General features: G+C 36.3%; 1 protein-coding gene across 1 annotated transcript; it reads left to right on the forward strand.

Moving 5' to 3' along the window:
* The first annotated feature begins 22,006 nt into the window (after positions 1–22,006).
* LOC134533344 (peptide deformylase, mitochondrial-like) lies at positions 22,007–30,816 on the forward strand. Its single transcript, XM_063370866.1, has 2 exons — positions 22,007–22,448; positions 30,500–30,816. Exons 1-2 carry the CDS (start codon positions 22,403–22,405, stop codon positions 30,727–30,729), a joined length of 276 nt encoding a protein of 91 aa, XP_063226936.1. The 5' UTR covers positions 22,007–22,402; the 3' UTR covers positions 30,730–30,816.
* The last annotated feature ends 41,273 nt before the right edge of the window (positions 30,817–72,089 follow it).

Consider the following 72,089-nt stretch of genomic DNA (forward strand, 5'->3'; position numbering starts at 1 on the left):
TATTTTCGTCCGCTAGAGTGTGCCGATACCATGTTAGTATAATTATCTGGTCACCACACCTTTGACCTTGACATTGAACATTGACCTTGACCTTGTACTTTGACCTTAAAATTTGACCTTGACCTTGAACTTTGACCTTGAAATTTGACCTTGACCTTGAACTTTGGCCTTGACCTTGAAATTTGACCTTGACCTTGAAATTTGACCTTGACCTTGAAATTTGACCTTGACCTTGAAATTTGACCCTGACCTTGAAATTTGACCTTGACCTTGAAATTTGACCCTGACCTTGAAATTTGACCTTGACCTTGAAATTTGACCCTGACCTTGAAATTTGACCTTGACCTTGAAATTAAACTTTGTCCTTGAAATTTGACTTTGTCCTTGTCGACCATCATGGATCCGAAATTTTATGTTCAGTACAGGCTACCAGGAGCTACCACCTGCTGGAGTACGCCATCTTGTGTGTGTACTTGTATTATAGAGTACATATCCATCTGGATAATTTTATTCTAACCCGCTACAGTGCAGTAATCATTTATTACGGAGGTGCCCCCCCCCCCGCCATCTTGAAATTCGGCCGCCATCTTGAAATCATGTAATAATGTAGCTAGAAAAGCGGGGAAAATTCCAAAATTCATTAAATAAATCACTCATTAACTTACATATCGATTCGATCCGCTCCAGTCTTTGGTTCGATCCTCGATCGATGCAATAATGTTTAATTTTATGAAAAAAATAATAATTCCAATAAACCATGTTCAACATTCTTAATGAGACTTTAAATCATCTACTACCATCATCCTATCATACATCAAGACCACCATATTGGAAATTCGTAATTGTAATGCTAGAGATTCGGGAAAAAGTTAAAAATTCATTAAATAAATTTGTAATCCATATAATGATTGATTGGATCGACTAATGTCCTTGGTTCGATCCCTGGCCGATACAAAACAACTTTAATATTTTAAAAAAAGTACCACTAAAGTGGCAGGTTTGAGAAAATAAAATACACCACAAGTTCCTTTAAAAAAACTTTTATTACATACATACTACACTACTACAAGTACAAAAAAATACACAGAAAAATTACTAAAGCCTTTTGGATTCCTCGATTCAAACAGTCTTCTTGTTGTACGGACTAAGCCTTTTACATGACTTTAAATGTCTATCCGATCCGATCATCACCGCAGCCAGAGACGGACTGAAGTTCATATCACTTATATAGTCTCATTAGCCGGTACAACACATAAGTCAAATCAATAACCATGTTCATTATAGGTCTCGGAGCATTTTTTATAATGACGATGTAAGCTATCGAGACGTGAAATTAGTTTATTGCACTTATTGCACTGAAATTGTATTCTTTGAACATTATTAGAACAACCGCTTCTTTCATGTCTGCGAGCATTTGAGGTGATAGTAAATGATGCACCACAGTATTTGCACTGATGCGAAGTACGCTCTTCATTAATTGAAGTATTCAATGCTGATGAAACTTCAGCTGATGGTGGAACAGCACATATCGAAGTCTCCTTTAGTGTTGTCAGAGGCGTTGCCAACGGGATCTGCTCCAACATCGTCGGCGCTGACGTCATGGTTCCCCTAGTCGATTCTACATCCTCCATCGAGTTCGACGTTAAAGTCGGTAAAGATGCCATCGAAGTCTCAAGAACAGGCAATTACACGACTTATGCACCAGAAGAAACAAACTAGGTGATCCGTACACCGTCGACGTCAATAACAAACCGAGCGTCCTGCTGTCTAGGACTCGTTTATATACATTAACCGGTTTGAATAATACGCTAGTCAAATCAAGAACAATTTACTAAAATACTAGAGTCAAAACAACATTAAAAAAATAGAAGCACCATCAAAAAAGGAAGCACATTTGGAAGCATCATCAAAAAAGGAAAAACAATAGGAAGCACCGCCAACGAAAAGGCAGCACATTTAGAAGCACCGGCAACGAAAAGGCAGCACATTTGGAAGCACTGACAACGATAAGGCAGCACATTTGGAAGCACCGACAACGAAAAGGCAGCACATTTTGGACGCACCGACAACGAAAAGGCAGCACATTCGGAAGTACCGACAACGAAAAGGCAGCACATTTGGAAGCACCGACTACGAAAAGGCAGCACATTTGGAAGCACTGACAACGAAAAGGCAGCACATTTGAAAGCACCGACAACGAAAAGGCAGCACATTTGGCGGCACCGACAACGAAAAGGCAGCACATTTGGAAGCACCGACAACGAAACGGCAGCACATTTGGAAGCACCGACAACGAAAATGCAGCACATTTGGAAGCACCGACAACGAAAAGGCAGCACATTTGGAAGCACCGACAACGAAACGGCAGCACATTTGGAAGCACCCACAACGAAAAGGCAGCACATTTGGAAGCACCGACAACGAAAAGGCAGCACATTTGGACGCACCGACAACGAAAAGGCAGCACATTTGGAAGCACCGACAACGAAAAGGCAGCACATTTTGGACGCACCGACAACGAAAAGGCAGCACATTTGGAAGCACCGACAACGAAAAGGCAGCACATTTGGAAGCACCGACTACGAAAAGGCAGCACCGACAACGAAAAGGCAGCACATTTGGAAGCACCGACTACGAAAAGGCAGCACATTTGGAAGCACCATCATCGAAAAGGCAGCACATTTGGAAGCACCGACAACGAAAAGGCAGCACATTTGGAAGCACCGACAACGAAAAGGCAGCACATTTGGAAGCACCGACTACGAAAAGGCAGCACATTTGGCAGCACCGACAACGAAAAGGCAGCACATTTGGAAGCACCGACTACGAAAAGGCAGCACATTTGGAAGCACCGACAACGAAAAGGCAGCACATTTGGAAGCACCGACAACGAAAAGGCAGCACATTTGGAAGCACCATCATCGAAAAGGCAGCACATTTGGAAGCTCCATCAACAAAAAAAGGCTAAAAGGAAGCACAAGTTACGTGATCTAAGTCTTAGTTAGAAATCAGAAGACAAAAATAAAAATATTAAATTCTTAAAATTTAAATTATTTATTTTATTGCTTTACATTATACAAATGCAAGTAAAAAAAGCCATTATTGTATGTAGCCAGCATTCCTCAGTTCCATGAGTATGAAGGATATTTCTTTGATGCACGAATAGTTTCCTGCACAAAGCGAACCATGTAGAAGTCTTAGCCGGTCAACCAATGTGTTTGGATCTTTCCATGAAGTGTAATCATTCTCTTCTACCACCATCTTCCTTGCACCTTTATAATAAATATTATGATCTCTGGTGTCTTCCGTTTTACCACCAACCTCAGGGTAACTTTCATGTTTGAGATGGTGATCATCACAAGCTTGATCAGATTTATTTAATATATCACGTCGTTTCCATCGTTTCGGTCTCAGGACACCGCCACATTCTTCGATCTTGGCAGCTTTAGGTGCTTAAGTTCTTTGTCGAGATCGGAAGAGCCAAGAAAATTATTGTCGTAATGCAGATCACTCTTCCTTAGGCTAGTAGATTCATCGTTGTCCTCTAGCTTGTACGCAGGCTTGGCGCTACAAGTTCTGCCATGTCTTTTTAGGCTCTCTCTCCGTGTAAACGACTTGCTACATCGAACACAACTTATCATATTGCGCAGTGAATTTTTAACACAGTCATTCTTCTCGTGTTGTCTTTTATTCTTTCTCAAGATAAATTCTTTACTGCAAAACTTACACCTATGTTCTTTTGAAACAGCGTCAGATCCCAAATCGGAATTCATATTAGTTACTGAGACTAATGCCAGATACCAATTGAGTGTTTTAAATTAGATTCAATACTTAAATAGAAATTTTTTCATATTTCATCAGCGAGAATTAATATATCTCATGCAAAAGTACTTTATGCATGTAGTTCTGCTTTTCAACAACAGATATCGCCACATGTTGCTTGCAGGTAAATAAAATTTAGTTCTTTTATGCGGGATGCGGGATGCTCACTAACGATCGCAAAAGAAGGATGGATGGCTTCGTTAGACTCCAAGGAAAAGGAAGTTCGTCTTGCATGTTGGTGCTCCACAGATGTCTCATAGCGTAATATTAATTTGACTGAGTAATGATATTTGTTAATTCCACCTGATAAAAATATTGCAAGTTTTGATTTAGTAGCAGAAATTATCGAATTAAATGTAACTCCAAATAAAATGACATGTCTCATTAGAACAAAAAAAAAATCCATGCAGAGAGCGGTTTCTCAGAATAGTCAGAAACACTTGAAGAAACCACAGGAATGATTGCAAGAACACGGGAAAAACCATCAAAATATTGTCAAGAATAATCAGGAGCACACTGAGAAAACCACCATAATATTAACAATAATAATCGGAAGCACACGGAGAAAACCATCATAATATTGACCAGATTAAAGTTTCTGCTAGCTTGTAAACTTATCATTGTTGAGCAAAGATAGAGTTCTTGTACAAGCCAGAAATTTATGAATTTTTTTTTAATTTTTTAATTTTTTTATTAATTTATTTTTATTTTTAAATATTTTTTCTTGTAATTTTATGATATCAAAGAAAACATGTGGTGGTTTTCTCTGTGTGCTTCCGATTAATCTGGTCAATATTATGATGGTTTTCTCCGTGCGCTTCCGATTATTATTGTTAATATTATGGTGGTTTCCTCAGTGTGCTCCTGATTATTCTTGACAATATTTTGATGGTTTTTCCCGTGTTCTTGCAATCATTCCTGTGGTTTCTTCAAGTGTTTCTGACTATTCTGAGAAACCGCTCTCTGCATGGATTTTTTTTTTGTTCTAATGAGACATGTCATTTTATTTGGAGTTACATTTAATTCGATAATTTCTGCTACTAAATCAAAACTTGCAATATTTTTATCAGGTGGAATTAACAAATATCATTACTCAGTCAAATTAATATTACGCCATGAGACATCTGTGGAGCACCAACATGCAAGACGAACTTCCTTTTCCTTGGAGTCTAACGAAGCCATCCATCCTTCTTTTGCGATCGTTAGTGAGCATCCCGCATCCCGCATAAAAGAACTAAATTTTATTTACCTGCAAGCAACATGTGGCGATATCTGTTGTTGAAAAGCAGAACTACATGCATAAAGTACTTTTGCATGAGATATATTAATTCTCGCTGATGAAATATGAAAAAATTTCTATTTAAGTATTGAATCTAATTTAAAACACTCAATAGGTATCTGGCATTAGTCTCAGTAACTAATATGAATTCCGATTTGGGATCTGACGCTGTTTCAAAAGAACATAGGTGTAAGTTTTGCAGTAAAGAATTTATCTTGAGAAAGAATAAAAGACAACACGAGAAGAATGACTGTGTTAAAAATTCACTGCGCAATATGATAAGTTGTGTTCGATGTAGCAAGTCGTTTACACGGAGAGAGAGCCTAAAAATACATGGCAGAACTTGTAGCGCCAAGCCTGCGTACAAGCTAGAGGACAACGATGAATCTACTAGCCTAAGGAAGAGTGATCTGCATTACGACAATAATTTTCTTGGCTCTTCCGATCTCGACAAAGAACTTAAATTGAAGAAGGTTGATGATTTACGGAAGAATGAAGACAATGGAAGAATCCTTAACGTGAAAAGTGAGAATATATTCCAGCCGAATTCAAGTAGATCTTTCCTACTTTGTAAAAATGATGGACTCCTAAAAAGGAAGCACGAAGACGATGAAGACACTTCAACATCAACAACATCGAATTATTACGGTAAATTGGGTGAAGACGATTCCTTCTACGGTGATTGTTACAGTGACTCTGAGGCTGTTGACAAAGACATAGACTATGATGAAGCACCTAAAGCTGCCAAGATCGAAGAATGTGGCGGTGTCCTGAGACCGAAACGATGGAAACGACGTGATATATTAAATAAATCTGATCAAGCTTGTGATGATCACCATCTCAAACATGAAAGTTACCCTGAGGTTGGTGGTAAAACGGAAGACACCAGAGATCATAATATTTATTATAAAGGTGCAAGGAAGATGGTGGTAGAAGAGAATGATTACACTTCATGGAAAGATCCAAACACATTGGTTGACCAACTAAGACTTCTACATGGTTCGCTTTGTGCAGGAAACTATTCGTGCATCAAAGAAATATCCTTCATACTCATGGAACTGAGGAATGCTGGCTACATACAATAATGGCTTTTTTTACTTGCATTTGTATAATGTAAAGCAATAAAATAAATAATTTAAATTATAAGAATTTAATATTTTTATTTTTGTATTCTGATTTCTAACTAAGACTTAGATCTCGTAACTTGTGCTTCCTTTTAGCCTTTTTTTGTTGATGGAGCTTCTAAATGTGCTGCCTTTTCGATGATGGTGCTTCCAAATGTGCTGCCTTTTCGTTGTCGGTGCTTCCAAATGTGCTGCCTTTTCGTTGTCGGTGCTTCCAAATGTGCTGCCTTTTCGTAGTCGGTGCTTCCAAATGTGCTGCCTTTTCGTTGTCGGTGCTGCCAAATGTGCTGCCTTTTCGTAGTCGGTGCTTCCAAATGTGCTGCCTTTTCGTTGTCGGTGCTTCCAAATGTGCTGCCTTTTCGTTGTCGGTGCTTCCAAATGTGCTGCCTTTTCGATGATGGTGCTTCCAAATGTGCTGCCTTTTCGTAGTCGGTGCTTCCAAATGTGCTGCCTTTTCGTTGTCGGTGCTGCCAAATGTGCTGCCTTTTCGTAGTCGGTGCTTCCAAATGTGCTGCCTTTTCGATGATGGTGCTTCCAAATGTGCTGCCTTTTCGTTGTCGGTGCTTCCAAATGTGCTGCCTTTTCGTTGTCGGTGCGTCCAAAATGTGCTGCCTTTTCGTTGTCGGTGCTTCCAAATGTGCTGCCTTTTCGTTGTCGGTGCGTCCAAATGTGCTGCCTTTTCGTTGTCGGTGCTTCCAAATGTGCTGCCTTTTCGTTGTGGGTGCTTCCAAATGTGCTGCCGTTTCGTTGTCGGTGCTTCCAAATGTGCTGCCTTTTCGTTGTCGGTGCTTCCAAATGTGCTGCATTTTCGTTGTCGGTGCTTCCAAATGTGCTGCCGTTTCGTTGTCGGTGCTTCCAAATGTGCTGCCTTTTCGTTGTCGGTGCCGCCAAATGTGCTGCCTTTTCGTTGTCGGTGCTTCCAAATGTGCTGCCTTTTCGTTGTCAGTGCTTCCAAATGTGCTGCCTTTTCGTAGTCGGTGCTTCCAAATGTGCTGCCTTTTCGTTGTCGGTGCTTCCGAATGTGCTGCCTTTTCGTTGTCGGTGCGTCCAAAATGTGCTGCCTTTTCGTTGTCGGTGCTTCCAAATGTGCTGCCTTATCGTTGTCAGTGCTTCCAAATGTGCTGCCTTTTCGTTGGCGGTGCTTCCTATTGTTTTTCCTTTTTTGATGATGCTTCCAAATGTGCTTCCTTTTTTGATGGTGCTTCTATTTTTTTAATGTTGTTTTGACTCTAGTATTTTAGTAAATTGTTCTTGATTTGACTAGCGTATTATTCAAACCGGTTAATGTATATAAACGAGTCCTAGACAGCAGGACGCTCGGTTTGTTATTGACGTCGACGGTGTACGGATCACTTAGTTTGTTTCTTCTGGTGCATAAGTCGTGTAATTGCCTGTTCTTGAGACTTCGATGGCATCTTTACCGACTTTAACGTCGAACTCGATGGAGGATGTAGAATCGACTAGGGGAACCATGACGTCAGCGCCGACGATGTTGGAGCAGATCCCGTTGGCAACGCCTCTGACAACACTAAAGGAGACTTCGATATGTGCTGTTCCACCATCAGCTGAAGTTTCATCAGCATTGAATACTTCAATTAATGAAGAGCGTACTTCGCATCAGTGCAAATACTGTGGTGCATCATTTACTATCACCTCAAATGCTCGCAGACATGAAAGAAGCGGTTGTTCTAATAATGTTCAAAGAATACAATTTCAGTGCAATAAGTGCAATAAACTAATTTCACGTCTCGATAGCTTACATCGTCATTATAAAAAATGCTCCGAGACCTATAATGAACATGGTTATTGATTTGACTTATGTGTTGTACCGGCTAATGAGACTATATAAGTGATATGAACTTCAGTCCGTCTCTGGCTGCGGTGATGATCGGATCGGATAGACATTTAAAGTCATGTAAAAGGCTTAGTCCGTACAACAAGAAGACTGTTTGAATCGAGGAATCCAAAAGGCTTTAGTAATTTTTCTGTGTATTTTTTTGTACTTGTAGTAGTGTAGTATGTATGTAATAAAAGTTTTTTTAAAGGAACTTGTGGTGTATTTTATTTTCTCAAACCTGCCACTTTAGTGGTACTTTTTTTAAAATATTAAAGTTGTTTTGTATCGGCCAGGGATCGAACCAAGGACATTAGTCGATCCAATCAATCATTATATGGATTACAAATTTATTTAATGAATTTTTTGCCTTTTTCCCGAATCTCTAGCATTACAATTACGAATTTCCAATATGGTGGTCTTGATGTATGATAGTATGATGGTAGTAGATGATTTAAAGTCTCTTTAAGAATGTTGAACATGGTTTATTTGAATTATTATTTTTTTCATAAAATTAAACATTATTGCATCGATCGAGGATCGAACCAAGGACTGGAGCGGATCGAATCGATATGTAAGTTAATGAGTGATTTATTTAATGAATTTTGGAATTTTTCCCGCTTTTCTAGCTACATTATTACATGATTTCAAGATGGCGGCCGAATTTCAAGATGGCGGGGGGGGCACCTCCGTAATAAATGATTACTGCACTGTAGCGGGTTAGAATAAAATTATCCAGATGGAAATGTACCCTATAATACAAGTACACACACAAGATGGCGTACTCCAGCAGGTGGTAGCTCCTGGTAGCCTGTACTGAACATAAATTTCGGATCCATGATGGTCGACAAGGACAAAGTCAAATTTCAAGGACAAAGTCTAATTTCAAGGTCAAGGTCAAATTTCAAGGTCAGGGTCAAATTTCAAGGTCAAGGTCAAATTTCAAGGTCAAGGTCAAATTTCAAGGTCAAGGCTAAAGTTCAAGGCCAAGGTCAAATTTCAAGGTCAAAGTTCAAGGTCAAAGTACAAGGTCAAGGTCAATGTTCAATGTCAAGGTCAAAGGTGTGGTGACCAGATAATTATACTAACATGGTATCTGCACACTCTAGCGGACGAAAATAAGATGGTGGTCTCCAGTGGATGAAGACAAGATGTCGGACATGATGTCATACCAGTTGACGATATATACCTTGGTATTGGTGGTGATAGATCAGTCTAGGTAGCTTTCATGGAGGAAGGATCGACTGTTTACTCTCGTCGGGAATCGAACCAAGGACGTACATCGATATAATCAATCAGAATTCGAATAAGTTAATTTTTTGATGAATTTTGGAATTTTTTTCATTAAAATCGGATAATAAATAAAAAAGTTAAAGATGGCGTCCAAATTTCAAGATGGCGACTGTAACAAAAATTGCAGCATTAATAGGATCCAATATGGCGGAAAACACAACGTCGGAATGTTCGAGAACACACACAATGACGTCATCCAAAATGGCGGATCCAAGATGGCCGCCGGGGTCAAGGTCAAAGGTCATGGTATCCTTATTCCTAGAAATGGCTTAACTGAGGCTTGAGTTAAGGATGCTTAAGCCTATTTTAGGAATTTGTGTTCTTTCTAAGGCAAAAGACATTTGTGGTTTTTTGAAATCCTAATTTTTCCTCGAAACGGGAATTTTTCCCTCGAAAACGGGAAATTTTGAGTCATTTTGAGTCATTTTTGAGGAATTTTGAGGAATTTTTGCCGCCGTGACATCACAATCCAAGATGGCGGAAAACACCACAGACACCACAGCCAGAAGCCAGTTTCAGGAAATACATTTACATACTACTTATATACTCCTATAGGCGTTCAAGTTTATAATAACCACGAAAACGAAAGCTAAAATAACATAGTTTTATTTTACTTGTTATAAACTTTTAAATTATAAAATTTAAAAAAAAATTTGTTCGACACCACGGGCACACCTTTCAAACCTGGCACCGGGGTCAGGCTGTCTCCCTTGACAGAACTTCCTAGATCCATCCTTTAACTTACCATTTCAGACGAAAGAAAAGTTCCAAAACAGATGTTTATGCCATTACGTGGAAGATTTTGTACCCATCAACGAGAACGGCAGAAAATGCTGCTAGCTTGTTTGCATCTACGAACTCTTGTATAACATTTAAGAACTACAAAATACAAAAATGCTCTCTTGTGAGCAAAAGTGAAACCTTCGAACAGTTTTTTATATTAAAGCAAGAGTATGCGCTTATTTAGGATAACAAAAATTATTAAAAAGGAATTTAATAGTATTTTATAACGAATGATTTAATTGATGAGAAATACCGGAAAAACCTCCCTTAGTCAAAACGCCATTAGGCAAATCGGAGTTAGGCAAATCGCCGTTAGGCAAATCGCCGTTAGGCAAATCGCCGTTGGCCAAATCGTAGTTAGGCAAAACGCCGTTGGAGCAGATCCCGTTGGCAACGCCTCTGACAACGCCTCTGACAACACTGGAGACTTCGATATGTGCTGTTCCACCATCAGCTGAAGTTTCATCATCAGCAATGGATTCTTCAACTAATGAAGAGCATACATTGCGTCAGTGCAAATACTGTGACGCATCATTTACTATCACCTCAAATGCTCGCAGACATGAAAGAAGCAGTTGTTCTAATAATGTTAAAAGAATACAATTTCAGTGCAATAAGTGCAAAAAACTAATTTCACGTCTTGATAACTTACATCTTCATTATAAAAAATGCTCCGAGAAAGTAAAGTGCGAGTATAATGAACCTGGTTATTGTTTTGATTCATGTGTTGTACCAGCTGATGAGACTATATAAGTGAGACCCTGGTGATATGGACTTCAGTCCGTCTCTGGCTGCTGTGATGAACGGATCGGATAGTTAGACTTGTATAACATAATAGACCTGTATCTAGCTATTCTTGAGAACTCGATGGCATCATTACCGCTATCTACACCAACCTGGATCGAAGGTCTACCATCATCAGTGCAGAGCACGATGACAACGACGTCTACAGCTACACCTGCTCTCTCAGCACAGCAGGAGATTTCGAGGCGTGCAACATCTTCCGCAGAGCAGACCTCAACGGCTTCAGAAGTTAACATGTCAGCAGTGTTACAATGGTTGTCAACAGTTCCAGTGGCATTGATGAAGGAAGGAGCAACCAGCGGTGTTCCATCACCCGACTGCACGTACTGTGAGAAGATCAAAAACTTGAAATTATGGGATTATGTAATACACAATTGTAGTAATAACTCTGAACGCATTAAATATCAGTGCAACAGGTGTTTAAGCAAGTTTGTACAATGTGGAAGATTAAAACGGCACCTCAGGAATTGTGATAGACTGGCTGTACATTCATCGGAATCAAGCTGTATATTTTGTAACAAAACATTGGCAAATATTCGAAGTGCACAACGACACGAAATATATCATTGTCCTTTTAATGAAGTCGATAATTCGACTTTGTGTGCAAATTGTGGTGTACCAATATGTCGAGCTGATAAACTGAATAGACATTTAAAGTCATGTAAAGGACATAGTCCGTATAGTAAGAAGACTGTTTGAATCGAGAGATCCACGAAACTTTGGTAATTTGTCTGTGTGTTTTTTGTACTTGTGGTAGTGTATAATTTATGTAATAAAAGTTTTTTTAAAAGAACTTGCGGTGTTTTTTATTTTCTCAAACCTGACACTTTAGTGGTACTTTATTAAAATATTAAAGTTGTTTTGTATCGGCCAGGGATCGAACCAAGGACCTAAGTCGATCTAATCAATCAGTATATAGATTACAAAATTATTTAATGAATTTTGAACTTTTTCCCGGATCTCTAGCATTAAAATTACGCATTTCCAATATGGTGGTCTTGATGTCTGATAGGATGATGGTCGTAGAGGATTTAGAGTCTCTTTACGTATGTTGAACATGGTTTATTGAAATTATTATTTCTTACATAAAATTAAACATTATTACATCGATCGGGTATCGAACCGAGGACAGGAGCGGATCGAATCAATATGTAAATTAATGACTGATTTATTTAATGAATTTTGAACTTTTTCCTGAATTCCTAGCTAAATAATTACGGATTTTCAAGATGGCGGCCAAATTTCAAGATGGTTGGTGTCACAGTAATAAATGATTACTGCACTCTAGCGGATAAGAACTAAACTAACATGGCGTCAGCGTACTCTCGCTGACGATACAATGATGGCTTCCAGCATCGAAGACAAGATGGCGGACATGGCGTCATACTAGATGACGTTATATATACTTTGAAAAAAAAAGTGGTGGGAGTCAGTCTGCCTGCAGCCACCACGAGGGAAGGATCGGTCGCCATTTTTTTTGCCCTCACCAGGTTCGAACCGAGGACTCCGAGCTCCGTGTCGTAAAAGTTTTTTTTTTTTATCAATTTTAAAATTTTTTTCATTAAACTCGGATAATATATTTAAAGATGGCGGCCGTAACGGAAATTGCAATGGTGATATCATCCAATATGGCCACTTGGAATAATGTAATCGGATGGATGGTTTGTTTGTCGCAAATATAAATGAAAAGCCATTCCCTTGCATTACTCTATCATCAAACCTAAACTTACATACATATATATAATAAACATAGTTTAGAATATGGCTTCAAGTTCCAAACTTATCTCGACTTGTCTGACTGGTTACACATTGCATAACACTTGTAGGTTTTTAAATTCAAACTTGGCATCATCCGGCGACAATGCCTTGAATTAAATATGGCCGACAGTGGCGCCATCTGGTAGCGACTTTATGAATTAAAGATGGCGGCAACGGAGAACTTGGTGAATACAGGCTACCGACTTGTCTCGTCTTGTCCCCCCCGACTTGTCTCGACTCGTTCCCGACTTGTCTCGACTGACTACATAACACTTGGCGCCATCCGGCAGTAACTTTAAGAATTAAAGATGGCGACGGTGGTGCGCTCCGGTGGTAACTTTAAGAATTAAAGATGGCGGCGGTGGCACACACTGGTAGCAACACTAGGAACTAAAGATGGCGACGGTGGCATCATCTGGTATCGATTATATGAACTAAAATATGGCGACGATGGCGCCATCTACCAGCCAACTTGAGAACCAAGATGGCGGCGCCTCAGACAACAATTTTTTGAATTTGGCGCGCGATACTAGCGACATCTACCAGCCAACTTGAGAACCAAGATGGCGGCGCCTCTGGCAACTAATTTTTGAATTTATCGCCATCTGGTAGTCTGTGCTGGAATTAAAGATGGCGGCTGTATAATAATTTTAATTTCAAATGTGGCACCTTAGGTATGCATTAAGGAAGGCAAAAGATGGCGGCTGATGTTTACATCAAATTTCGAAAAGTTGAAGTTCGAAAAAAAAATCGAATTCAAGATGGCGGCCGTGACGAAAAGTGCAACGGTGACGTCACGATTCGAAGATGGTGGAAATTTCTAGAAATACAAAATGGCGGATGGATTAGCATGGATTAACATATGGATTAGCATAGATTGGCATACAGATTAGCATAGATTGGTATACGAATTAGCATAGATTGGCATACGGATTGGCATAGATTGACATGGATTAACTTAGATTGGCATGGATTAGCATAGATTGGCATGGGTTAGGTTAGGTTAGGTTAGCATAGATTAGCATATGGATTAGGTTAGGTTAGGTTTCGTTAGGTTAGCATATGGATTAGCATACGGATTAGATGACGTAATCAGGTTGGCAACATCGAGGGTCGCAAGGCTAAAGGTCAGGGTCGAATTTCAAGGTCAAGGTAAAATTTCAAGGTCAAGGTCAAATTTCAAGGTCAATTTCATAGTTCAAGGTTAAATGTCAAGGTCAAAGTTAAAGGTTCAAGGTCATAGTTAAAGGTCAAGGGTCGAATTTCAATGTCAGAGTCAAAGTTCAAGGTCAAGGTCAAAGACTTGGTTCAAGGACAAAGTTCAGGGTTCAAGGTCAATGTTCAAGGTCATAGTTAAAGGTCAAGGGTCGAATTTCAATGTCAGGGTCAAAGTTCAAGGTCAAAGGTCAAAGACTCGGTTCAAGGTCAAAGTTCAGGAGTCAAGGTCAAAGGTCAAGGTCGGTTCCTGAATCCTGCGCCTTTCCTTGAATCGGCTATATCCTACTACTCAAATGTTAACAAATTTGTTTTATCAAATAAATATTTTAAGTGATATTTCGTAAAAACCATTTCAACCCCTATTTTCAAGATGGCGGCCGTGGGACAAGGGTGGCGACCCCACAAACTTGGTTTTAGCTTTACACTGACCCCCCCTACACATCAAAAAAATAAAATTGCGTCCTCTAAAAAACGCAACCCCAAATGTAACTTTTCAATGGACTACTAACGAATTCTTGAAAGTCTTTTTTGGGATACGTTTTTCGCAGTTCTTGTGATCGTTACATACTATCGATTCTCAAATTCTGAAGAAACGAATCTGGCGATACCGGTACCGTAAAACGGGGTTACTTTGCACCAATTTTTCCATTTATTTTTGTTTTGCGATTCTTTATGTTGTTAGTAAATTAAAAAATAATATGTTTATACTTTAATTTATTTCTTTAGACTTTAATGATGCTATCTACATACAATTATGAACTTAATTAATAACCTGATATGCCTAGCATAAATTAATAATGTGGTGCAAAGGTACAAAGTGAGTAGGATACTTTGCACCAATATTATTTAAATGGTATTTGGATGTATAATGACGATTGGTGCAAAGTTAAACGCAGGGCACAATTGATTGCACCAAAGCTCTGTTTTTTTAAATTAAAAAAAACATATATTTTGACTTAGAAAACCCCCAAAAAATGACAAAAAACTATGAAATCTGGCAGCTGTCACAAAAAATTATGTAAAATTCATAGTCATATTTCATGTTGAAATTCACAAAACACCATCACAACCACTTGATCTCTAGTTCTACAACTCTGTACACTCCCCTTTTGGAAATCTGCTTCGGAGGGTTGATGTGCCCAATGACATCCTCCCAATCATATGTAGATACATCTGGTCTTGAAGGCCACTTCCAGGATTTCACTGATCGCACCATTGATGAAATTTCTGCCTCTTCATCGCCGACTTTGAGTATTTTGCCCGGAAATATTTCCCCTTCATATTGAAAAGCCACATGTTCCCCAACTATCTTCTGAGGGGCTGGTAGTGCCAAAACATCTCTAATTGATTTTTCGCCATTGAAAACGTCAGTTGCTTCATCGTCTTCTTGAGCTTCATTCAACATTAAGGCTGTGTATGTCGGCATAGCGGAGTCACTCTCAGCATCTGAAGTGGCATCTTCTGGACCATCAACATCCTCATCTTCATTGAATTGTGTTACAACTTTCTGCCTTTTGTTACTGCTTTGTCTTATTTTCTTGTGGGTTTCATCTTTAGCAGTTAGTGGGTGCTGTGAAGTGTCCTGGGTTGGGCACAGTAACTCCTCATATGCTACACTTTTTCCGGGCTCGACTGTAACCTTCTTTCTCTTAACGACCCTTAGAGGCTGTGTAAACTTTGCCCTGTGATTTTCCAGGCATTCCAAAAATGACTTTTCAATGGTCTTGCAATCGACTGCCTTATTTGCTGAAGGAATTGCAGAAAGCAATTCGTCTACATTTGCAGGATATATTCCACATTTTCGGAATCCCGAAATAAGATTTTGACCTATAGTAGCATTTGATTCTTCCATAAGTTGTTTTAGTAGACGAGGGAACTCCTGTTTGGACAGAACGGCATTCCTTCCAGCATCACTGCCTTTCCATTCTCCTAAAATCTTTCTCCAAGTGACCTTAAGTGATCTGAAGACAGCAACATCCATTGGCTGTGTGAGGTGAGTGCTGTTTGGGGGAAGGCATATAAAGGAGATGTTGTTCTCATTGCACAGTTTGATGACATGAAGCGATATGTGTGCAGACAGGTTGTCACATAAGATCGCATTTTTTCCATCACTTTTCTTCAGTCTCGGAAGTAACAGTCGTTCAAACCAATCATTAAATGTCTGGGAATCTAACCAACCACTAGGTGTGTGGTTATAACGGGTTCCTGGAGGACAATTCTCAGTCCATGTGGTCCATAAACAACTGGACTTGTAGACAACATACGGTGGTAATATTTCGCCAATTGCATTCCCACAAAACATCACAGAGATGCTAGCCTTTGAGACATTCCTAACTTTCTCAGGGTACTTAGTCCCTCTCTTTGTGAAAATTTTTTTGTTGCCAGGGTCGTCTGTTAGGTTGGTCTCGTCGAAGTTCCAAATATTACATGGTTCAACTCCTCTCAACTCACTGGCCAAGTTTCCAATGTAAGCTCTTAAAATGTCAGGGGTGATTGCAGCACGACTTCTTTTGATATTCGATGCAAACCGGACAGTGAGCTCTGGGTGTCGCTGCAAAAATGATAGCACCCATTCTCTTCCTGGTAAGTTTTGTGAGAATGCAGGCACAGATCTCCCAGAATGATTTAAATACGATCTAACTATGACCCTGAAGTCAAATGAATCGACAGGGAAACCATATTCACTTAGCTCTATTATGCAAGAAACAAAATGGTATTCTTCTGCTAGAGTAAATATTGTAGGTCTCCCTGGAGTAGAAACATGCTGGTTTTTCAACTTATAATTAATGGTTCTTCTAGCAATCCCATATTTTTGAGCTGCTGCCCTTTGTGACATCCCATTCCTTACAGCTTCCAAGCAGGTATTTAATTGATCATCACAGTAGTCACGGTATGTCCTCGCTCCCAGCTTGCGCTGGTACCTCCTAGGCACCCTACAAAAACCAAATTAGAAAGTTAAAATCAGGGAAAATAGAATTTATGACTTTATCTTTTAAAATAATAGCTGATATGGTGACAATTATTAAACAAGCCAAATTACTTGAATGATTCCATCATAGTTAAATAAAAAATGTCATTTAATCAATATGTATGCCCTTTTAAAGCAAAATGTTGAAAATTAGCTGTTAATAAAAAGTTAATAAAAAAATTCCAATACAGTAAATCCAAGATGGCGTAGTATATTCTACAATGAGTAGAGGACACTTAAAAGTGGGCTTAATAACTAATAAGGCCATACCTATTTAAAATATAGATACATATAATAGAAAATACATAGAAAATAGGTATATTGCGCATGTTTCGGAGTGGTGCAATGTTTCCCCATTTTTGGTGCAAAGTATCAACCATTATCAATTATTGAGTAATATAATCTCATTTACAAATAAACTGAAAAAAATAATTTTGTAGTAGCAAGCCAGACAAATTTCGAACACAATGAGATAATTACTTACCTGATGAAATAATTCTCAGTTGATGAAAAATCACAATTTTGCCACAATAGAAATTATGTACTTTTAGGTTATCCAGAGATTAGATATTACACACAGTTATAAAATGGCGGGAATCGCAAAACACTTGATTAAAACAAGTTCAGAAATGCCAACCAAACAGATGACCTGAAAATTTCTCTATTTTAAAAATTTACTTTAGTAGGGCAAATTAGCTAATCTTTTACCCATTTTGGTGCAAACTTACCCCACAGGTGCAAAGTAACCCCGTTTTACGGTATTTACACAGTTCTCGTTATTCAATAACAGTTTAGGAATGGAGTTCTTGGGAACTGTCTATTACACCCAGTTTTGGACAGTTCTTGCAATCAATATATAGACGAAAATGTAACTTTTTTGATTTACGATGCAGGCTGGTCGATGAAATAAATTTCCTATTTGTTCTCTGATAAAAACTGCATTTTGGATATTGTTTAAAAAAAAAAATGCTTAGTAGATACCTAGTTTTAAAGTTTTGTTGCTTTCATACGATTTGATTTTAAAACCATTTAGATCATCACTAGTAATGACAAACAGCTCTTTGCATTTATTTACTTGTTTATTTCATGTGAGCCAACATAAATTACAATCTCGCCAACATTACAACACGCAAATATGTCGTACGAATCGAAGTCGTTTTAATCAAACAGAAATTTAGCATGGGAGCGGATATTGTTATCAATCTAGATTCAATAACCAAAACGTTTTGAAACCTACATGAAAACGTAGTTTCTTATTATTTCATCTAGCGATGGGCGAGCCCACGGTCTAAGAAGGGGAGGTCTGGACACTCGCCAGATAAAAGTGACTACTTAATGTCTCCATAGTTCATTCGACGTCCGCTATTCAACTCTAGCGCTAGATGTCTTGCGGTGGAAATATATCACTAGACGTTATTATGAATTTGTCAATTATATTGAAAAACAAACAAGAGGTAAATAATACATATACGATGCAACGATAGTTTAAAATCTAGAGATGTAAAAGTAACGAAAAAAACGTACCCGTATGTATTCGTTACTATAACAATTAGTACTCGTTACTTTCGTATCGTTACGGTACTCGTTACTTCTGATACCGCATAACATGTTATGTTATGTTACAGCAACGAATCTAGTCGTATTACGTACGAGTACAGTATGACGTCGCGTAAATAATAATAAATCAAATATTAACAGTTAACAATATTTGATAATTAACAGTTTTTTTTAACCAAGAAACAATTAAATCTCATTAGAGCGGCTTTATTATATCACAGAATAAACAATTGGTAACAGAAGCGACAAAGTGGGTTTACCCGCGTACTCGCTCATCGTTTGTTTACTTTTCGGTCGCCATCTTTTCGGGGCGCGTTTAGCCAATGCTGGTATAGCAGTTTAGTTGGATTTGAATTAAGTACTGTATTAGTGATTGCGAGTGAATTCTGGCATTGTAAATGATTTAATTATGTATGCTTCACATTTGCGTACATTGATTAAGATTATGCAAGGATTTTTTTTTGTATTGATGTCTAATATCTCTGTACAAACGTGTACACACAGAAGATCTGACAAAATGACATAATGATATGTTGTCCTCCCATTAAGAGCTAAAATTTACAGTCAAGAAAGTTTCTTTAGTTAGTGTCAATAAGAAAATGGTTAAGTAAACTTAAATGTTAAATTAATTTTTGTTATGAGATTCTACTTATTTAACAAGCCAAAAAAAGTAGGTAGCTATTTAGGCCTACATTAGAAATACCTAGATATGATGTGCATTTACAAAGTTTATTATAAGTATGTAAATACATATATTATACATGTTAACTACATAACGTAGGGGCCAATTAAAAGCAACGACTTAAAGAAATTCACTCTCAACAATATTACTTTAGGCCTACAGGAAAATAAATCACACGTATGTTAAGGGGCCCGCCTCGTCAGGGGTGTATGTGTGTTAGTGAGGTGGGATGATAAGCGCGACACTCGATGGTATTTCTAGCACGGTGTCGCCTCTAAGCGCAAGTCTCTGAATTGGCGCGCAGTCTTCTCGTCGTCACAGGATAACCGTGAAATTTGAGCGGTGACCGCAACATTATATGGCGGATAAATGAAGATAAAGGTGTAATGCAAGTCCCTTAAGTGCTTTTAATAATCTGTACTGGTTGTTTTACGCCTAAAAATTACTCTGAAAACATGTGTTTTAGCCATTTTAACTCTTCTAGAAATACAGTTTAAAAACATGATACAAAATTAAAAGTACTTTTCGGGCCTCAGCGAACTCTTAAATACTTTTCGTAGACATACCCCACTCGGATATCTTGAGTAGTTTTGAAATCGCGTTGTTTTTCCTGAAGCTCTGCGCACCGTCTGTGTGACCAGGTAGGCGGGCCCCTTAAGTGTGGCATTTGTAATATAAATGGCATATTAAGTTATAGACAAAAATCACTCTACATTTTGATAGCTGTAGTCTTAGGTGCATTATGGCAAAAATAAATAAATAAAGGCATCGAGACACGTTGCATGGCAGTAAGCACAGAGTTACACAAATATCACGCATTCTTTCCAGCAAACGAGATGGACCAGAAGACGCCTACTGGCTTTCAATCATTATTTAATAACATGTCGACGAGTTACACCAAAAATTATGCATTCTTTCTGAAAAAAAATTTGTTCGGCATTTACTGCACAATTCCCTGAATCACGGAACACAAGGCTAGAATCCGCACGAACTAGATTATTTATTCCAATACAAAAGAATAATGTTGATTGGAATCACGCATGAATACTCTAAATACTATGAATTCAAACATATTTGTGAAATTACGACGAATTATTGTATTTACTACCACACAAACTGTTCATTAAATCATACGCCCCTTACTTTCAATGGTAAAACATTGTTTATTTACATTCGTGTACGCCCCGAGAGCATCAGATTGCTGGTACGCACTAACCAAGGATAAAACCACATTTTGTCGCTTCTGTTACCTATTGTTTATTCTGTGATTATATTATCTCTTTTCAGATAAGAACAAAAAAACATGAAAATACACGATAGTAAAAAACAAATACATACGTACCTATTTCTAATTTGTAAAAAATTCTTTCTTACGTTGTTTCTGTTCCAATAGAAACTTTGTCTACACACACAATACCTTTAATAAACAGTAAAAAAACTTGACGACGAATTTCCAAATTATACTTTACTTAATAAACAAACATCGTTCTTTGTAACGTACGTTTTAAAATTCATCAAATAATAATAATTACACTATATTTTAACATTTAAATTTAAATGGTGAATCAAAGTACATAACTTGGCTAATTTACGTATTTGAATAACAATAACAAACCTGCATTTACAATACATTATTTTCTACACAAATAAGTGCCATCGTCAGGTATTGTAATGTAAATTACAAACGGCGATTACTCCTAAACTAGTTGGAATTTCGTATCTCCGCCTTTTGAAATAACAAAGGAAAGTTTAGAGCACTGAATAAAAGTATTGTGGGATTTTTATTATTTTTTTTAAGGAAAAGACCGCACTCGTTTTGCAAATTTTGTATTTTAATAAATAATGGTGTATTGTCAAACTACTTACAAACAGGTATTATCAGGGGTTTGCTGGTCATTAATAAAATTCATCATACATTCCATTTTTAAAAAAGTTGAGCCTATACAAAATTAAGTATGTATTCTTTAGACTACATTCATACAAATAATAAAATTTAACTTACTATTCCAATGACGTTTTCGAACTGATCTTTGTGATCCTGTTTTGTGAGAATGTCGTCTTCCACAAAATGTTTTTCGCATACATAATGGGATCTTTTAAGGACAAACTTGTCTCGTGGAATTGCTTTCTGCCACAATTGCCTAACATTGTCATCATTGGGAATTCGGAATATCGCAACTTTCTCGTCCGACTTTGTCTGATAATTTGTTTTGCATCCAGGTGCAACACAATGGTTAGGCATTTTCACAATTACAATAATACACGCTTATTCTCTTTACTAACAATCAATGCTCCTTGATCACAATGAAGTTCCCGTTTTCCCGCAAATACTAATGTGGAAAAAATACTATGTAACCTAATTTAAGTACCTCATTTATTAAATAATTCCCAAACTTATAAAACAAAAACACATCCAATTTAATACTGTATCGATATATGGAGATTAATGCATATTTAACATTTAAATGAAAATTTAAATGATTATTATGTTGAGTTGTTCATAACAACAAAGCTTAAAATACCACCGCAGAACAAGCAGCGCTACAGGTCAGCTGGTGGAGCGGAGCGGAACTACGGAGACATTAGGTGTGCCACTTTTGCATGCTGGCCTGATTGAGGAGTTTCCAGACCTCCCCTTCTTAGACCGTGGGCGAGCCTCAGTTTTAGTCTCTTGAGCCAACCCGAACTGATAGCCAGAAAATTAACATAAAACCAAGCCGGAAAAAAAAAGTAAAAAAAAAGATTCGCATTGAGCCTCTTTGAGTCTAAATTAGTTATTTTTACCGTTAGTAAAAATTGCGCTAGATTGTGTCGTTCGTCCCGTAATGCATGAATAAAACTTGGTATTTGTGTGTGTTTTAGAAATAAAATATTAAAGAAAAAATGCATCAAGACATGAATGAAATACAAAATAAATAATTTTAATATTTTTTACTATATAGAAACCTACAATATTTATTTAATCTCACCATAATACGAATATTTAATCAAGTAACATGCAATTTATTCCTGAATAAAAATATATATTCTTTGAAATTTTGTTTGAAAAATAGCAAATATAGATTTGATAGGCCTACACTTATTAAAATAAAGTTGGGGCGAGAAGTATTAAAATATGATGATACTAGTACTCCATTCCCCTTAAAACACAATTATTGTGCACAACTGAAATAGTACAGTTGAGTTGAACATATACTCAATTTGTTTTGCAGCGACCTGAACCTTCGACATCTGGATTTTCAACATCTGGTCCTGGACCTTCGACATCTGGGCTTTCGAAATGTGGATCTTCGACATCTGGACTGACAACTGGATCTTCGAGATCTGTAAGCTTGACCAGCATTGATATAGGCCAAGTTTCTGAAAGTATTTTCAGCTCACATCCAAGTCTCAACAGCGCACAGTTAAAATATGAAGTTTAAACTAAAATATTTGTACCGGAACCATTATTTCAGTTTCCAGCGACTCAAACAAACAAATCTAAGTTAAAATTTCAGCACAATTGGCTACAAAAGTGGAACTGGCTAGCGTATTCCAAAAACAGCGATGGAACCTTCTGCAAATACTGTGTTTTATTTGCTTCAGATTGTGTAGGGAAAGGTTCCTACCAAACCATCGGCACTTTTGTATGTTCCCCATTTAGAAGATGGAAAGTTGCAGTGGAAAAATTTGACAACCACTCCCAAGCTAGTTATCATAAAACATGTGTTCTTGCTGCAGAAAATTTTCTGAAGGTACATACTGGAAAACAGGAAGATAAAGCAACCCTTTTGGACAAGAGAAGACAGAAGGAAAAAGAAGAAAATAGGAAAGCTTAAAAATCTATCATAGAAACCATAATATTTTGTGGCGAAAATGAGCTTACTCTCAGAGGTAGTATTGATAGTGGCCCCATAACCCTAAAAAACCCTGTTAAAAAGGATGGGAAATTCAGGGCTCTTCTCAGGTACCGGGCACATACTGTTGAAGACTTGAAGTATCATCTAACTCACTCTTCTCGTAATGCTACATATACAAGTCCTGAAATACAAAATAAAGTCGTTGGGATATGTGGGGAGCTAATTCAAAAGAAAATAATCACTGCTGTTAACGACTCTGAATGCTTTTCAATCCTTGGAGATGAAACTTTAGATGTTTCAGGGCAGGAGCAGTTTTCACTTTGTATCAGATATGTAAGTAATGAAGACCATCCTATGTTGAGAGAACACTTTGTCAGGGTTATGATGGAGCTTCGAACATGAGAGGCTCCATTAGTGGTGTTAAAACGAGAATCCAAGAACTGTACCCAAAAGTGATGTATGTGCACTGTGCATCTCACCGCCTAAATTTGGTACTAAGTGAGTCTCTTTCTGTGCCTTCCGTCACAAATGCACTTGGAGTTGTTAAAGAGACAACAAATTTGTTTAGATTTAACTCTCAAGCAGGAAGTGTTTTGAAAAGTAACATTTCTAAACTACTCCCAAACTTGAAGAAATCAAGACTACTTGGGTTTTGTGAAACCAGGTTCATAGAACGCCATGAAGCAGTGAACACTTTTGTTGAGCTACTTCCAGCCATAGTGCCTAGTCTAGAAGAACTTTCACAGTGTAAGAGAAGTTTTTCAAGTTCAGCATCATATCTCTTCTGGCTGCAATGGAAAAAGGAAACTTTATTGTGTCACTCTTTGTTTTTGAGTACGTACTTGTTTAGCCTTACTCTACCATTGTCTTCATATTTACAGAACCCGCAGCATGATCTAGCTTCTGCAATATCTTACTCCGAAAGCATCTTGAAAATGTTACAAACTCTTAGGGCTAGCAACAGTGATGATCATACAAAATTTGCTAAAATTTTCCTTAAGTCTGTAACTACAGCAGATAACTTGTTTGGAACTTCTGTTGAAATTCCGCGACAGGCTATGAAGCAGACGAGGAGTAATCATCCCCACAAATCAGTTGAACAGTACTATCTAAGATAAATTTTTCTGCCATGTCTCGATGGAATCATCTTCAGCATCGATTTACTCAAAACAAAGACATTCTTTCAGCTTTTGGGATTCTTCTCCCCAAACATGCACACCGTAATTGTGTGAAAGAGATAAACAAACTAAGCCTTTACTTTCAAGATAAAACTTCTCAGGCCACGGTTGAGGCGGAATATCTCTTGTGGTGTGAGAAATGGAAAGACAGCAAATCTGACATACCAAATGGGATTATGTCTGTTTTGGAGGCATGCAACAAGCATATTTACTCAACCATACGACAACCGTTGTCTGTGCTGGCAACTTTAGCTGTATCAACAGCTGAGGTTGAGAGGTCATTTTCCTCTATGAAAAGAGTTAAAAAATATTTAAGAAACACTATGTGCAACGAGCGACTAACTAGCCTAGCGCTCATTTTAATTCATTATCCATTGTCTTTCACATCTGATGACATTTTAAATGTTATGGCCAGATAACCCAACAGAAGAATGGTATTGTAAAAAGCTTTTATAAATATGTACAATAAGTGATACTGATGCATAAATTACTTCTATGTATTTTATAGTGTAGGTCAAATATGTATTGCTTTAATATGTTTGATTCTTGTGAGTTTCTGAGCAGTTTCAGTTGTAGTAATAACATATGGTGGTTGATAATTGACTTCTCTGTTTATGTATTTATAAGTACAATAAGCAGTTTGAGAACATATTATTTATACAATACTGAATATTTTATTAGCAATATCATTTGCTCTTGCTGAGTAGGATGTATTTTATTCTTAGGTGTTAAGAGTTCAACTTTTAATAAACCCACTTTTTTACTATCGATTTATAGTAGGTAATCTTACTCGATACAGAAACTAAGAAAGAACCCTTGAGCCAATAACCCTTAATATTCAGCAATGAGTTTTAAACAGTTTCTCGTTAAAAATATCATAAAGTCGGGACACAAATTTATGTTATTTAAATCCAATATTTTAATTACGAAAGTGCTTAAATAGCATCAATTTGCACATTAAAATCAAAATTTTTCCGGGGTAAACCCCCCTCCCTAGTATCGGGTCAGGGTTAAGTAAACACCCCCCAAAAAGAAATCCTGGCTACGCCCCTGGTAGATTGAATTCACACTTATGAAATTTTAGGTTCCACTTACCCCCGTGTACCTTACCTACACATTTTATTTACCACCATACTGTTCCATTTTATGGTTTTTTCTTAGTGAACCCCCGTGAGGCTGACACCATTTTGTTGGGAATGATGTTTTGAATTGTGATATCATTTTGCTGTTTTACATTTTCGTGTGTAAGAATAAAACAAATATAAGAACTAAGTGATAATAATTCATACTAGAGATGTACTGATTCATAAAATTTGCCGACATGCTGATACAACTGTTACTGATCCACCAATTCCAAACCAATACAGGATAAAACACATTTTATTCAAAAATTTTTATTATATTACTACATTGTACATTACCCAAAATAACTCCTTCTTGGAAACAACTCAATTCAAAATAGAACAGATTTTTAAAATTATCAAAATTATGGGGCTTTCACACTCTCACCCCCCCCCCCCCCCCCCCCCCCCCAAAAAAAATAATAATTACACACACACAATTGATGGGGCAGTCGAATTTAGGCAAATTTCCAATCATGCCCTGAATTTATGGATATACAAAAAGCATTGCATTGCTATTTCCCATAGCACGAAAGTAGTGGTTTTTTGCCCTCTCCCTCCTCCTTCAATCCTTGGTTCATTGTCATTAAATTATTGTATTGTCAACCGGATTTCATATACTTGGTAAGTTTCAAATATATACAACAATTAGAAGTAGGTTGAAATCTACATAAATGATTTGATTACATAAAGTTCAAAAAAAGTTTATTTCAGCACCCTCTGGTGAGTTGGAAAGGAAATTTATATTCAATTTGCAAGTGATACCACAGAAGATAATTTGAAGTTATATAAAGAAGTTGCCATTTAATATTTTAAATAAATCAATATTATATTACGAAGAATTGCTATAACTTCGAGAATTATTAATATGAAAGATTTTATAATCATACTAGCTGATGCTTAGTGCGCTTCGTTTCACCTGAAAAATCTACCTTTTTTTAATACGTAAATAAAAAACTTTTTTTTTTGTTTATGATTTTAGTTATTCTAAAGCACTTGGGTATACAATATTTTTGGTTTTGCTATCTTGAGCAAAAACAATAAACTTGGTGTACCAACGCGGGAACACGCAAAATACAATTGGCCATGTGAAAAGCAATAATTTTCCAGGTTTATTATACATACTTGAAGAGATTGACCTTGTGCCTCGTTGATTTTCATAGCGAAAGCCAAACGAACTGGAAACTGCAATCTTTTAAATTCAAATGGCATGTCAGTTGGAATAATTGGAATTCACGGAATTAAAACGTCTTCTCCTTTCCATTTTCCATTGATTATAGTTGCTTCGATACAGTTTAACATTAATTTTTTATCGCAAGACGTGTGCCATTGCATAATTTTGGCGAATGTATATTTCTTAAAAGAATAATTGGAGCTCCCTCAGACTTTTCAATTTAAGTTGTGTGGTGGAATGCTGGGTAATTCCAATGAATTAAGGAATTCTACAGGATAATTGATAATTTCATCCTCATTCATCACAGAATCAATTGATTTGTACGTGTGCGATTCTTGATTGATTTTTTCGAGAATTGTATGATTAAGATCATTAATATCATTATTTTTTGGAGCCAGAATGGCGCGTTCACAAAGCCATTGATAGTTTTTGTAATTTAGTATTATTTGTAAGAAAACCTTGTCCATTAATTCTTGAGGTGATGACACAATGGAACAAAAGTTTTCAGGAATGGTTATGCAATTAGTAGTTTGATCAATTGGCATTTTAGACGTCAACCCAAGTGTCTCCCCGGCTCGTTCAGGCCGTTATGCCTCGCCAGCGCCATCTCTTACGTGTGTTGTGCGGCGCAAGTGAGAGTGACGTGCGACGTTTTTGTTTCCATACAGAATTTGACATATTATTTATTGTAAATATATTTTTGTTTTACGTTTTTTGTATATTTTTTGCTTATATTTTATTATAATTAATTTTGTATTAAAGGGTTATGTTTTTCGTGTAAGTTTTAATTGTTCACCGGGCGCCAAGGCCGTGGCTTCCGCCTGTGACCAATCAGCGTGTTCCGCGGGCGCGCGGAGTGGGGGAGACGCGGGCGCTCCTGCACGCCAGGCGGGGGAGGGAGTAGTCGTCGCCAGGACTCGGCAGACAGCGGTCACGCGAGTGTCATCGCTCCGTGCTAGCAGGAGGGCAGTCGTGGACCCGGCACGAGAGGCGACGGACGTGTTGGTGACGCCGCTCCGGGACGGTGAGAAAAGCGGGCGCGGTATTAGCACAGGTTCTAGACTTTTGCCGTGCTGAGACGTTTTCTCAACTTTGCAGTCGAGCTTGTTAATTTGCTATTTCAGTCGCGAGTTCTCATCCTATTATTTCACGCACGTGTGTTCAGCTCTCAATTCTGGCGAGTCGCAATTCATTTTTTCAAACTGGTCATTCGCCGTCATAGGTTCTGTGCTTTTCATTTCTTACTGGCCAGTGCGGAGTACAGTCAGAGAGACATCCTATCGCGCGCGGGTCATAAGAATTATATTCCTTACTGTGGGAGTAATAGTCGTCACAAGCGGGAGGTCCCGTAATTTTCTTAACCAGATCAGTGCGCGGATCCGGGTTTCGACCCACATAGAAATATGTAGTCACAGGCGGAAACGCGGCAGCCCCATGTAAAGTGTTCAGCGTCTGGAGTATAAAGGACCATCAAACTTTATTCGAGTTGTTCTCATTTCATCTCTGGAGACTAAGTCCCTCGGCCACGCGGCCCGAACCCCCCTCTACCGAACCCTGAGTAGCCGGCAGAACAGCAGCATTGTCAGGGACTAGTCGACTGGCCCACGACATTTTTCCATTACCAATATCTAACAAATGTTCAGAAAATTTTGTGGCAGATGCATCGTTTTGTACGTGGACGTGCATATTCATTGTTAAGTTTAGCTTCTGAACGTGTCGCCACAAATGAGATGCTTTTAGATAATGGGGTACTGTAATGCATCGTATGAGCGATGTGTTTCTGAAATTCATTGAATCATGTTGTTGCGACGGTGTAAAATAATGTCACATGCTTCAAACTCTTCACCAACCATTACTATAGCCACCTCATTTATTGTTGGTGCATTAAATCGTCTTTCATGTTGTCCAACAGGTCTTTTATCAGATCTAACAATAAAGCGATAATTTTCAGCTGGCATATTCTCGATTGCTGTTTTAAACAACTGAATTAACTGACTGTGTTCATGAAATATTGTTTGAAAGGAGGCAACAATTTCTCGTTTTGTGCCAGGATTGTAGTTGCAACGTTGATCGATTTGTTGTTCATTATCTCCCATAAAATAAATTTTAAGAAATTTGTGTTCTTCATCGGGTAACGGCAATAATGAACCACAGCGATGGTAAATTTGTCCTTGAATTTTGAATGTTGGCATAAAATTATCATGTACGATAGTGATTGCACCAAAAGAAGTCATTTGAAAACATGAATTGTATTTACGAATGCTTTGAATTTTGTGATACACCAGAAAGCAATGATGATAATGGTTCTGGTGGTGAGCGTAATATTCGCAACATAATCTAACCGTTTTAAAAACACAATCCTGGTGCTTCACCCCTGAATTTCAACGCATTACAATATATACAAATTTTATTCATTGAACCAATAATGCATTCAGCATGTTGATTGAAGTCAGTGATGTTATTGTAATTAAATGCGAGACAATCAAATAATGGCATGTTACATCGTATTAAATTTCTTGAACAATTATTTACAATTCTTTGTTGTCGTTGATCAATATTTTCATTTGCTGTTGCCTGAGATACTGCAATACAATTATTTTCATTACGTAATTCTCTCTCTCTGTCTGTCTCTTTAGAGCGTAATTCATTTGTACGTTGTTGATTTGCAATTAAACGATTTTGATGATCTCCTTGAGTTTCTTATTCTGGTGCTTTCATTTCGTAGGGCTCGTACTTCATCACTTTCTGATTCTCGTGTCAGTCTCATCCTTCTAGCAGCTTGGCTGTCTTGGCCAAATGATGATAATTTTCGGCGTGTCATCGCAAAATAACCTGTTAAATAAGGTGTTAAATAAAATAAGCTTCACTAGCCAATTAATATCTAAAATCAGAAAACCAATTGTTGTGGTTACCAATTGTTTATTTTAATTATGTTCTTTTGTTATACATAGTGAGATTCAAATAAATTGGATCTATGATTCAAAGTTTAATTAATTTAACAAAACGGCACACACACCATTTATCAGTTACCAGTGTAACCATATTAGTTGGTGTTCTAATGCTGCCACATGCATATATACAAAATTTCATATCAATAAGACCTATGGTTCAAAAGATAAAAATCACTGCCACCAGCGCCTTCCATTCCGGCACTAACATAACAATGTTTATCGGAGTGTTCATGTCGCCCTTTATATGTGTGCAAAGTTTCATATCAATTGGGCTAATGGTTCTCGAGTTTTTGGTGAACATACATACACACATACATTCTCTCTTTGTATATACACACGCGCACACACACACACACAACACACACACACAGACACACACACTATCTGAAACAGAAAAAAAAACCCTTCACTAGTCTAATATTCAAGGTTCACAGGAGACAGTACAGTGACTACTTTCGGTCAGCAAGATTCCCATTTCTTTCTTCACTCCCAAATTTCACATATTTTTTGTCACTCTGTGTTTCCCTACTGATGAACAGTGTTTAGTTTAAATAATACCTATCTGTACAGTTTTTTATGTTAACAAAATGCTGCTTCATTTCTTATGGTATAACATCATTGTTAACTATCCTGCTGATAAGATTTATTATCTTCTTTACCTTACACTAAAAAAATATATATATATTTTGTGACAAATGAATCCATTGTCCATGAATGTAACCATCACATAGTTAAAGATTCAAATCCCAAAGTGGTTTTGCGGGCACAACTAATGCCTTCTCCTGACATGAACTAATTTACTTGTGGTTCTGAAGTACATTTCCAGTGGTGCAGGACATAGAGGATGTTACTGAGCGGTGGTACTGTGGTACAACATTGTTCTCATGTCCTTGAGGACCTGGTTTCGAGTCCTGGTCTAGCCATTCACATTTCTGTTTCATGGTTTCTGAAACCATTCCAGGCAATTTCTGGGATTCTTATCTAATATACTATGGCTGATCTCTTGCACGATCTGCCTACATGGTGTTAGCAACGAGTGTCCAGCTCTAACTGGCTTGCCACTAAGACTAGCACAAATATTGTCGCGAGACACTGGGTGTGCCTTGTTGTGCAGGTACGGACGAGACTGGCCGCACTGTGTCGTGGCATGCGAGCGGGTGGCCCGCACGCATCGCGCAACATGAGATGGACCATCTGAGGGGCCGGCTGTACAGCGATGTGATGATCTGCACATCTCTGACCTGCGGGTGCTGGCAGGAGGTGAACGCGACGGGCGGCCGGCTGCACATACCCTTCACTCCGAGGAAGGGAGCCACGCGCGTCCTGTTGCGACAGGCCACGTGACGTAGCTTCGGCCGTCACCGCTTCCTCAACTCCCATTTTTGTGTGTGCTTCCAACTGTTTGAATAAATATCTGGTGTTATGAATGAAGCAGTGTGTTCTATTTTAGAGTTTTTTCATTGATTCCAGCTTTCTCATCGATCTATGTATTGTTAAAAGCAACCCATTTTCACTCAATTAGTTTCAAAAAGGTGCCTCTTAGAAACTAATTAGTAAAGATTTTCATGGTCCTGAATTAAATTAGACCTACCTTTGAAGTGTTGTAAATAGTGGCGTTTTGCTAATCCTGTGATGATCTGCATCTTGTAACAAAAAATTTAAAATTGGTTTTAATTTATTTGCATGAACCTTTGTTCAATTTATTTCCCTTTTGTATTATGCTTAGCACTCCCTCAAATTCCATTGGCTAGATAATTTCTTTGAATGCCCTCTCCTTAATGATTCATCATATATTAATATATAATACCTACTATAAAATTATGTTAATTCACAGTCTTTTTTTACTATGCAATTTTGACTGTTAGCTTCTCATGAGCAGTTTAGTTGCTTTACATACTCATACCTGCCAACTTGGCAAGGACACCATCAGAAAGATTTGAAAAAAACTAAATTTTGGCATAAATCCAACGCGATGATTGAATCAGTGTTAATAAAATATGTCCCCCAAGTCCAAAAACATTCTAAACGCAACAATATTTAATGCATGCATATCTAATAAGTACTACTAAATACCTAAATGGCCCATTAAAATGCTACACAGTACAAAGAAAATTAAAACAAACCAGCGCTTAATGCTAATAGATTAAAATATAGGTAACTTACCAAAAAAATGTGTTCCACTGCACAGATTACGTAGTTACTATTGTAATTTTGAAAAAGTCAAATGGTATATACACAATTTAAAAATTAAAGTACGTATATGGAGTCTAAATCGCTCACTTCTATAAACTGGAATTCTGCAGACATTTTGCAGTGGCCTGCTTAGCCCTCTTCAATAATTCATGGTTAAAAACTTGTTTGTAGCAAATCTTTTGGTTATTGCTTTTCAAAATTGTAATGTCCTGTACTGTTGTGTTGCTCATTGAAGATGTAAATTCTGAACATTTTTCGGAACAAACTTCCCGCGTGATCTGCTACACTAAAGGGAATATTATGTTCTATCAAAAAACTGGCAAAATAGCATTCCGCTTCGATCACATCCGTGTCACTCGTACGGCTCGTTAAAACAAAACTGTTGATATTTTTGTTATCCTCAGCAGATTTCACATTATTAACACGTTTCAAAGACTTCACATGATTGGAAACATCGTTCTTCCCACCATGCGAAACATTTATGTCGCAACGGCACACGATACAAAATGCATGGTTCTGACCTTTTTCACTTTTGGTTATGCATGGGAACAGTTCCGAATAGGCTGACCTAAACACCTGTCCATTCAGTTTTTTATTCTTCGTGGACATTACGACGGCATAAAAAACATCACCAAGTTCTAACTATCTTCATACACAACCATTTAACTAAAAAATATGTACAGATCATAACCCAACAGCAATAGAAACAGCACACGCCGCCATTTCTGCCACGGAACTAGAAGTCGTAATCATGGAAATAAATTTCCCTATCGTTTGTATTCCAGGGAGAAAAAAAGGAAATTTTACACTACTCTCAGGAATTGTACATCTTTCCAGTTGGTGAACTCTATTTTTCCGTCCCGTATTTTTCACCTTTTCTTGTTTACGAGACAGAATACGCACGTAATACGCTGCCATATTGAAAAACAAACGAAACGTACTCCAATACCGAAAAAAAAATTCATGAATTTGAAAAGCGCAAGATATTGATTATTTCCATACAACCGTAAAATAAATTACTTTCTGTGCAAATAACGGAAAAACAGGTCTGCATACTCTTATCATCCTGATAAATACTTTTGTACATTTTTATGTAATATTCCAGGTATATCGGGAATATGTAGAAACATTAACTCATGCGGGCTAAACTCAGTACTTAAATTAGGTGTGGTGTATAAACGATAAATGGTTACCCTTATAAATTATCACACATTAAAGTTTAAAAAAAATCTTATGCTTCACAAAACAGTCGGGTGCCAGGTAAACTATTGTGTCACATACAAAAGAAATAAACCTGTAAATTATATTACTATTAATAGAAAGATTATTAAATAAAAAATAAAAAAATAGCAAAGATCAATGTAGTACAGCAGCGTAATAAACTCTTATCTATAACAAGGTACTCTTATAAGTGTGTAGATTAATACAGAATCAAATCTTGTAGTTTTGAATTAAGATCATATATAAAAAATTAAGTTATGAAATTGTTATATCTGCAATAATTTTGAAAATAGGTAAGATCAGTTATAATTAGAACACTTTTACACAATTCCTTTACCATAATTTTATATACTATTTGGGGCTGGGAACATGCTTTCATCAAGCACATAAAAGGATATTATTGTAGCCTTTTTAATTCTACAAAATTCAGTTGTCATTTGAGAATATCTACAATACTAGTAGATCATTATTCTCAGGTAGGAGTTGCAAACTGTCTAAGAAGTGATGATTTGTTGAAGTCGATATTTGCTGCAGAGTTGACACACGAATACGTAATCTGTAGTTGTAGATAGTACTTGCAGAGCAGTAACACAATGTAGAGATTGTAGCTATAGAAAGTCTTTGTAGAACCATTATCCTCAATGACAGCAATTTAAACCCGTGTGTGTGTGTGTGACTTTGTGTGTGTGTGTGTGTGTGTGTGCGCGTGTGCGTGCGTGCGTGTGTGTGCGTGTGTGTGCGCGTGCGTGCAAATGTGTACATCTGTCTGTCTGTAGCTCAGTATCTGTACGTCTACTACCTTTGTGAGAGTATAGTGTGTTTGTCTGTGGCAGTGTGAATGTGTCTGTTGGTGTGTGTTTCTGTGAGGGAGTGTGTGTGAGAAAGTATGTCTAATAGTGTGTGTATGTGTGTGTCTGTGAGAGTGTATATCCGATAGTGAATATCTATCTGAGAGTGTCTCTGTGTGAGATTGTTTCTCTGAGAATGTGTGTGTGTGTGTGTGTGTGAGTGCGTGTGCGCGCTGTGCCGCCAACTAGTATTTTTGGCACAATTTCAAATTTTAATTTTTTTTTAACTTAAATAATGTCTCCAAGCATTCCTCTGCTGCATGAACTTAAACTTATTCCTCCTCCTGTACACTCCCATCCAAACTTTGTCAGACTTGTCTCCTCAAGTTTTCCCAGCTCTAATCTGATTGTGCCTACTATTCAATGACCCAGCAGGACGATCCCATTATTCCCGCCTTGGCGTACGGACGTCTCCGGTAATTTGTCCCTGATTCGTGACGAGAACAGCTATGGCCTGCGAACTCTCAAGACCGCGCCTGATGCTAGCACTCCTTGGCATGATCGCGAATAATCTTCGCTAAAGTATTGTCACGTCTACGGGTCTTGTAGACCAGCTTTCCCACTGGCATCACAGTTTTAACCCCTTCCCCTCTCCAGGTTTTCCTGGGAACACCGCCCCGGGTCTTTGACCGGCCACCAACCCCGGCCAGGCGCCACCTCTCCCCAAGGCCACGACTGTAGTACATGAAGTACAAACTCATGCCATCTAGCGGCAATTTTGCGAATCCCTTCCCCTGGGAGTTCGAACGCCCACGGAACGCCTGCCCTCTGGCTTTTCCCGCAGTAACCGGTTCACGTAGTTATTTCTTAGGCCACCAGAGCGCTGGCTTAGTCCGTCCCATAAGCCTCAATGCTGCTACCAGCTGACCCGCGCAAGCTGATTGCTACTTAGTTCAGCCACACCTCAGTAGGTCGCACTGACATTGGGCAGGTATCGAATCTGTTTTCCTCGACAAGCACCTCAGTATTGTTCGGAACCTTGGTTCGAGAGCCGAAGCCCTCCTACCTTTATTTCATTAACACCGTTTTTAATTACGAGTCTTGGCCGCCCCTAACTTACTGCACTGCGCGCCGCGATTCAGGCCTGACTGCATAAAACGAAACGTCATCGGGACGCCTTGCCGTTTCTCTTAAGATGTGATCAGATTAGCCAAGGGATGTTTCCCAACATAGTAGTGTTTTGGCGTTAGTCAGTCCACGTAATTCTAGCTAAAGTAGTAATGTATTAGTCATCGTAGATATTTCTTTTTGAGAATCATGGATCATCCGCGTCGCGCTCGTCTGCTCAACCAGCGGACAGACCCTGGAAGACATCACCCTGTTTGGTGAGTTTTTAGCACCACCCCTCCCCCACCAGTCATCTTAACTAGGAGGCATTTTCTGTCTATTTCACCTATTATTCGCACTATTTATACTATGGTGTGTTGTGTACTACTTTTTTGTAATAATACTACTATTGTGGTAGTTGTAGTAGTGTAACACTGTTCACTTTGAGTATTCTTTTCCTCTATAATTTTATTCTCCTTGGGAAATTACTGTAATTATTTTTATTGGGCACCTCGGTTTTATAATTATTTATCAATACTGACTTGCTAGTGATGTAGTATTGCAAGACCCAGGAGATAAATTCTAGATGAGTGAGACAACTAACATAAATTTAACATAAACAAAATAAAACTGAGGATAAACGATCATAGGATGTAGTGTATAAATGTTGGGGAAAATGTATCAGGTAAATATGTAGAACTGTAATAACAAACTATTATGGTTATGGGGCACAAAACACAAAACACATTTAATATCACAAGAACACTAAAATGACACATACATATACCCTTACACTATAATAAGATTCAATATACACACAAAAACACACTAATAAAGGCAGTTAACTTGATATGGAAAGAAGTTAAGATAATACATAAAAAATAATATTTATTTAATTTGGGTGTTATTAAGGCAGACCTGGTGATGTTTATCTGGATCAAACGTCTGGATTTATGGTGGGATAGATTATTCAACACTTCATTAAATGTACGTAAAGAAAAATAGTCCAAAAACGATTTCCTCAAATTTAAATGTTAAATGTTTTATTTTATGTCGTTGTATCTCAAGTGAACTTTAAATATTTACCGCGGCTAGTTGATTCATCGGGAGCACATTCCCTAGACACGCAGACCACTGGTCTATTACTCCAGCTAAATTACGTAATCAACTCAAATATTAAATATTCAGTGCTATTATAGACAAAATTATCATTATTCTGACACGTCGCACAGCTCGTGTTGCAAAGAAAATCTCCAACAAAGTTATTAAATATTATGTGGCATTAGAAATCTGATCGTAGAGAAAATGTCGATGGCGTAAGCATCATTCTAATTATGGTAATAACTAATTACCAACAATATATTTCCTGCCACATTTACTCACGGCACGCCCCGGCAACATGTAGAATTGGATGCACTAGTATTTATTACCACCAGTAATAAATTAATTAAAATATATATAAAAATTGATACACGTCGGCATCGGGCTAAGCCTTACGCAGGATGCCTCGGACATTTCTCTTTTTTCCTATTCTCTGCTTTCTCACTGTTGTACTCTAGTCTCATTGTTAACTTCAAAAATCAGATTAATGATTGGCTGATGTAACAACATAACATTAGGCCTTCGTACACATGTACGCAGCAAGATACAGGTAATTGAGAAAATTATAATGCATTAATAATAAATAACAATCAAATATTAAAATATCATAAACAATTTCAAACAAATTCAGTTCAGGATAGATTTTAAATGATGTGCTGTAAGAGATGTAATGTCTATTGTTGATGAAATTGGAAATTAGAGTTTATATTGTTCGTGGCTGTAGATTATTAACACTTATTAAACAATATTATATAACTATGACATTACGATAATAAAATATTACAATACAACAATTAATTAGACAATAATAATAAACAAAAATCTGAACGACAACTGTTGTTATCGTACAGAAGCTGTCCCGAGGGATCGTGATAAGCTTTGGGCTAAAGTTCTGGCACACAAGTTGTCACAATTTCTCTATCTGCTATTTCTTTGTGCTCCGCCTCGGTGAAAACGTAAGAGTTCCACAGCAGGTGGTTGGCGAGTCTATATTTAGAACGACGGTTGAAACAGTTCCGGACGAGGGGAAGAGGGTGAGAGAGTCTGGCGCGCACAGGACGCACGCGAATTAGGTTACTGGCAGTTACGCGTCGTCAGTAGTCGAACACACAACCTGCGCATCGTCTCTTCTCATATTACCGCGCTTTTCCACGTCTCTGTTCTCGTTCGTCGGCTGTATGGAGTGGTGAAGAAACAGGCACAACACATAGCAGAGGTGAGTGTTATTACAATTGTCTGGTGAGGAGAGTGTGAACACTGTGATGGGAACAATTGCATACCATACCATTGTTACACAGGTATAACACGGGGACTGCGACCTGCCGGATGACTTCCTCCATCAGTACCCAGGCAGAGGGCTGCTACCGTGACGGTAGTGATGCAGACGATACCAGGATCGTCGGCGATGAGGATCAACCGGGACTGTCGACGTGCGGGGCCAAGGTCAACTCGGCTACACCCGGGCAGCTGGCGGCTAGGGCGGCTGCCCTAGTCCTTTCGTCCTCTCGTGAAGCTGGTCAGCGTCGGGAACACCTGGTCGACGCGATGACGGCGTCGGACGTGACGTAACTAGTACGTCACGTCGGATGGGTTCGACGTCAACAATGCTGTTTTCACACAATCGTTTTACACTTGGTTAGTACTATGAAGGCACACTCAACACATGTCCTTTCAAAACACTCGTGTATATCACTTCATTACTTATAAGTGTTCATCTATCTATTACTTGCTAGTCATTGCCTTGGGTCTCCAACCATCACCAAGTTTACCATCAGTTAAACTACATTATGTAGACTTACACCTATGCGGAAAAATACTTTAGTAAAACTTTAGCATAATTTAATAATTACGTATATGTGTTATGTTTTCAGCATATTCTATTGATTTTTTCAACAGAAATAATAGTTACAATCTGTTTTAACATACAAATTATCTTGTACCATGTTATGGTATTGGTACCAAAAACATCGTATAATGTATACCATAAATGGAGTACGATAGTACTAATATTATCTGGCATTGTTTACATAGATATTTATATTTTTGTTTTTTTAATTAGCATTCTTAAATTTCATTAGTTGTTATTATTACCAATGATAACAACATTTTACATACTATACAGTTCTTTCCTAGAAATATAGTATGATTTGGCTAACTTTGTTAACTGTTAACATAACTGTTAACATAAAATAACTTAACTGTTAACATAAAATATTTATACAATAATATCTAATTGCTATTAGCATGGTTTTACTTTCACATAGTAAACCATCATTTGCTTTGAATGTGAACAAAGTTTTTAATGCTTATGTGTCATATATGACAAGTTGCTAGGTTTGTTTACATTCCATTAAATGCTTGCAAAACTGATAACATCAGATGAGATTGGACATATTATCTCATTAATTCCTATTTACACACATTTTACTCAAGTCAATACTATAGATTATACACAATAACATATTAATAAGCATAGATACCATTGAAAAGTAATTATTTACACATTAAATTAAAAATTATACAAATTATTTTACACATGAGAAATTATTTCATAGTAAAATACTAACTTGTTATACACATCTTATCATTAAGAAATCTTGTTAATAAACATAACAAGAGGATTCAGTACCTTACATTAGTATTGTTTTGGTACAAATTTTTCAGACTTCAATGATAGATTTCAAAGTTCTGTCTTGACACTCTTGTGTTTTCAGCTAATGCTTGGCTGATATTATTACATGATATTACCAGTTATAATCAGCTACTGGCTGATGCAGAAAATACTTTCATATCATTTCATGACTGAAAATTATCATATTTGGTAGATCATCTGCTTCAGGTACAACACTGTTATATAATATCTTGCAGGATATTTACATTCTTGATTAATTTGTCACACAGATTCAAGGCAACTACTGGGAAGCTTAGATTACTTTTCTCGTGACACCAGTGTTCCTCATGTTCTGTTTCTAGCCAGAAGATGAACCCCAACCTTAGGTCATCCTGAGCTTCAAGTGACAGTGATTATTTCAAGTCCTAGTGTTGTCCTAATATCAATTCAGTGATAAATAAATATGGCCATCACATAAGGGCCTTCGAATAATAAGAAGAGCTTCTTAGTTACTCTATCCCACTTCTTGCTTACTGGAGCAGTTCTATGGAGCACTAAATCTCCAACCTTAAATTGGCTCACTCTTGAGGCTGCCTTGCGCTTCTGTCTTGCTAGGGCTTCTGACTGAAGACGTTCACTTATCAGCTTCTCCACTTCTTCTCCTCTTCTTGTTTACTAGTATGACTGGCTGTCCCATCTTTTCTGCCTACCATCCTGGGTAGCAGAAAATGGCTGGTTTTGTGCAGACCAGGTAGTTTGGCCATGGGCTGCATTTGCCACAGCTGTTTGGAATTCCGCCGCAATAGGGTTGATGGGCTTGTTCCTTTGGAAATATCCCATAGACTGTTGATCTGAAATGGGATGATAGTTGGGTGGAGGATAGGTGAATGATGATTGTATGCTGCCAGAATTACCGGTACGGTAATTGGTTCCACGGTTATCTTCTGGTTCAGCTGGGGACCTGGGGTGTGGCTGACGGTAGTCTTGCTTACCACTGGTAGCAGGTGAGTAGACTCTCTTCTGACTTGGAGGTCGGTAGTCTGCTTCTCCGTCTGACTCTGCATACCTGTGCTTGTAGGCTGACTTCCTGGGAGGCCATTCCATCTCGTGATTCTTGTTTTTATTTTCTTCACCTTCACTGTTCGATCTTGGTCGTTGTGTCCACCACGTATGCCTATAATAAGGCTTACCCCTATAATGTTTGTGGTCCTTCTGTCCACTGTATTTTTGGTTACGCTTGTAGTCACCTGGTTCTGACTCAGCGTATTTACTGTGTTTCTCGTAAGTCAGAGTATGTACGCTAGCTTGCCGGTCTTCTTTTGGCCGGTTCTGCCAGTAATTATTTACTGGACCTGACTTGTGGTAGGGCTGCTGTTGTTGAGGCTTGTCAGACTCATCTCTGCTTGTCTGACCCTTTTGCAGTTTTTGCAACTTGACCACTGTCAGTAGGTGGTCTCTGAACTCCGTCACATCACGATAAGTGTGACCTGACATCTGGATCTGGTATGCTACAGGTAACTGTGTTAGCATGGTAGCTATAAATTCCTCATCTGACATGGTTATGTCTAGATACCTCGTGCGCTCATACATTGTGGATATATGCACTTCTAGAGATCCACCTTTCCTACTATCAAAGCGATCAGCATGAAGCTGAGCCCACAGATTTCCCTGAATTTTTAAGTTCCAATATTGGTTCTTAAATTTTTCCTTAAAAAGATCAAAAGAACTGGTCTGGGTGCTATGTAGTTCCCACCAATAAAAAGCAGTACTTTTCAATGCCAAATTCAAACATTTAAGTTTTTCGCTATCTGTCAAGGCAAAGGTACGAGAATATTCCTCAAATTTATTGAGGAATCTGATAGGATTCTCTTGGGATTTCCCAGAGAATGTAGGAATGGATTCGGACCAATGCTTGGCCGGATGGTGAAGCAATGTGGCTTGTTCCAAGTGTGTAGTCTGGACTGTAGGACTGGTGTGTGTTAAGCCAGTTGTTGATGGCTGAACAGCTGAAGTAGCAGTAATGGCTGGCGGGCTAGATGACATCTCGGTCAGTGGAGATGCTGTATGCTGGACTCTGCTGTGCAAATTCTCCAGTTGCATATGCATTTGACGCTGTAGAGCAGCGGCGCAATCTTGAGCAGCTTTTTCTGCCGCAGCCTTGGCTTGTACTTCGACATCTTCCAAGCGTGACTGTAGGGAATCTGTTGTAGACTCTGTACTGACACTTTTCCGTACAGATATGATATTTTAATTTGCGACATTATTTTAGTAATTACTGTTGATATTTTTATCTATGTTTATTTTTTTCAATACTAACATACAGTCTACTATAGTCGAAGGCTATGATATTTTGTCTTTGGTGAAAAAAAAAAACAATGTAATATGTGAAGTTTGATGGATATGAAATATGTTTGTTCATTGGAAGAAAATGATTAAAAAAAATATGTCTGAGTAAGTAATGCTTACAAGTATTTTATATTCATTGGATTCTTACAAAAATCTACGAATATAATATATAAATTATTGGTTATTCTGTTGGACAATGAATTACGGACAGTACATCGAATAGGTCCAAATCGGGTTATGATAATAATTAGTTCCGTATGAAATTAAAAATATTTCAATAGTAAAATAAATTTCATACCAGGATAACCTCAATTGTAATAAGACACCGTAAACTCAGAGGTAGCAGTGTAGATTCGTTTTTGAACTCTGACTGATAACGCTAGCCACATACATACATATATATATATATATGCAGTTTAGTATTTATCGTACTTAGGAACTCTCTGTGAATTAATGCAAACTTTTTAATGTGCAATAATTAGAACTGAAGACTTTTAATGGAAAAGGACACTTGATAATTTTCTATAAGCCCCAACCTAAATTCCAGATTATTAGCTTGAAGGAGGAGTTGAATAGGTTGGTGAAAGAAAGAATAATCGCTAAAGTGGTCGAGCCCACAGAATGAGTAAACTCTCTTGTAATGGTTCACAAACGAGATGGTAGCATAAGAAATTGCCTAGATCCACAAGATCTTAATAATGCATTAATGAGGGAGCACTTTCCACTACCCACGTTTTAGCAAATTACATCTCAAATGGCAGGTGCTAGTTATTTCACTGTCCTAGATGCGGCACAAGGATTTTGGCAAATCAAACTGCACGAGAACAGCACTGACTACTGCACTTTTAACACTCCATGGGGGCTTATAACAAGTTTTTGCGGCTACCCTATGGCATATGTGCAGCTCCTGAAGTTTTTCATCGTAAATTCGGTTAAGTATTTGAGGGCTTACCAGGAGTGCTTACCTATATTGATGACATTATCTGTTGGGGAAGTTCCAAACAGGAGCATGATCTGAGGCTTAAAGCTTTGATGGAGAGAGCTGTTGTAAATAATGTTAGGTTTAATAAACGTAAATGTGTTATTGGTGTTCAGGAGGTACGTTATTTAGAACACATTTTCACTGCTCATGGTGTCAAACCTGATGGTACCAAAGTAGATGCCATTCAAAATATAGATGTTCCATCCTGCAAAAAAGATGTCAAGAGATTTTTGGGTGTTGTCACATATTTGTCAAGATTTTGTCCAAACCTTTCAGAGGCTACAGCTCCACTCAGGGTTCTTTTGAAGAGAGATGTTGACTGGCATTAGGAGCACGAGCAAAAGGTAGCTTTCGAGAGGTTGAAAGACCTGTTGTGTGAAAGCCCTGTGCTTAAATATTATAATGCGAGTAAACCCGCTACCCTTTCTGTCGATGCGTCCCAAGCGGGTTTAGGTGCAGTGCTACTACAAGAGGGTCATCCGATTGCCTATGCTTCTTAAGCACTTACGGAGACAGAGAAAAGGTATGCACAAATAGAGAAAGAAATGTTGGCCATGGTGTTTGGGGTCGAGCATTTTTACCAGTACATTTACAATAAACAAGTAACGGTGGAAACCGACCACAAGCCATTGGTAACTATCTTCAAAAAGAATTTGGTAGATTGCCCAGCTAAGTTGCAGAGACCGCGGCTGCGGCTGCAGCGATTTTCACTTACCGTTATTTATAAACCAGGCTCACAGATTTACATTCCTGACACACTCTCTCGTGCATGCCAGACTGGCGCTCAACCTCGTGGGTTTACGGACCTGGAAAAGGAAATGGAGTTGCAGGTATGTTCATTGGTAGTTAATTCCAGAATATCGGATGCCAAATTGCTACCACTGCAGCAATCAAATGATCGGGACGACGTCCTGCGAAGTTTGCATACAGTGGTTAGTGAAGGGTGGCCTGAAAGGCTTGAGGATGTATCTCCCGAACTCAAACCATACTGGATATACAGAGAAGACATTAGCTGTGCCTATGGTTTAGTTCTCAAGGGTAATGCTATAGTGGTCCCTAAATCGTTAAGGTTGGAAATTCTTGAATACCTGCCAACCTTACAGAAAAGCAATTAGTACAATTTACAAAAGAAAATAGTACAATTATAGTACAATCATTGAAAGGCAATTTTTATACGTAATACAGGCGCGGCAATAATAATTTTGTTTTGCACATATAATGTTCACGAAAAAACTGTAAAAAACAATATGGTAATAATTTGGTTTTGGAAACATACCTTTTTTTTTTTTAATGATTCTAAGTGCATGTCACTAGATACATATCATGGTGCTTGAATACGTTATTTATTTTTTCTGCAGCAGGGATACATGTGTGGCAGATTTAGCTTTCTTGAGAAAAGTTTCATCGAAGTCTTGTTCATAACAAATGCTGTTAGTACGTTTTGCCAACAATATACTGTTTAAAACTTTGTCTGACATTGAAGCTCTGAAAGTGGTCCTATTTTTTTTAATGCTGCTAAAAACCCTCTCACACTCAGCATTGCTATGTGGAATAACCAACACCACTACCTATTTTCCCTATGTAAGACCACAACTTGTCTATTCTCTCCACTGAATCCAGTGGGATGTCATTGTCCACCTGCAAAGAACAAAACTGTTGTCGAAGAATGTCTAGTGCCTCTTCACGTGTCTCCCCATCCTTGACAAGTAGAACAGCAGGAAACATGTCCACAAAATACTTCACTGAAGAAAATGATGAGCTCTCAATATTTTTCACATTAACCACTTCAGCATGCTTTAAAATTTCATTTTTCAAGGGAAATTTCAAAATAATGTAATCACGTGAGAGTTTAAAGAAATTCCTAACTGATGCGTAAAACTTAGATTTGTCAGACTGTGTCAATGTAGCCACTACTTTTGATGCATTGCAACCCACAACTAGGTCTTCATCGGACTTCTGGTTTGTAGCACTATTGTACAGAACATCAAGTACTGGTGTTGTCTTGATGACATGAGGTTTTACAAATTTCACAAGCAATTCTTTTAACACGTCTGTCAACAATCCCCTAAGAAGATGTATGTGAGGTGTTTGAGATTGCAGGATAACATTTGTCTTATCAAAAACAGGAATAACTTGCCACAAAAAATAACAAACTGCTTTATTTAGGTCATCAGTGAGAAACATGAAAACTCTCTCTTGATGTGACAAAATTGGAATGGTTTTTTGCTCTTCTGGTTCACATGACTGCTTGATCTTCTTGCCATAACAAAAGTTATCTGAAGTTGAAGTTCTTTTTAAGGAACTTTCACCTGCATTTCTGTTTTCATCTGAAGCTCTGCAAGAACTTTCTTCGACTTTACCTGGCAACTTCTTAGGGATTTTGTACAAATGTAAAGAACCTTTTGGACATTCAAGCTTACTATCTACTTCTTCTTTATAAAACCAAATTAAGGGTTGCCACAAATCTATTAACCTACCGATACACTCTCCCAGGGATAGCCACCTAGTGGAGACATGTTTCAAGAATTTCTTTGATTTTTTGTCACAGAGGAATTGCAAATTCTTGAGCTGCTCTTTACGTTTAGCACTTTTATGCAAATAGTAGTAAATATCAACAAGGATTTCATCTACACGAACATGAAGCACTGTGGAACTCTTTTCTGCTGCTAAGTGGAGTAAATGGCATGCACATCCCAAAACAATAATATTTTCATGGTGTTGCTGAAGTTCTGCGGCTACACCATTTTTGTGGCCAATCATGACCGACGCATTATCGGAACCTAGGGCAATGCAATTTCTAACTGGAATGGAATGCTTTTCTAAACTGTTGAGCAACATTTTCCCGATGTTTTTCCCAGTTGCAGCACCCTTTAACGGTACAATTTCAAGCAAATCCATTTTGATTTGAGAATCTTTCTCGCTAAAATAGGTCACTACAACTGGGTAAAGCTTAGAATCATCGTTGTTCCCATCTGTAGCAATTGAAAATGGAACTTTTTTCAACATACCTGCTGTAACATTTTGACGCTCACTTGCCATTTCTGCAATTATTGCAGTGGTTTTGGTGCGTCCACAACTGTATTTCTTAGATTCTTCACTCCTGGGTAACATTTTTCTCAACATAGGTCCAGCATGATCTGCTACTGACACCGGCAGGTTATGTTCCAGAATAAAAGATGTGAAATAACATTCTGCTCGAATAACACTAAAATCGTCACTTTGAACACTAAAAAAATTACTAATGTTGGTTGAACTTCCAAGTGAAGCATTCCTTGTGTGTTTCACTGTTCCTTCGTGAACTTTCAAGTCATTTCTACCCCCGTGCGAAATATTTATTTCACACGAGCAATAAGCACAGAAAGCATAATTGACGCCAGTTTTTGAACGCCTAACCCACTGAATTTCTTTACTATAACAATCTAAAAATACTTGGTTATAAGATTTCTTTTTCTGTTTACTCACCATTTTTACCGCAAATTTCCGCGCATGCTTGAAAACAAACAATTCCCGTACACGTAGGTGTAGCTTCTCCCTGTAGCAAACACGGTAATTTTCCACTGCCAATGACGTTCAAGGTTACGTTCGTACAATGAGTGAATATTACGGTACGCAGTAGTGAAAATATGGCATAACTACTACAAATGGAGTATGCTAGTTCCGAAAATACAGTATTACGAGCTTTCTTTATTATCTACTAAACGTCTTCTGTTGTGTACAATCTTGATACCGCACGTTCGATACCGTAATTGTATGACATCAGTATAGATTTACTGTTACGAATCACCCAAATAAGACAAAAATTGGAAAAAGCTTGGAAATCGTACAATAATTTACACCAATAATACAATTGTACATTAGGGCGCAAAATCGTACATTGTACGGGAAAATCGTACAAGTTGGCAGCTATGTTCTTGGTTCCATTCATGCAGCTCATCAGGGCTCGAAAAAGTGCACTCAAAGAGCACGTGCTACGGTGTTTTGGCCAGGGATGGCTTCAGATATCAAACAATTTGTTGATACTTGCGAGACTTGCAGGGAGTTCCAGAACTCGAAACGTCGATATCCACTTCTTCTGCACCCAGTTCCAGACAGACCTTGGCAGAAGGTAGGCATTGATATATTTTTTCTTCATGATCAGCCATACTTACTTCTCGTAGATTACTACACTAAATGGGTGGAGCTACAACGGCTCAAAAAATAAACAAGCAAATGTGTTGTTCAATGCTTAAAAGCCATTTTTGCTAGGTTAAGCATCCCAGTAGTAGTTATGTCTGATGGGGGTAGTAATTTCACTTCATCACAGTTTGACCAATTTGCTCACGAGTGGAATTTTAGTCACCACACATCTAGCCCCCATAACCCTCAGTCGAACGGCATGGCCGAACGCCATATTCAGACAGTCAAAAAATTGCTCAAAAAAGCAATCAAAGATCAGAAAGTCCTGGACATGGTCCTCCTTGAGTTACGCAACACTCTGGTCATAAGGGAGTACTCACCTGCTCAATTGCTCATGGGTCGTAAACTTAGAGGATGTATTTCTGTTGTCCCTAAGTTTCTTGATCCTTTGCTTCCAAACCATCAGGTTGTTCATGACGCTCTTCTTGTACGGCAGAAGGAACAAAAGGAATTCTATGATAGAGCATGTAACGCGGAAGCGGAAACATTGTCTGGAGCAGTGAGGGTACAGACTTCTAACGGTTGGGTGAAAGGTGCTGTGATAGTAGGGCCAGCTACTCGCCCACGTTCGTATGTGGTGAAAATGCCCAATGGTAACATTTTTAGAACGTTCTTCTAGGGTACTTCGCCAAGATGATTGTATTGCGTTTGTGCCGGTTAAATACAAGGACATGTCAGTGATAGGTGGTGGGAATATCAGAACCAGTAATACGGGGGCTAGTCCAGAACTTGGAGAGGATGCTACACCCAACATAGGTGGTCACAATGATACATAATTTGAGGGCTTTCAAGGATTCACAGAAGAGGACTGTAGGTATAGTGCCCAGGACACATTACACACAAACCCCACATCAGTAGACATGGAAGATTCTGTGAACCCAGCAGCAAATTTATCTGATGCAGATTGTGTTAGTGCTGATAGTAGATCGAGGTTTGGGAGGTTACTGAAACCATCCAAAAGATATAATTGTGCAGAGTATGTTTCCAAGTAATATAAACTAGAAGGGCCTAAGTTTATTTTGGCTCCCAATAATATTGTCATTGTTTGTAATGTGCTGATATGTATTTTTAATGTAAAAGGAAAAATGTGGAATTTGTATGTTGCTTTAGTTAGTACCAATTTGTATGTTCCTTACTGCAACAGGAACAGCGTAGAATGTGTATGTTATGCTATTGAAAAAGGGAGATGTGAGGAGTGCTAGGTTGGAGGAGGTGATATGTAATATGGCGGTGAATAAAGGCTGATGTTAATGTAAAATAAGTGTTTTATCATTTCACACTAGCCTACAATTACCTATAACGTTTGTGAGTTATAACTGTAATATGAGAAAACAGAAAGCAGTAGCTGTTGTGCCAGATAGCACGAGTGCAAGGATGACCTGAGATGACGACGGAGCGGTATCTGGGCACATCGGCGTGGAAGCCCCTGATGCTCTCGCAGGCCTCTGGAAACACCACTCTCTCCTAGTCCAGGACCTTCATCTTGGGGTTGACAAACACCTGCCGAGCAGAGATGCACCCATCCTCTCTTCTATGTTTTCTCGTGATTGGCTGGTAATAACATCGACCAACCATAGCTAAAAATATGGCCCAACGCAAATTGTACTGTGACAGAAAAAAAAAAAGAATAAAATATGAACCGTTTGTTTTTGTAATGAAGTGACTTCTGTGAACTTAAATACATAACTTCACAAGTTGTGAATTGTTGTGATAGTGCCCGCTAAGCTGTAACTGAAGGAGGAAGCCTGGATGGTAGGTGACCCCCTCAGCAGCAAAGATAAATAATACCAAGGAACAGTCTGGTTGAACTGAGCGCTGCATGGCCAGAAGATTTGATAGTTTCCAGCAAGGCTAGTTCTTGGCCTGGCCTTTTCGAGGTACATAAGCCCTCTGTCTTTGAGTGAGCGAGGCAGACAAGTGGGGAACGCCCAAGGAATAACTAGATCCACGACGTTGTCACATCCGACTCTACTGCCGCCTGCTGCAGACGTCACCACGCCACCCACACCGTTGTAGCTATGGACTTGGACTTAGTTATGATTAACCCCATGTGTATGTCACTGTGGAATTAAAGTAAGAGTGACAGAAGAAGTATTGCACTAAAAGGAGCAAATAACCATTCACTCTGTGCACAAATTAAACTGTATCTTACGCTGCAAGTTGGTGATAGGGTAAAGAATACATTTTTCCAAGGAAAGTGCGGTAGCATTGTAGTCTGGGCATCAAAAGAATAACCCATCATAGACTTATGCTGGTAGTAGAGATGTCTACTGCACACGACTGAATTTTGTCATAAAATTTTCTCCACATAATCTACACGTCTGAATGCAAGTTGGACTTGTCCTCATTTTGGTTTAGAAATTGAAATGAGGAGCAAGTTCCTGCACAAGAAGCTCTGTGTATTAGCTGAGTTCAGAGAAAGAAAAAATATTTCCATCACAGGACAACAAGCATATCATGTACACCAGCAGCTTGATCCCTAGTTGGGAGAGCATAGAGTTAGTTCCCTGTCGACAAACGAGTACTCTACTCTTCCCACACCAAGTTCGTGGTGCATCTTTAAACTCATCCAGTGGATAGAGACGAGTGAATGCTTCTTAACTCCGCAAGTTCAGCGGTGCTTTAATTATTATAAACCTATAATAGATCTCTGTTGCAATTGGCGTTTGTATTAGCTATGTTTTCAGTATTTAATTATAATGTTTGAATAATTATGCTTCAGTTGTAACTGGTGTTGCAGTATTAATTTACTTTGATAATGAGTCAAATGATATTTTGAACACATTGTATTAATGTAATATTTTTATAATGTCCTTTTGTTTATTTTGTTTGGAACTCTATTTAATAATTAATATTTATGTGCAGACTCAATTATTTGCCATTATATTAATCCAATTACAGATGATTTTAAGTGTTTCGTAATATTTTGGTATTTCACTTTGAAAGCTCAGTATTTCATTGTTGCAAGGTGCATAGCACAGAACAAGTTGTTAAAAGAATTTCCCTTTAGCTGAATCTTGTTCCTATATTGATTTTAGTCTTGATCTACACACAGCTCATGCGACTTGACGAACCGTGCCTTGCTGACTAGTGCGGCCAACATCTGTTTTCAAGACCGTTGTTTGAATGGCAATGTACTCTCTGTATAAGAATAAAAATGTTGGATGAAAAAAGTTGGATCACAACGCACCCATGTAAAATTTACTCACCCCTAGTTCCCATAACATTCATGTAATTCAAAAGTAATAGATGATTAAATTGATTAATATGATAACTTCATGCATGCAGTTAAAAACCTATCCTAATAAAATATCAAGTTGGTATGGTGATCGGGTTGAGATAACCTGTCTTTTTATTGTTAGACTTAATTTGTTTACAAGAGTAACGCCAGTTATATCGGATAATATTGTATTACTTAGTTTGTTATTATACTTAATAATATTTTATGTAGTAATTATTTAGCATCTGTTAGTTTTAATAAAACAATGTTTGAACAAAACTAACCATCTATAATTTAATATAAAAACCGAAAACTGTACTTTAAATTCGGGAATCTCTTGCTTTTGTTTACATATTTACATGGCACTTATACATTGAATAACAACTTGACTGTAGGGGTTCTGCTATAAACTCAAATAATTAAAAAACAAACAAATATTTATTTCAATGAACTAATTGACATCCCATATTTAAATTGGTACATATGATCTCAAAGGGTTCATGAATGCAATATATTTTAAAAAAAAATTGGTTTTTATATATTTAAAAACTTTTCATTTTTTTTTATTAAAGCTTACGGAAATCTGAAGAGAATGGCACAATTTCCAACCCTTTAACTTAAATGGTTTTGAAGATAGGACCAGTTATTTATTTCAAAAACACTGCAAAAATAAATTAGTTTTATAAATTTTAAGTTAATAACTAAAAACTGATTGTTAAAAAATCTAGAATTTTGGATTTTTAACATTAACAAGTAGTACTATCAACCTACAAAATTTTACCTAATAGGGTATTTGACAGGTTTTAGGTAAATGTCTAAAATTGTTCATTATGACATAATACCTAAGCAATTTGACTAATTCTTTGTGAAGTTATCTATTTTCTATGAAAATCACCATCAAAGTTTAGGCTGGGAACACACTATCCGTTTTCCCGGGACCCGTTTTCCGGGACCTTCTAAGCGGGAAGCTCATGTACTGTTGCTTTTAATGGGGGAGGCCACACTGTCCTTGAAAACAGGTAGTACCGGCATTGAATATATATAATGTATAGAAGTCGCGAGCCCAGGTTAAATTTTCTGTCCGGTTTCTCAGAAGAATTGTTGTAGTTCCAAGCTCCGCCGCTGCGATCGCTTTCATCGCTGGGTATCGGCCGTATACGCCCCTGGCGGTATTTGGCAGAACTAGGTTAACCAGCCCAGTCGTGACATCATCCTTCAACCCCCCCCCCCCCCCTCCTTCGAAAATCCCAGACCAACAATTCAAATTACCCGGCAGGTCTTATCAGCATCTTTAGGCGACCTTGAAGAGGAGCTTCCCTTACCATCGCTTTGAGAATGATGAAATCCCAAAAGAAGCTAGCCACGGGAATCACTGAGTGATGGGATTCTGTACCCGAGTGAAGTGAAAATTAGCTATTAAAACTTTGTTTTGGGCCAATAGTCAGTGTTCCGTTCAAAATATGGTTTTATTTTAAATGTAAAATACTTATTTAAACTATATTTCGCGTTGGTAGTTTTAGAATGTCCAACATTCTAAAGGGTAAGAAATGTGCCTACACAGGCTGTCAGAATGCGAGGAACTATTCACGGGGCATATCAATGTTCCGTTTTCCAGTGAAAGACAAAGACCGGTAAGTTTTGAATTATACTTTCGTTTCACTTTATCAGTTATATGCCGAGTGAAAAAAGGTAAGTATGCGATATATGTTCTAAATTATTTAATGAGTTTTAATTACCCTGAAAAATAATTTAGGACTTAGTTTTGACTACAACCGACCACACTAAATAATTTTCAGTGTAAATTATAATAAAAAGTAGTTTTACCTTATTATTCCCCACATCGTCGGTTTTACAACAGATGCATTTGTTTAGGCAAGTGTTTAAAAATTAATTTAGGAATAGACTACTTAAATTGCTTAATAAATCAAATAAATATTTAATTATTTGTGATTATGTATGATATATTTACATGAATTTTTTTTATTAAATACAATATTTTAATGTCAGTAGATTAATGGCACTGTCAAAGAAGACTGTGAGATAAAGTGCTTTTATTTTCCAGAGTACATACTTTGTAAGAGAATTTATCAGCATAAAAATAAAAACAAAAACATAGTGGGAAAATCTAGTCCACACAAACATACCAGTATATAGAATTTGGTTTTTAAAACGTAGTTAAATCTTTTTAAAATGCATTGAATACTGCCTTTACTACCTAAGTCATAAGAAACTTTTCTTTAAATTAAAACATTTTATTGCATATCCAAAAAATATTATATAACACATTTATTTCGATATTCTAAGATGTAGGGTAGCCTACTCATTTAAACTCGAAGTGTTACAACACTATCCTTTGTGTTCAAAAAATTGAATTGAGTTTTTTATGCGGCACAAATAGAATTAATTTTAAGAAAAATGTTTTCTCATTTTAGATGTCTCTAGTGGATTTTGAGGAGTGGAAACAACAAGCTTTTGGAACTCCCAGATAGTTCATTAACACATTATGTTATATGTGCTGATCATTTCGATACCAATCAATTCAAAAATGAACTGAAGAACTCTTTAAACTACTTTGCAATTCTGAATATGCACAATCCCAGTACAGAAAAAAAACTCTAGAGATCAAGAAACAATCATGATTACTGAACATGACGACGCAACACAAAAACTTAGCCCTTCCAAATGTCATAGATCAGAATTTGTTTTAAATGAATCCCAAATATGTGATACTTTTTCCAACGATATAGAAATAGCAGCATCACTCATTACTAGTGATCCTACCACACTGCCAAGCAATAATGATACACCGAGGAAAATACGACTTAAGGCCAAGCTTCGTAAGAAAGTATTGATGCTTAAAAGTAAACGGAGCCAACTCCAGTTTGTAAAAAATAAATCGAAAAAATTATCTGTATGTGACTTACTTTTACAGCTCAACGAACATGTTTCCGGCCCCCCATTTACTTTATTAAAAATGCAAATAAACCACAAAAAACGAAACCCTTGGGAAAAAAGACGAAAAAGAATTTGCGATGTCAATTTTTTACAGGTCACCTTCACTCTATCGGTCATGGATAAAACAAGGGTTCAAACTTCCTAGCGAAAAAACTGTAAGAAAGTGGATCAATGTAATGAATCTTGCACCTGGCATCACTCATGAGGTGACAGAAAAGTTGAGAACTAAAGTAAAATACATGTCACGGCACAAAAAAGAATGTGTACTGATGTTCGATGAAATGGCTATCAAAAAATGGCTCACGTATAACACAAAAAACGATGAAGAAGAGGGAAGACAAGATCTTGGTGAATTAGGACGAAGCAAATTACTTGCTTCGCAGTCTCTTGTGTTCATGTTAAGAGGCCTTCTGTGTTCATGGAAAATGCCATTTTCTTATTATTTGTCTTCTGGAACCGTCAAATATTTTGATTTGATGATTTTAATGGATTTGGTCTTAGAATCATTAATAAATATAGGTTTGAAAGTACGTGCCATAGTTTGCGACCAGGGTACTTCAAACCAAAAAGGTATTGAACATCTTGGTGTTTGTGAAGAAAACCCCTTCATGATGTTCAGAGAACATAAAATATTTGTTGTTTACGATGCTCCTCACCTGTTAAAATGTGTGCGAAATAATCTAATGGCGAATGACTTTTTAATCAACGGACAGATAATAACATGGAGAGCCATTACAAATTTGGCTTGCAGTGACTCCCGAAATAAACTTGCCAGGGCAGTACCAAAACTGAGTGAGCGTCATGTCAGACCCAACTCTTTCGAAAAAATGAGTGTCAAGTTAGCTGCACAAATATTCAGCCATTCAGTTTATGCAGCACTTATGGCATATGCCACTGCAGAACTGCAAGAACCGTGAAGAAACTATAGCGACTGCAAAATTTGTAGAAAAAATGAACAACCTTTTCGACAATTTAAATAGCAAATCAAGCACCGATCCAAACCCACACCGTCAACCAATTTTGTGCACAAATACCCTTGTTATAAATAATATGGAGGAAGACATAGCTTGGTTACGTCGATGGACATTGAGAAGTAAAAAAAATCTCCCTCCGACATTTAAAAATCTACGCCTTACATTAAGGAGCATTTTGATGCTCTGGGAGGATCTCAGAAAGGAAGGAGTTTTTTTTCTTCTTACTTCAAGACTTCAACAAGATCCTCTGGAAAATTTATTTTCTGTACTGCGACAGCGGTGTGGTTATGGACGCAATCCTTCTGCACAGCAGTTCTGACAAAGTTTACAACATAATATGTCGGTAAGGTTATCCATTCCACCCCAGTCAGCAAATTGTGAGGACGACGGTGATGAAAATGTGCTACTTTTTTCGAAACCGTCAACGAAAAATGAAAAGATGAGTGACTCCACCACCAACACGTTGATTAATCCAGGAGGTAATTACGTTTATACTTTTATTTCAATTATCTACATTTTTTGGGCATAAGTATCTATATAAACATGAAATATCAAAGAGTCATATACAATGACAATTTTAATTCCCTTATTTTGTAGGTTTTTGTACAAATGCTGATGATCTAGCAACAGTCTGCAGACCATACAAGGAAATATCGAGCGATTTTCATGTAAGAAAAATTCAAACTGAAATCGTAATGGATCCAAATTTTTCAGGTAAGAATAGCTGATTAATTAATTCTGTACATTCTTGTAACCATAAGATAAACTAACAAGCATGTAACACATGTGACACAATCTTCAAGTCGTGTCATTTATAACGGTTCGTTATATACAAAATAAAACAGTTCAACGCCGATTGCAAATTTTGATGTTTTTATTTTTTTTTAAATAGAATGTTGCACAGACGATTCCAAACACTTTCAAAAGAGGTTACTCATTCAGTCCACATACATCTGCCCGTCGAAAAAACTGCTGGTAGCTCGCATGATGAGAAATTACCGAAAAATAATAGCGTAGATGAAGTCCTTCAGTAATGTTTTACTGCAAGTACACGAAGATGGTGCGACCTGGAACAGGGCCGCACCCAGCGAAAACGAATCTCGCCCCGAGCCAAAACGCCTAAGAAGGTGGCCGCAATTTCTAGTTAAGTTATACCCGAAACGAAAAAAAAAGAAAATTAGGTTGATTTAATAATAGGCCTGGCTCCGACCACCAACGTGAAATTATCTCTTCGTAAATTACATTATAATTTAGCGAGAAGCCATCGAACGCGACCTACTCGTCCAGCGTTCGACAGACGACTGGTGAAGTCCTGCCACACTCTCCTCCACGCAGGAGTAGACGTCACATGACCTCACCGACCAATAACACGCACGCTTCATTCATTCTTACAAATACAAGCCAATCAGAGAACAAGTTACACTACATGAAAAAATCTTTTACATACAGAACTCTGGGCTTCCCCTGATCTGTCTCTTTTCAATTTCACATCGAAATCGGGGAATTCCATTCTCGTTCTCTCTCCCACACCGTGAGAGAGCAGTTATCACTCGGTTCCCATGCAGGGGGGGAATTACCGTCTTTATCTCGGTTGGCGGGGAAGCACTGTTCCTTTCTCACTCCCACTTACAGGCCTCTCATGCCTCTCTTTCTAACCATCACACCAGCCCAGACACAGTCCCGTGATTTATAATTATATTACAACACGTTAATAAAATTTAAGAACAATAATTATAATACGAATCATTTAGAAATAACCTAAAAAAGTAGGCCTAAATATGTAACAATCTAGAACAGCGGCTCATTTGTGAAAAATTACACAAAAAATAGTACTGATTGAAAATGTCTAATAAAATAATCAATACCTTCTTAAAAACATAGCAAGTGAAAAATATCAACCCTAAAATATATAACAAACGGAAAAATATCATTAGAAAGACTTTTTAAGAAATATTTACATGCATAAAAATAGTTTAAAAGAAAAATTATTTAATTAGGAGGGCAGGGTTCTGCAACATTACACATTTTCTTATTATTAGGTCTTAAGCCAAAAGTTTTGTATAATAATTTCAAGGATTACAATAACTTTAAATATATTTAAAACTGTAATTAGTAAGTTACTGTAATTTGTTTTGAGACTTCATTTTGGTCACCCCTTGAAGAAAGGTGTGCCATGTAAAAAAAACAGACAAAAGTTTTTGATTATAATTAATAAGTTTACAACAACTTTGAACGGATTTAATTTGTTACAAATAAACGGGGTTATAAATTTTTCTGTTCTTTAAACCATTTTTGTACTTCGTACTTCTTTGAGGAAGTATAATCAATTGAGACGAATGCAATATTTTTATATTGAAGGATATTTCGTGTTTTTTTAATAGACATTTTCTTTTATTTCTATTCCTTGACCATTATCGAACTCGACCGAAATTTTCTATCTGAAGATATTATTTATAATTCTGGAAGAAGTATATAAATTTCTTCACAAATTATATAGGCCTATATAAATTTCTTCCAAAAGTGTATACATATTTTTTTGAGCTAAACCATTTTTTTTAGTGTCTCAGGGTCATCAAAAGAAAGAACTAAGTAACAAGTTTCCGGAAGTCGGAACATGGTAACGACTGCAACAGGCAGAATTACCTTCGAAATTGTCCTAAAAACGAAAAATGTCTTATAGTGGGAAACATAAAAAATTAAGAGCTCATGCTCATCCACTACGAAACGTAATGCACTGGTAAATTTTACTGTTTTACAACATCTAGTGATTTTCTTACAATGAAACATGCAAAATCATGTAGTGAATTTTGGGTTGAGGTGTATTAAATATTTTATTTTGTGTACTTAAAATAGTTCAAACTTGGGAATTTAGATGTAAGATTCGAAACATTCACTCTATTATGGGACAGTCTTAGTAATAAACTATTTACAGATACGTAATTTAAATGCTTGTTTATATTCATTAACCGTGTTGTTGTTTAAGGTTGTGAAGAACACGCAACTACTGAGGAGAGCAGTGGAACACTGGAAGATTGTGCAGTGCACTATTTAGCTGGTTACACTGCCAAAATGTGTTTGAACAAATTCCGTTGCCTGTCTTGTGAAAAAGTGTTAACAGAAAATACTAATGTAAGTCATAAGAAGAAAGCCTTGAACTATTATAAGAACTACATTTGCAAAGAAAAATTTCAACCACCTAATTACGAAGAAAACCATTTAACTGTAGCATCCAACATTCTCACTGAAGTCACGACCTTTCAACTAGAAATTTTTTGTAAATATTACGAAGCCCATTGTTTTAAGAAAAATCTCACCTCCCTGATCGAGAATTTTATAAAAGAGTGTACCAGTACTGCCTTCCCAACGTGGTTTGACACGTGCCGTGACCACAAAGATTTTCTATTGCAGACTTTAGTACGCTGTCAAATATTTAATCGGGTATAAAGGTTGAACTTGTTAATTTCATATAACAATATGGATGAACAAAATTAATGTAGCATATTTATAATTTCACTTCACTACACATTTTATTTCTCTATGAACCATAAATCAGTAATTTGTATTTATATCTTTGAATGTAATACTTCTTTGCTCAAGTAATGATATTTTGTTTAACGAATAAGAATGGTTTTTTTCACAGTTCACATGTAATATTATATGACGAATATTTGTAAAACAATCTGGTATTGGTGGAAAAGATTTAACAAAAATTATTGCTAGCTAATAAAAGTTTTGTTTGGAAGGAATGGAGAAAAACGAAAGGGAATTGATATAGGAACTTCGAATAGGAAAGACATGACATTTTATGACTGCAGAAATTGAACTTATAACTAGTGAAATATTTTGAAGAAATTATAGTAAACAGGAATAATATTAATGATTTGAAGAGAGTTATTGAAATAAAGAAGAATTATTATTTATAAGAAGATTTGAGTACTACAAGGCGATCCCAGGAAGAAGACTACGAGTATAAACTACGAAGATCTGAAATCATATTAAGGCGTTCCCAGGACGAAGAAAGAAGTATTTATAATAGTCAACTGTACGAGAACATACGGAAACGACGAGAGGCGTTCCCAGGACGAAGACAATCAACGATAGGCGTTCCCAGGATGAAGACGATCAACGATAGGCGTTCCCAGGACGAAGACGATCAACGATAGGCGTTTCCAGGACGAAGGTTTGGAAACAACGAAAGGCGTTCCCAGGACGAAGACGACTAATTGATACTAGGTGTTCCCAGGACGAAGATATAAGACAGCGAATGGGCGTGCCAAGGATGAAGACGCAGAAGATTCATTGCTGAGGTCCTGGTAGAAAGAAGACAAACATAGTAACGCATAGTTCGTTACCACAGAACTATAATAACAGGTCGGTTATATAATGATTAAGGAATGTCACAACATTTACTAGCTTGCAAAACTGACACTCGGGAATAATTGAAATTCCTTACTAAATCTTTACATACTACCAGATTGCTAAATTTATGGACAACTTGAGTTAAAGTTCACAAAATCGTTGTATATAAGCTAATCCAAGGTTTTACGAATTTTTCCACGACATACCCAACTCTACCCCTGAATAGTCCGGACAACAATAAAAGAAATTTTAATTAATGGTGTGTAGTACAAATTAATTAAAATATAAGTAATTAATTGTAATGTTTATTCATTATTACAACTTCGTAGAAGTTGTTGGCGCCCACAAATTAAACTAAATGATTCGTTCTTTTGTTCTTATCATATAAATACACCAGAACGAGTCTAAGTACTTTCGAGTCTTATAAAGTCAAATATATTTATTATAAATAATAAAGAATTTGATAGTTAAAGCCCGTTCACGGGTAAAGTGGATCTCCAGACAAGAACGCGACACTAAACGAAAAAGAAGCGACATGAAGGAAAATTCAAAACTTAAAAAGATTAAACACCAATGATGCAACAATGTGAACCATTTCACGGAGTGTTCAACTTAAGGCTAAGATCCTGAGTTTCTCGCGAGCGGGCAAAGACACGCGTAGTTATCTTTGTCCTCAACAGAGCGCACTAGCAGTACGGCTGAACGATGTAGCGACGCGCGGAAAACAGGGAGGGGGGTGGGAAAGAGGACGCTGTTCTCAGAATTCTTATCGCCCAGCGGGGTGTCATGTTTACGAACTGTCATGAAAAGGGGGGTGGGGGAAGAGTGTACTCTGCCTCGGCGAACATTTAGATTTCCAATCCCTTTGCCTTTCTGTCCCTTTCCCACACATCCATCCAAGACTACTCGATCCTCAACAAATCACAAGAGAATAAATATTACTATTTTTGGTACATTTCAGTTAGAAACCCGTACGTAACCGAGTGCAACCCAAGGTAATTATAATAAATATTAATTTGGTGCACTACACATATACGATATACAAATTGTATGTTTTACTGCGGTGATTATGTGGCCAAAACTATCATATTTGGTCTCTTTTGCAAGAACGCTCGTTCACAGCTAACCAATTCATTCAAATAAGTTGGTCAGTAATGTAGTTTTCCTGCCCCTGTAAAAAAATAATAATTTTTAACTGTGTACTTCAAAGGTTTTGCGCTTCTACAAATTTTATTTCTTTACACATTTTGTCACAGGTGTGTGCGTATGTGTATTACACAAACAGTTGAACGTTGACCATCTAATAACATGACATTATGTTGCAAAGTGGTATTATTTGCTATATTTGATATCTGATTGGAACTGTATTTTTCTGTGCTACTATATATATATATATATATATATATATTCAATCGGATAATTTTTTTGTAGCTGAATATCTGTCTTCAAAATATTGCAGGTTATTGCATTAATTTTAGTGTTTTAAATGTATTATGTTTTTATGTATGTATACATAAGGCTAGAGCTAGAAAAAAGTTTTTGTTTGCATTTTTATCTGACCTGTGGCTTTTGATTATACTTCCTTTTTTATATGTGATGTTTAAAAACGATGTTATTAGTAAATTTCCTGGCATTCGTACTTCTTGTAAAAAACATAATCATATTTTCTAAAGTTAAGCTATCATTTAGTAATTTATTATTGCAATATATATACTTGTGTATGCCAGTCGCATCTGGCGAAATGAGGAGCTCCTTCACGCTATTCCTACTGGTGACGTCAAGCATCACTGGAAGTTCGTCTTTTATGTATGAACTTGATGTCAAAGAGGCTCGAAACGAACATAAGTTGTAACTAATAATAATAATTTAATTATGAAAGGGCCACATACTCGAAGAATCGCCTTCTCTACGCAATCGCAAACGTGTTTTAAAATATCTAAGGAGTAGGCTACACGTCATAGGTTGTATAAGAATATTTCAGAGGGAGCTAACCAAGGATATTTTATCGTGCATACAGATAAAGTGATATTTTAAGAGTAGTATTATCCCCCCCCCCCCCCCCCAACACCACCACCAAATTGATGGATTTATTGGCACATCCGTACATAAAAAAGAAACACTGCTCCAGAATCTGCACCTGAATCGTCTTAGTGGGAAAAAGGTGAACATAAATTATGATCACTGAGGTTATACAGAAGGTAATCAACCAGAGTAAGTGGTTAGGAGCAAGGAATACTAATGCAATAAATATGCCATTGATATAATTTAATGATAATTTTTACTCACGTTTTAGAAGTTGATATTGCTGAATAGCAAATTTTCATTTTAAAATATTGTAACAATGAAAAATTGAGAACCAATAAACATTTTATGCTTAGTATATCATTTAATTATGTCTTAAGACAAATGGGAACTAGATATTATGAGTACGAAATATTTGTAAATAATAACAATTTACATAATAAAATACTTACATTCATACAAAATACAAATATTTTTCTTAGATATACAAGTATAACTACATTTCATTTTCGGCCAACGAACATATAGTTCTGCTTTGGGCCCTGATAATAATACATAATTACATTTTCAATTTTCACCAAAAGTACATGAGGCACAAAAGTCAATAAATCTTAAAACACAATAAAAAATATACCCGGTCTACATTATATTTTAATACAAACACCAATACAATACTAATTTTAACTGAACATTTTTTGGAGATATGCATAATTTTATTAAAATTAATCAGAAAGTAATGCAGTTACATGTTTGCAACCTTACGTACTTCACTTGCCTTTGACGAATTCGGTATGGATTCAATGTTTAGCCAGCCGAAAGGATGTTTAGATTTTATTTTTAAACGCATGTGAAAGTAGTCCTTTTTATTTAACACTTCATCGCTGTCACGTGAATTTACGGCAACTTACATTATTATTGTACTTTTGTTTTGTAGTACCGATCGGTAGGCTAAATATGTACATGTGCTTGTTGAAACTTCGTTTTAAACATCCATATCCATAAATTAATTATGTCAATTTATTTATTGATACCAGTAAAATACAAAATAAATTATATTTATTTTACGTCCTCTTAAATTATTTAAATGATATGATATATAAAATATAACCTTAAATTTGTTTAAATGAAGACGTATTTTCAACTTCAAGTACGCGAAAATTACACAGATTCATTTACTTGCGTATTGCATAGCATACTTCACGTCCATTTCTGACAGTCTTGCAAAGTCACTTCCAAAGTATCTACAAGTATATTCTTCAGGCGAATTCGTACACGGCATTATAATCTTCCATTATATCTAGAAGACGTGTTCTTACATTTGCTTGAAGTTTTAAATTATTATTTTGAAATAATAAAGTCAATTTTAAAGTTTAACTCCATTGCAGATACACTTACCCAATATATTTGGTGGTTCTCTGCAAGTGTATTTTGTGTTTTATTCTAGTTCGATAATGAAGTCAATCTGAATTTATTGCCTTTTTTTCAGATTTGTTTATACATTAGATGTATATAAATATAAAAATTTATGTAACAGGATGAATCTTAAATGGTTTGAACAATCATCTATAATGACTGAGTTGGTTTGTTCATTAAAAGCCTTTCTTTTTTACTGTTCAAGTTGGATTTCTTTATAACTCAAAAAAATTATCACGTAACTAAAAAAATAAATAGAAGAGCAAACTTCTGTTCGTATGTAGGTGTTAATTTTGTTACCGTTTAAATCATCAAAATAATGTAATACAATTTGTTCTCTAGATAATTAGATTTAGAAGTAAGGCTACATATTTCAGTCATTACCATGGTACGACTTCCGGAAAAGTTTTACATTTTTTTTTTTTTTTTTTTACAGAAGGTACCGGAGCTTGCAGGTTGCGCAGAAAGGAATGGTATTGTTTGTGAGAGTTCTCTGTTGGCAGTAACACCTATGATATATGTTTGATGTTCTGTATCCAACTCATCGTTAAAACTAAATTTTACAGACTGATTATTATCCTTTGATTTAAAATCTAAGTTATTTACAGTGTTTAAAATATGCTTTCTTGCGTTTAAGAATATTTTGTTTTGTTTGTATGATATTTGAGTCACCCGCAAAGATAATGAGATAGTTATTTCATACTGCTTCTTTCGAAGTTTTTTAATTTTAGTCTTGACAATGGGGAATCGATTATACAGGCTGTGCTAAATAGATAGATTATGCTTTATGTCATTAAGATCAAACTCTTCTATTTTTGTGCATTTTATAGTATTCCTAGTTTAGTTAATTTATCCAACAATATATTTATACAATCAAGGCTTTAGATGCTTTATAAAAAAAACTCAAGTGATTCCTAATCAGTTGTCGTGTATAGATTTATTTTGTAGAAAATAAGCAGTATGTGTTTTAGTGCTTAGAGTTTATGTAAAACCATGTATTAAATTTGAAAGTATTTTGTACTTTTCATACTTAAAATTATCAAACAATGTTCAAATATTTTTCAATATAATTAAGGACACCTGTATTTAGCGAATACATCTCGTGTCAGGCTATTTCACACATAACTGTAGCTTTTTTCTTAGAGGTTTGGCAAATTGCGGGCGTGCAGCAGTACGGTAACTACGTCCTCATTGGCCCCGTCAAGTGCGGAAAAACAGCCTTCACCGACCACAGCCAATTATTACAAGAAAATACCTTGACACGAAATGTATTCGCGAAATACAGGTGTCCCTAGATATAAGACGCAATTGCTCTCGGACGATAATTTTCTTTACTGGTATTATCACCTTTCTTATGCAGGAGAATAGTTTTTGTAGTCTTGTGATTCCCATTCTGAAAGAATTCCAATAATGGAATATGTGTTTATTATAGTAAATGGAGAAGTGTATATAATATTAGCAAATGGATCATTAAAAATATGAAAATAAATTATAAAAAATTACAAAATACTCTACTGCACATAAATCACAGATTTTAAAAAGCCAAATTTACTATAACATTCAAAATATTACACAGCGTGCAATGTAGAAAACACGGACGCATGTTGTCTAAATGAAATAAATAAAATACAAGTCTGCGGCTTTAAAAACCAAAGAAATAAAATGTTTCATAAATATTCAACGCTTGTAAGGGTACAACTATTACACTGATAGGACATAGTTTTTCTAGTACATCATACAAAATCCTAACCAGGCACACACACATATATATAATTTGTGTTACACTTCAATAAATTCGGCCATGATTTAAACCTAATAAATAAACAATGCAAACAAGCGAAACTCTACAGAGTATCGTCGAATAAAATCTGGGCCAAAAGTAAATCAATATTTTAGTGCTCAATATAATTCGAAGGAAATGGAAGATTTTTTGTAGTATTATAAATGATCATACAAGGATTGCTGATTTGGTTTTGTATTAATTTTGAGCGTAAAACTACCCCGAAAATATTGAATAAATTTTTCAGTTAAGCTGCATATAAACTGAACTGGTTTGCTAGCTGTCTTGCCATCGTAAACATGACTATGAGTCTGATTGGCCATGTTGGTAATAGGCACGATTTTCAAGGCTGTCTCCCGATATTATATATGTGTTTTATTTTTATACAAAATGAAGCACGAATATGTTTTATATTTCTTGTGTGAGATACTAGTTGTAAAGACGACGCAGTTTGATTTTATGGGTAGTGAATTAGTGGTATAAAATAACTTCATTTATTTTTTCCCGATAACATCTTTTTGACATTAGTATAATATAATCACTCGCCAAGCAGAGAACCTTATTTTTTGTAGTAATGAAAAAAAATGCTTGTATTCAATATCAGCTAATAACTTACTATTGCTTATGTGTTGTGTTTTGACCGTTTCGAAGCGATAATATTCCCGCCTGAACTCCTGCGATATTCGAGGCATCTAGTGAGTAAACTCGGAACTAATCGGAGCTCTAGCGGCAAACTGATGAACTCGTTCCTTTCATCAGCGGCAAGTGACAGTTAAATCACAATATTTTGTACTCAGATTATTTAAATTCTGTACGTTGTATTAAAAAAATTAATCGGCGTAATTTTTCATTGTACCTCCTTTAAGTTGTGTGCAAAGTAACAGCCGTGTACCGTTTAAATATATACCTAATATTTAGTTTTGAAATTTTTAAAATTTAAATTAAATAAGAAAGAATTTTTTGAGAAAATTTTTATCATCATATTTACAAAATTCAAAGTTTTTTTTACAATTCTGCCGTTTATTATTTTTTTATCTACTACGATATTCATGGGAGAAATAATTTTCTTGGAGGTTGCAAAACTAAGGATCTTAGCCTTAAAACTGCAATTCAATGCGATTTGTCTCTAAGAGTCTAGAACAAACACTATACATTGTTTTTTCAAATCATGATCACACCAGTGATGGTAAAGTTTTCATTATACTTCCGTAAAGAACACTTAACAGGTTTAACGTACCACAAAATTAATTTAGTAATATTTTCTCGTAGTGTTATTATTTATAGTGAAGTATATTTTATTTGTATTCAGTGAATTGTTTTTATCATTCGTTTTAGTTTTCGTTTTAAATAGTTATATGTTTTGTCTACTGGGTCAATTTTTGTTTTTAACTATACGAAGTTTGGCTGTATTATCAATTTTACAGTACTGTATATATTTATCAGCTTTGTGTAAGTATAAAAAATGTGAACATAATCCATTGAAGATGTGGGGTCTACTTAACTCTCTTAAAGATTTCCATTCATTCACTTAATCAAAGACATTAAATACAATATTTTCTCAAATACCACTACATGGCACGGTGAATGTTTATCGATAAGAATGAATGGAAGTAATAAGTTACCTACTTCGAAAGAAGAGTTTTACATTCTAATTTGATGATGTAATTAACGTTTGAAATTGATATTGTACTTAGTTTTCTCTGATCATGTGTGTATGTGAGTTAAAATTTACTTTTTAGTTGTTTAGTTATATTGAAATTTCTTGTGCATGTACATAAAATATAATCTAAAGACAGCTGTGGTATATTGAAAATCTCACAGGAAAATTATGCAACAATGCACTATGATTTATAAACTACATCCTGAAATTCTTTTTCTTAAGGGACGAAAGATTGTAAATGTGGTTTTAATAAATATAAATAAATCTTCAGAATAAAACAAATTTACTTTTAGATATTGGCAAGGAAAATCAACATACCTTAAACAACCTTCTCTTATTCAACGTTATATATTAAGTAGTAAAAGGGGTAGATATTATTTTTAAAAATAAAAAAAAATGGAACCCACTAAATCAGCATTGGCAAGATATATATAAATTCAATATTAAAATTTTTTGTATTTAACTTTTTTCGGTAATAAAAATTCAGGATGATTTTGGTTTAATTGGTTTACGTATATTGCTATATTTTCTAAATCACAAAAAAAGGGAAAAGAGTACATCAGTCAAAATTCAAAAATTTAGTTTTAGTAATACTAGCCATACCAAAAAATCAATATGCGAGATAAGAAATTTGGTAACTGCTCTACATTTCAAATAAAATTGCATTGATTTCATGAATACTGAAATGTATGCGTAATAAGGCATATTATGTTATTATCCTAAGCATGACTATAACTAAAAAAAATTACAGTAATTTAAAACGATGACAAAGTCTTAAAATACAATAAGTGCGCGAGTCTTAGTTTATTTTTTAATTGGCTTCTTCGTCAGATGGAAAAGAGTTAAGATTTCATCAAGGTAAAATATAAGATTTCATCAAGGTAAAATATATTCTCAAAGTCACTAAATCGGGAGATAGAAAATAAGGTAGGTACTTTAATAAAAGTTAAAATAGGCTTACGCTAAATCAATTAAAAATAAGTCGTAAAAATATTTTTATTTATTAAATATTTTCTATACTTGACAGTTCTTTGTGTATATTTCTTCAAAAACCTTTGGAATTTAATACATACTTTTCTTAAAATGGTAGAATATCAGCAATACCCGGATATTACGTGAGCAAAGACATGGGTTATTAGATACACTTTTATTATAAAATAAAAACAATTATACATTTGTAGTTCACGAATGTGATATTTTGTTTATTGCTTCACAACATTCATTTGCCAGTCTAAAATTTCATCGTACCACTTGTCAGAAATGTCAACAAAAATGAGAGATTGATTTTTTCTGACGAATTTCAATTACGAGGAAACCTTTCGCAAGAATTTTTTCTTCGCAGTAGTCACTGGGATACAATTAATTTAAATTCACTAAGATAATAAAATTGTATGTATAATGATTTGATTTTGTATATTTATATAACTTCCCAACCACTTTTTAATAATTTTCATGTGAATAAAAAATTGTAAAGCAATTTAATTAATTGTGTCATATAATACTTCTGATTAGATGGAAATACAAACTTTTCATCCGTAACATATGATGATAAAAAATTATTTATTATTGCAAAATAATATTCACTGTTCAAATGCAAATTTAAATAGATTATACATACATGTTTCCTGCCTAATTAATGATTTAACATAATAATTTTTAGTATAAAATCCTTTTTCTCTTGTGTTAAAATGGGTTGCTAAAATGAGGAATTATAAATATATCACTTACTAAGTCCGTGCACAGATTTACACAAAACAGCAATGTAGATAGTCTTTTTTGGTAGTTTCTAATTTTCTGGCCTTAATAACATGAATTTGGTTGAATTCATACCAAAGTGAATTTTTTGAACAACTTAAAATGATGTCATAAATAAATATTTATTTTATATTAAAAATCTACAAACTGTTTTTAAAATATAATATTTATCACGCCAGATGGAATAATAAACAAAAAATAGCTCTTATATGTTGTCTGTGTTTAAAGAATTGTATTATATTTCATGGAAATAATATTTGCCTTTCGGTTATTAAAAGAAAATATATTTGTATTCAAAATACTCGTTTTTACGAGCATAACTTGTGTATCTAACCTCAAAGCAAGGAATATAAAGAGTGGCAACTCAATGCTATAACAAACACTCTTATTTTCTTTGGAGATCCGGGAAATGTGCGTTGTTTATAAGCAACTTAACATAGTAAATCGTTAACTTTTCAAATCTATGTTGGCAAAATTGATTTTTTTTTGTGGTCATTCGTTACCGTATAACGTTTAAGATTATTTATTTTGAATTACGAAACAACCAAAACATTATGTAAAAATGCTTCATCTTATGTTAAAAAAATTATAAACTGCATAGCCACAAAGTATGACATCATAACATTAGTTTCAGTTACCAATAACAACACGTGCACGCGTTTGAACAGTCATCGCAGCCATAGTTGTTTCATAGCTACCAAAATCATTCAACGTTGTCAAGAATTATTCCAAATTATGTTTTGCCACTCCGTTAACACAACATTTTATAAATTCTGAACTACGAAGGTCAGTATTTTTTTTTACGTTATTACGTTTAAGAAATTTCTGTAGTTTTCTTATAATTAAAACTTAATTTTTGATGTTGGCATCTTTTAACCGCACATTTTTTTTTGGGGGCCGTACTCCATTTCAGTTGCGCTCGGATTTCAACAAAAGGCACCGCCTCTCGATAGAGTGAGACAGAGAATTACGCGCACGACCTTGAAAAAAGAGACGCTACAGCGCTCTAGCGTGGAAGCTGGTATCTACGAGTACCCTCTTGTGGAAAGAAGAGCTGTCTAGCGGCGGAGCTAACAACTACCACAGTTTTGGATCAGAAAATTGGAATAATAAATCCTATACCCTCGCGACTTCTATAAGTTATATATATTCAATGGTACCGGGAAGCGCCGGGAACATGCTGTCGGTCGTCCCGTCGCCGGGATGAAGGGACGGGAGACAACAACACACGCATTCCAGTGGGTGAGGCTACACTGTCCAGTCGTGCGGGTCCCGTTTCGCTTGTAGTCCGTAGCTCGAGGAGACCATGTTTGATACTGATCGTTTTATACAGATAATCGAAGACCATACCTGTGTCTGGGACATGGCATACAAAAATTATATGGACAGAAATGAGCGAGAAAAAAGTTGGGAAGAGATCGGAAAAGGAATGTGTGTAACGTGGGATGAATTGGGACCACAAGAAAAGCAACAACAAGGCACGTGCATATATTTATTATTTATTAATGAAATATTAGTTTGACAGAACGAGATGGCACAACTGTAAAATTTTTCTTTGCATTATGGAGGATGCTGGTTCGAATCCCATTTTGTGAATTCTCATTTTCGTTTTCAATACTTTTTAGAGATCACGCCACATCATTTTGACAATTACCTCGATGTATCGAGACGTGAAGCCCGCTAAGTATGCTATAAATTGTTTTTAGTTAATTATGTTTCCTGATTTAAGTTCAATTACTTAACTTAATAAGTTGTAAAAGACGATGTTTCAGATAGGCCGAATATAAACAAATGTTTCACATCATACATTTATTCATTGAGCATTAGAATTTTTTAAAAGTGTAGATATACATTAATTTCTTATTATAGATACTGCTTTTCACTAACACCGACTCTATTAGAACATTGTTCGAGCGATTAGTTAAATAAAATGAATGAAGTTAAGTCTCATTTGCATATTTATTTACAACTATATTTACAGCATTAACTTACATGTTGTGTTTCAATATTTCTTGTTTGTTTATTAAATTATGACAATACGTGGAAAAATTTATTCATGGTAAATTATAAACATACTTCATAAAACTGTGTTTATGTTGTTCTTACATGACAAAAGTAAATCATAACTATACAATCTGCTTGCAAATTCAGGTAAAAATACCAAACAAAATTATTAAACATTACATTTAAGTGTGCTTTGAACCAAAAATATTTCATAATGTTATATTTTTTACTAAACATGGTCAACATTTTCATGCATTAAACTACAATGATATTCCTGGAATTAAAACATACGTTCCATAGTTTTTATATAATTGCGCATCGAAATACAGATACAGGTGCAACTCAATTAGGCAAACATTATGTTATTAGCACAGTTTTATTTAAAACAAACCGTAACAAAGTTATCATTCAGTATCCTAGTACACTTTCAATCTTAACATCTTCATTTCTATAGTTTAACCCCTACATTGACCTACGAATATACGAAAACTATGGATTATAAAATAAAATTACTTGCGAACATTGCAATGAATGTAACGTGTAAAGTTAAATATGGTGACTACAAAGGTGCCAACTATCGCGCGCTAAACCTTTCTCAGGTTGTATCTGGCTGTAATTTTTTCGTTGTCAAGTTGCAAAGAAATGGTATGATCGCAAGGGTTTTGTTTACAAATTTAAACAAACGATCATTACTATGGGAGTGGCGCCTCTCCCTTTACTTACTCTATGGCTGACATGATGAAGCATACGGCAAAGAATAATTCGGTTACGTGACCGCGTATATTTGTCCATATTACTCTCTGACAGAGAGAGTCTGTTCTATGAATTTGAAAGAATAATCTATTATAATTATGAAAGGTTTTTACATAAATAAAGAGTGGATTATTAAAATAGCTTTTGAAGCAACGTACCAAATTCCTGTTAATATGGCGTCTTCGTGCGTGTTCGGCAATGTTCGTTTTACAACAAAGAAATATTGTGGAAAGACAGTTGGCAGCCGTGAATTTCCAAACATTACATCCAAAATGTTTGTAAATGTAAACAATCGTTCTGAAAATAACTGTGATATTTTAGTACAAATATTTCCGTTAAAAATCTGAAGATAAATTACCGTAAATGTTAACATGCGATTGTACACAAAGTACAAATATGAATTGTGAAATAAAAGGTTGCCATTTTGAGATGCTTCAACATTCACGTTTTTACTCAAGAACAAACATTTTAATTTTCAACTTCAAACAATTGTGAATTACTGCAATATTAGGTGGATTTATCGTTTTTCCTCGTGTGAGGTAACAAAGTTTTAGTTAATATAAAAAATTGTGAACGTTTTGTTAAACAATGTTTCTACTGTAGCTTTCAGCTTGGAACTAATGTTTGCGGTTCCGACGTCTTGGGTGCGAAAATAAGGCGACTTCCAATTTTTGCATCTCTCGTTTATGTAAAAATGGTCGCCTTATATTCGGACCAATACGGTAATTAAAAACAAGTAATTTTAACTAACATACACTTATGACCCAACATGAATGTACATAGACCTAGCCTTAATCAGAGTCATATATTACAATTCCCTCACTCAGTGGTACTGCCAATACTTCTGTGTCTGCTGTGCCCTTCCCCAGCCACGTTATCATCCTCGCTGCTGCTTTCCCCTGATTCACCCAGGTGAACTATCAAGGGAGCAACATCACCAATGTTCTTGTAGACTTGCTGCTCCCAATCTTGCTCAATTAACTTTTCAACGTGTGCCACACAAGCAGCCCACCTAATTGGAAAACATTTGGTTTATAGTTAAAAAAAAAACTGATATCTCTGTTTTTGATTAAGTCAAGTTCTATTTTCATATATGATAAGTGAAAATAATAAAAAAAAAATACCTCTCGGGAGTGACAAAGTCTAGGGCTTCGCTCCAAATTTCATGGACAGCTGCATCATCAAATTTGTTGCCCCTTCCCATGTGGCTTTTGAAATAAGTTTTGCACTGGGACCAAACAAGCTCGACGGCATTGTAGTGACAATGATATGGAGGGAGTCACAGAACCTCATGGCCATGATCACGAGCCATCTCGTCAATCACGTACCTTCAAAATAAGAATGGTGATCAGTAACTGATAATGTACAATACATACATAGGCATTAACAAAACTATGTTGAAATTTACAACTGCTTTTAAAAAATATATATACTTACCTTCCTCCTGGTCTGTGTAGTTTGGCTACCCGCAACAGTTCCTTGGCTGGAGCAGTTCTAGTGAACGGGATGTTATGCTGTTCCAGCCAAGAAATGACATCACTCTTCGTCCATTTGGAGTTTGGTGATTTATCGGTCTGTAATTTAATTGTTGTGTAAAAAATGTTAGTTGATATGGAAAATGGTAAGCAATGATAAAATATTAAAACATAACTTCAGAGTCAGTACTTTGCAACAAACTGTGGGTACATATGTAGTAAAAACTTGACAAAACAATGGGTATTATGCTTTTAGTATAAAACAGTTGAAATTAATTGACAGTAAACTCTGTTAGTATTTTTGGTGACAAGGCCAGCAAAAAATATTGCTGTTCATACAACTAGCACAAAATTACCCGGTAACCTCTAATCAGAATTTTAAATTGTAATTTGGAGAACACTGAATAAAATGTTTGATAAAAAAAACTCATCCTCTAAACAAATGTTTGACGTTACACATTGATCTCGAAGTTAAAAAAGACTTTAGGCTAAGAAATAAATTGATTGCCAACTGGTTTCTTAATAGGTATAATGAAAGCAAAATATTGAAACATAATATAAAAGATCATTAAGTCTAAAAGAAGGTTACAGGACTGAACCTTCTAACCTAACAAAAAATTTTTTCGGATAAAGAAGTGATTGTAACATATAAAATACAAATTATGGATGTCTAAAATTCTTCAATTGGTATTGTTCAAGAGGGCATATATTACAAAGACAATACTCGGGCCACTGTGTCCGAGTGGTCAGAAAACTCGACTCCCACCAAGGCAATCCGGGACCAATGAACAATTTATCGCATGTGGTAAACATGGAGGACGATATCTTAGGCTGGTGAGGTTTCTCAGGGATCTACTGTTTCCTCCATTTTTCTCATTTCGCCACTTTTTCATTGCAGGTCATTATTTCATGTCATCCGTAAGGGTATTTAGATACCAGGGGCGCCCAGTCAGAAGTCTGCACTCTGTGTACGATACCTTGCCCTTGTGTACCCTCCCCATATGGTACATACTACAGTAGAACCCTGTTATAATGAATCTGAAGGGAGCAGTTTATATGTTCACTATAGAGGGGAAACTTTATATCTGGGAAAACTTTTATATTGGCAATACATACTCAAAAGCATAATCTTAACTACACATAGGCCTAAGCCAAGAAAAGAACGAATGGAAATACTCAAAGCAACAGTTTTATGAGCAAATGCAGATATTATTTTTAATACACTACACATGTACAAACTTTCTCTTAATGGTTCTTCGACATCGGCGTATTTTCCCTTTTTCAGGCGTTTAATACTCTGTGACGTATTCGCAGCTTGAGAAAGAAGATTGTTCAGCTTGTTTAATATTGTATTTAATGTGGATGTTGCAATTCCCAGTTCCTTTGATATTAACACGTGCGGGACAGTGGGGTTGGAGTCTACCTTTTTAATAATGTCCAGTTTATCTCACACAGATAATGCCTTACGTTTTTTAACGCGTTTTTCACCCTTTTTTATGTACGTATTTCTTATTGAAGCACATTTGCAGCTTAATAACACGAAATTCTTTTTACCGTCAAAAGTAAATAAACGAAAAATAACGAGTCTGGCGCATCAAAGATCACTACGTATCATTTAGTATCGCAGTTGTTAAAGCTGGAACGAAAATTTCTTACTTTCTATGGAAAAATTTTGTCCACAGAGTTCTATCTAGTGGTAGTCTTACGAACCTTACTCGATCAAAATGTCCGAAACGTGAACGATAAAAATGAGACGTAAAAATATTGAATTTGATGCTATAATGTACATACTTATTTGTGTGGCGGTAA

This window comes from Bacillus rossius, chromosome 6 (assembly GCF_032445375.1).
Source record: "Bacillus rossius redtenbacheri isolate Brsri chromosome 6, Brsri_v3, whole genome shotgun sequence".
Lineage (NCBI taxonomy): Eukaryota > Metazoa > Arthropoda > Insecta > Phasmatodea > Bacillidae > Bacillus > Bacillus rossius.

What these genes read in the sequence shown, in the direction of transcription:
- LOC134533344 (XM_063370866.1), top strand. Translation starts at nt 22,403, where the DNA reads ATGTGGATCTTCGACATCTGGACTGACAACTGGATCTTCGAGATCT. An exon ending in CAACTGGATCTTCGAGATCT is followed by an intron (nt 22,449 to 30,499) that starts GTAAGCTTGACC and finishes CTTGTTGTGCAG; the next exon opens with GTACGGACGAGACTGGCCGC.